Genomic DNA, 72,089 nt, shown 5'->3' on the forward strand with positions numbered 1-72,089 from the left:
ATATTAGTCTCGATAAAGGTGCACGTAGTTACAATAATGCGTACTACTGTTGGTTAAACACTTACCCATAATTAACTGTTACTTTTAGTTACTCAGACTAATACCGTGAACTACTGAAAGACAGGAGAGGAAATTTATCAGGCAATTGTACACATAGCGAAATCAAATTAGCTTTACCATCAATTTGAAGTTGCATGTTCAGTCATTTTACTCTCACTACTATTTCCTATTTTTGCTAAGAAATTTCATTCAGGCATTTGATTTCTCCATGGTGCAGCTTCTCACTGTTTTCCTTTTACATAGGATCTAGAGAGTTAGGGATGGGATTTTTAAATGCACTATTCTTTCCTTGTGCTATTATGATTCGAGAAAAAGTTATTCTGCCAATATTAACGAACTGCCGTGTGGTCTGTGTATCTATTTAACCATATAACACTCACCATTTCTCTCTCTCTCTCTCTCTCTCTCTCTCTCTCATATTAGTCACCCCCTCACCACAATTCCCACCAGATCAGCAGTCAGCAGGATATCCGGCTGTGTCTGACCTATACAGAACTCTACCCTTAACCTTTCTTAAGATCCTTCCTTCCAATCCTTGTGTCATGAGCAGCTAGTTCAGGATTCTACAAGTGTATATATAGTTTACTCTCTCTCTCTCTCGACTGACTAAATCGTCTGGTGTTTTAGTTCTTTCACATTAACGTGGTCCAAATTTTTTTTTTTTTTAATCACATTTCACTCATTTCACGCGGGGGAGGCGCGGTAGCACAGTGGTAGCGCGCTGGACTTGTGATCGGGGGATTGCAAGTTCGAGCCTCGCCCAGGCTGCCGTGCCGGGAGGGGTAGCTCCCTCCTGTAACCCTAGCGGGGCTATATAGTCCAATACAGGGCTTAGCTCGGGGGAACTCATTTCTCCCATTTTTCATTTCACGCGGCTCAGTGGCTGAAAAAGACAATTCTATGGTTCTATATCCTTCCTATTGTACTTCTTAGTGACTAGCATCATATTCTCGTATTAAAGGGCATTCAAGATGGAGAACTGACACTTTTAAGTCAAATTAGAGTTTTAAAGGCATAGTTCAAATACCGTAATTATGATTCCTAGGTGTAACAAGAGCAAAGAAAGGATCGCAAACAATCTTTAAGCCTCTGGTCGCTTGGATTTCTCTCAGCTCAACAAAATCGTCTGATGTAGTCCTGAATACAATACCCAAGTGAACTATGAACAATGAAAGGGTTAAGTGTAGTTTTCTCGTTGATTAGGTTAGGTTCGGTTCGGTTACATTTGATTTTACTTCGTTTGACATCCGACTCAGCGGTTTATTTTGTGTATGGCACTTTAATGTTATGTATGAAAAATAGTATGTCGATATTAAAGGGATGAAAATACCACTATCAGAATGCAACATGCAAAACAAATCGCATTAGAGGAAGTGCTAGGGTATTTATATCAACTACAATACAAGTCTAAGTGGTGCGGTGTAATTACAGTACCGGTAGGATGATTAGCAGAAGAATAGGTTGGCTAATTAGAAGATGGAGGACAGAGGCGGAAGAGTGTGTGAGGGAGAGGACAGGAAAAGTGGAGGAGACAGAGAATGAGGTGGAGGGACAAGATAAGAGTATAAAGAGAGAATGAATAAAGGAGGGGAGGAGTGTAGAAAGGATGTGTAAGAACGAAAAAGATCAGTGACAAAGTGAGAGAGTGTGTGAATAAATGTGTATGAAAGTAATGAGGTAGACCAATAAAAAAAAAAGGGGGAATAAATAAGATGGAGGGAAACCCATGATAAAGTGGAGAAGAATAATAGGCTGGGTTTATAAGAGCGGTGTTAGGAGGCAATTTGCAAACGTCAAGGTATCCAGGAATTGACAGACGAAAAACGAGAAAAAAAAAGAAAAAAAGAAAACAAAACAGGATGACGTGACGGAAACTCAACCCGCCCTCACTTCAACGCGCTGAGGGTTAAAAATAAAATGCTGTCATATGGGTGTGGGAGAGGAAGCGTAAATAAAAAAAAATAAATAAACATGAAAAAACCAACTCACAAAACACAAAGCAACCTGAAGCAAAAACCATAAGAAACCAAGCAAAAATTACATGACGAACTTTAGCGCGCCTTATCGTGAGCGAGCGCGGGATTAAAAATAATATCGTCGCGCTGGTGTGGGAGAGGAAGTGTAAACACTGGCGCCATGACACTCACTTCCCACCCTCACTGCACGAAGAGGACATAAATCGCGGAGGCGTCACATTACGAATTAGGGCCAAGAACGAATTGGGGGAGGGTGAATGGGTGAAGAAGAGGTAGAACGAGAGCGAGGTGGAAGGACAAAGATAGCTCAGGAGGGATGTTACGAAATCTCCAAACCAGGGATTATTCGGCTCAACGGAGGAGAAAGCTCGTTGAGAGAAGAGGTAGAACTGAGGAATTGCAGGAGCATGTGAGGAAATTTGATTGAAAAAAAAAAAAAAAATGGAGTTAACCAATGTGGGGAATACATGTAGGAGGCTAGTTGGAGAGAGAGAGAGAGAGAGAGAGAGAGAGAGAGAGAGAGAGAGAGAGAGAGAGAGAGAGAGAGAGAGAGAGAGACAAACTATGCCAAGAACGAAAGTATGAAGAAGAATTGTCCAAAGCAGTGGTAGATCAAGAACGCTGTATAGGGAAGACGACCGAGCAGTATATGGAGAAGGACAAATTCGGGGAACATGTTCGGCTGGTTGGAAAGTTGAGGACGAGGCTGATCAGCAACAAGGTGGATGGAGATAATGTTCATGCCCAGTGGGTGGGAAGGATGGATAAGGTGGAGGAGTGTGTGAGGAAGGTTGACTGCAATAAGACGTAGACCGAGAAGGAAGTTGTGAGACATGTTGGGAAGTTGATGAAGGTGGGTGGTGTGCTGTGGGAGAGGGGAGGTTCGTGGCTGTGGGAGAGGGGAGGTTCGTGGTCTCCCCTCAAGAGATACGGCGACAGACAGGAAAGAATGGCATTAATAAACGCTATGAGATGAAATAATAGGATTACTCAGGACTGAAAAAATGCACATAGAGTATCTAACGTCACACCTGGTGCTAAGATAGAAATATACAACGAAATACACACACACACACACACACACACACACACACACACACACACACACACACACATATATATATATATATATATATATATATATATATATATATATATATATATATATATATATATATATATATAATGTCTTTCACTTGACGCCATAATCAAAGCAAACATTTATCAATGTCTTCCTTGATGCCACAATTAAAATACAAATCCTCCTGTCCCATACCTGGCAGCAAAATAAAACCACGGATCCACGTTTCTCCTACCTGGCGTCAAAAGCAAAAGGTACAACATATAAACGTTCATCTGTCTCACTCCTAGCTCCAAAATAAAAATATATAATATATATATTTCTACCTGTCAACTCTGGCGCCGATATTAGCATAAACGTCCACCGGTCTCATACCAGGCGCCAAAATAAAAACATATTTCCAGTCTCATACCTGGCGCCAATATCAAAATACACATCCATCTCAACCCTAGCGAAAAATCAAAATATACAGTACATCCTCTTTTACCAACCCAAGTCCCAGTATCAAAACAGGTTTCCATGTAACCCATACCTGTCTAATTTTCCCCACCGTTTATCCTGGGTGAGTACAAAGGAGATAAATTTGCACACAGCCTCGCCCAAGTCAGACTCTAAAATATTGCAGTCCTTCATGTTGCCACAACACACCTTGTCCTTCGCAAGTAACATCCTTGAGAACGTATATGGAGGAGACAAGCACACAGCCTAAGCGAATCGAGACTCAGCTCCAGTTCTTTATACAAAACCAACCCAACATCATACATCATGCACACAGATAGTAGAAGAGATAAACACAAAACCTTACCTAGTCCAGTCCGTCATCTTAGCACAACCCACTAATCTCCAGTAATATACACATGAAATATACAGGGTACGCCACGGGACTAGTTTTGAGATAGACACACAACATCGACACAACCAATCCAACACCAAGACTCCGCCACAGTCCTTCAAGCTAGATCAACCCAACATCCTGCCAGTAACGTCATGCACACAATATGGAGACGAGGTAAACATAACTTAGGAAAGGAGAACGAGGTAGGCATGATCACTGAACACTCAATCTGAGGAAGTGTGTGTGTGTGTGTGTGTGTGTGTGTGTGTGTGTGTGTGTGTGTGTGTGTGTGTGTGTGTGTGTGTGTGTGTGTGTGTTTCCTTGCCTCCCCGTTTTATTCACTTTAGGAGAGGTTCACAACTAGACACATTAGATGTAACCTTCATTAACCTCTTCACAACGATAAATAATTTCTAAGCTGAATAAAATAGTGTGGCAGTAACAAGAATATCAACGAACACACCACGTCGGGTTATATAAGAAATCTATCACTGAAAAAAAAAATATTGATATGAGATAAAAGCAAGTAATGAAACGAAATGAGTGATAGTAAAATATGATCACTAAAAAAAACAAACAACATATATAACCTCGACAATGGTTATTATAAATCTTGATAATAACTAAAACATAAATAACTGTCAGACTTTCTACAATCACATAATAATAATAATAATAATAATAATAACAGCAATAATAATAATAATAATTAGTCCCACCTTACTTCTTCTCCTTTCCCCTACTTCTTTAATTCCTCTCCTAACCACCCTCTCCCCTCTCCTATCTCATTCCAACTTACCATGTCTCTCTCCCCTCCCATACCTCTCTCCCTTATACCTCTTCCCTCCCACAGTTCTCTTCTCTCTTCTTTCTCTCCATCCTTTTCTTTCCTCTCCATTCTCCCTCCCTTTCCCTATATCTTTCTTCTCTCTCTCGCCTCCTTATCTATCTTGTATCTCAATTTCTCCTATCATACCTCCTTAATCTCTCTTTTCTCATCTATCTCTCCAGCCCATCCCTTTCTCTCCTCACACTTTCCCCTTCCCTACTCGTATATTCTCTTCTCTCTCTCTCTCTCTCTCTCTCTCTCTCTCTCCCATATCTATATTTCTCCTATCATACCTCACTAATCTCTCTCCCCTACACCATTCATGTTAGGCGCCTCAGCCCACTGAACCACCACGGAACTTGTCACATGGAAAGACAGCACAAAAAATTACACCACAAGAATCCCGCCCAAATATAATCCTGTCCGTGATATTCAGTTCGTCGGCGCCTTGAAAATGTCAGAACAAAAGAGCATCGAATGTCATTGTGATGGACCCTCTCTCTCTCTCTAGTCATGTGTCATTGTGGTGAAAACGTTTCAGCAATATGGATTCTCTCTCTCTCTCTCTCTCTCTCTCTCTCTCTCTCTCTCTCTCTCCCAAGGTAAAAGAAAGGGGTACGGCGTTCAATGTCTCTTATATCTAACTCTTTATGGCCTGGAATTTCCCTCAGTTGGATAAAATTGTATGGTGTTATCAGGACTAAGGCTTGCAAGGCCACTGTTCTCTCTCTCTCTCTCTCTTGGATCAAACGATGGTCTCTCTCACATCGAATGATGGTATAAACGTGAACGTTTCGGCGCTCTCTCTCTCTCTCCCCTCCAACACCCGTTAAATAATAGCTAGCCGTGAATGTCTCTACGCTGAAGTGACTTTCACGAGGTCACGAAATGCTCTTTGTTCCTGTTTCTTTCTTTTTTTTTTTTTTTTTGAGGGGGGAGGGGGAAGAAGATGAGGTGAGGACAAAGGGAGGAAGTGGCGCGAAGGAAAGAGAAAGGGGAGAGAGAGAGAGAGAGAGAGAGAGAGAGAGAGAGAGAGAGATGGTGAAATACAGTATGTTGACAACTTCTCGCTAGCAACAGCACAGGAAGGGGGATGGGATGGAGGAGGAGGAGAGGGTGGGGAGGGATAAAATGTGAGGTGGAGGTGTTCAATGAGGGGGAGAGAGGTAAGGGAGAGGGGATGGAAGTAAGGGAGGGGGTTTTGAGGAAAGAGGAGGGAGCACCGAGGTAAAGGAAAAGGCAGGGAGGTAAGGGAGGGAGCAGGGAGGTATAGGGAGTAGGGAAATAAGGAAGGGGGCAGGGAGGTAAGGAAACGGAAGGAACAAAGAGAGGGAGGTGGGAGGGACAACAATGGTACGGGGAGGAGCAGGATGGTAATGAATGAGCAGAAAAGGATGGTTATGAGGGCCAGAAGGAGGAGGAGGAGGGAGAGGGGGAGGGGGATGAGATGTAAGTAAAGGAGGGACTGGAGGAAGAAAGAAAGGCAAAGGGTATAGAAATAAGGCAATAAAAAACACTCCAACACTAACATGTACACCTACACCATACACCTATATTCCAACACTATTTTCTGTCCAACCAGCTGTATCCTCTAGACCAGACCTCATCTTTCTCAACATCTCCAATCAAAATGTAAACAAATATATAAATAATTAATTAAATAATAAGAAAAGGTGGGATGAGATGGGAGGGATGGGCCAGAGAGAAGGAGCGACTCAGTGAATCGCTCAGTTCGAAGGACACTCTGGATCTTATTTCAAGTTGCTTTGGGATTTCGTAAAACCTTCTCAGTAATTTATTTTGGGCACTTCACGTCAATCCCCTCTTGTGTGTTAATGCTGCAAACTATGGCAGTATTAGAGACATTGAAGAGGATATAATGGTGTAAAAAACATTGAAGAGGGTGTTAAGGTGCAATATGCAAAATAAATCGGTAAGGAAGGGGCGCCACGAAGCCTTCCATGCGCCTAGAATACGGCCGATCTGCCATGCGATCCAATGAGCTTGTGAACTGGACGCTCCAAAGGTAATGCACGTTCACTGCAGTCATATCTAAACATTCACCACCACACAAATGTTTACTACTATTTTTTGTTTGTGTCTATGCCTGATATTAAACATCCACCACCATACAAATGTTCAATACTACTATCTTTTATTAATGTTTACGCCTGGTACTAAACATCCATCTCATACAAATGTTTACTGCCACTATTTTATGCTATACCGCCTGTTCCTTCTTTATGTCCTACCACTCCTCCTAACTCCATAATGAATTTACTGTCTATAAGGGATGAAAAGAAGCAGGAAAGATGCGTGTGTGTGTGTGTGTGTGTGTGTGTGTGTGTGTGTGTGTGTGTGTGTGTGTGTGTGTGTGTGTGTGTGTGTGTGAGAAAGAGAGAGAGAGAGAGACGGGGTTAGGTTGGTGAGGTTTTCTGAGCTGAATCACGGAAATCCTTGGCCCCTCCCCCAGCTCCCCTTCCTGCCCCTCCCCCATCCTCCCCTTCCAATCTTTCGCTCCCCCTTCTCGTCCCCACCCTTCCTCTCTCCCTTTCCCCTTCTCCCCTCTTTCCCACTTCCCCTTTCCCTTTCCCCTTCGTCGTCCCCTCCATCCTTTCTGCCCCTTCCCCTATGTCTTCCCCTCCATCCCTTCTTCCCTTTCCCCTTCGTTTTCCCCTCCATCCTTTCTTCCCTTTCCCCTTCGTCTTCCCCTCCATCCCTTCTTCCCTTTCCCCTTCGTCTTCCCCTCCATCCTTTCTTCCCTTTCCCCTTCGTCTTCCCCTCCATCCCTTCTTCCCTTTCCCCTTCGTCTTCCCTTCCGTCCCTTCTTCCCTTTCCCCTTCGTCTTCCCCTCCATCCCTTCTTCCCTTCCCCTTATCTTTCTTCCTCTTGCTCCCTCCATGCTCTCTCTTCCGTCCTTTCCCTTCCTCTCTTCCCCTTTTCCCTTCCCTTCTTACCATTCCTTCTGCCTTCCCTTCCTTCCCCTCTCCACCTCCCCTTTCCTTCTCTCCCTATTTTCTCACTTCTCCATTCTCTACTCCATCCCCTCTCCATCCTCCTGTCCCCCCCCCTCCCTTTCTCTTTCTCTTTCCCCTCCCTTCCTCCCTCCTCTCCCCCTCCTACTCTCTCACCTGCAACAAGTTTCTACTCATCAAAACTCAAGTCACAAGATTTACGAGGACTATCACACTTCATACCAAACTACCACCACTACCATCACTACCACAATTCACTCCTCCATCGCCAGCACTACCACAACAACCACTACCAGAATAATCACCTTTACCACCACCACCACCACCACCACCACACTGCAAAAACATCCATCATTACCACAAAAACCACCACCGTCCCAGCTCATCAACACCACTACCGCAACACCACCACTACCACCACCACCACAACAACACCCACTATCACAACCACTACCACTTCCAATCCAGCCACGTCCTTACCGCAATAACAACCATTACTATTACAACAACAACATTTCACTTCATACCAGCACAATGATAACTACCAAAATAACCCAAAAGCACTCAGACGCCGCGCATAAAGTTTGACCTCGACCCATGACTTTGACCTTTGATCGATCAGCACCAAAACAGCATGACCTTTTCCAAATATCAATGCCTGTGCCAAATTATATCTAAATTGGCTGAGGTAATGACGAGATATTGCGCCCTGAACTTTAACCTTGACCCGTGACCTTACCCGCGATCGGTTCCCACCAAAAAATCCAATCACTTCTTCCCAGGCCCACACGCAATGTATGTCCCAATTTTGATCTAAATTAGGTGAGTCATGAGATTTTAAGATACATACATAGGCTACATAGCCTACATAAACATACAATACATACATACATAATTATATACATACATAAAAAAGGCCTCGATCACAATAGCTTCACCTCTGACGTCGCTAAAGATGACAGTGTATAGCATTGTAAACTGTATTCTATGATTAAATGGGGCCCGTAACTCAGACACGTATTAAGAAACTTAAAAATATTTCCTACAGTCGTATTTCCCTCTCTAGTGTTGTGTACAGCATTTCCTTTACGTGGTAATGTGGACAAATAACGAAAATTCACAGGCTCACAGAAATCAAATTTCATTTTCAATTTCCTTCACAGAATTTTCCTAGTTTCCTCAGTTACCTCAGGGGGTGAGGTTGTGTGTGTGTGTGTGTGTGAAAATCCCAAGGTTACATAAATCCTTGCGCTGTTTCCACTATCACCCGCAATTCCCTAATTTTTCCCGCCACACTTTCCGCACTTTGACGCGGCGAGGAGAAACCGTGGAATGAGTGAGATGAAGGGAGAAAGGAAAAGCGTTGTTCAGTTTCTGGTTGACTGGATCAAGCGTAGTATTCAAGGTTAAGTTTCTGGGAACGTGTGGCAACCCACATCAACCGAGACTATATACATGCCTGGCCAGCAATTGTGTCTACAGTGACTCTGAGTTTCGGTTGTGTGGGGGTTCAGTACTGACCACCGTTTTCTACACATACTCTTGCCTTTAAAGGTAAATAACATAGTGTCTTTACATCAGTCCCATGAACTGCTTACACGGAAGTTATACCCACGTTACAGAAATTGTGTATCTTGAGATTTAATTGAGTCGGGCACTTAGACCCTCTTCAAGTTGGGGATGTAAGTCAGGTCGAAGCGGTTGCTTCTCATTAAAAGTTGTTTCATTAGTGGGTTAACTCTTCCATCTAAATATCATAACTATGTTAAAACTTCATAAAAAATAATTTTCTGTGCTACCAGAACTATGATAATACACACTACCAAGCAAACTGAAAGTTACTTTCCTTCTACAAAATACTATAACTAGGACCACACTGAATGAGTACCTCGAAATCACTTTTGAAAAACGTGATGATAATGCCCTGAGCGTATGACCCCTTCCAGACATCACAATTTTTTCTGGCTATCTTCGGATTATTTACTCCTGTACAGGCTGATTACGAAGCCCGTTCACGATGTGCAAGTGTCTGACCTACATGAGCATTATTACCACCTGTGTGTTGTGATATCCCGTCCTGTCCACTTTAACCTAGTTAAAATTACTATTATTTAATGTTTTGCTGTAACAAGAGGTTAACACACGACTTATAGTCACAAAGAAGATCTATGGAAAGGATACAGAGCCGCAGTACTGTCTTACAGTATTCTGCCTACCCCTGAACTGAGGAAAGATAAGCTGCAAAAGGATAAAATCATCGCAAAGTTAAGGTGGACGAATTATAGCTAGTTATCACTAGTCAAGTATATATTTAATTATAGCTAGTTATCACTAGTCAAGTATATATTTAGCGGGAGTAATTAGCATGACCTATGGCTACGCAGTGAACACTTAGAAAAGAAATGCAGATGCTTGTACTTTTTTTTTTCTTTTTGGTCAAGTGTCGAAAGTGGTGAAAACTTACGGCTCTGTCTTACAACGAATTTTAAAGTATTGTAGGCGGGTAGGTGACAGATGAGGGAGGTGGGAGAGGACAGATTAGGGGGTAGGGAGCGGACAGGTGAGTGGAGGTGAAGGGTGTGGACTGGTGGGTGGGGGTGGGGGAAGTGGACAGGTGCGTGGGGGTGGGGGTGAACAGGTGAAAGGGGTGTGGGGGAGTGGACAGGTGAGTGAGGGTGGGGTGTGTGTGGAAAGGTAATTAATTCAAGTATTTAAAATATTCAAAGGGCACGATAACATGGCTGTCGAAAAATGCTTCACAGTTAATCTCTCGAATTATAATAAAGACAACGGGCACAAAATAACTGGCAAACGATTCCAGTCACATGAAGCTAAGCATTTCTTCTGTAATAGAGCTGTAAGTATATGGAACAAATTGCCCTCCAGTGCAGAAAATTGTAATACAGTAATAACCTTTAAAGGTCGCTTGGATAAGTATCTGTCTTCTAACCCCCAGCTTAATATGTTTACTCCTGAATAAAACGATGTATATATAAACTTTTTTTTTTTTTTTGAGCCCGGATCAATTTATTAAATGCAAATATAGTATAAGCACAGCCTAGGATATGCACAGATAACCCTAAGTCAACGGTCACTAATCTTACTTTCGACCTGTGATGGGCTGTGGATCACTGAGGGTCGCTGTTAGTTAAGTGACCACCATCGGGATTATTATTATTATTTTCTTTTTTAATGCACCAGGGGTCACTGCATCAGGGGGAAACTTGTGTACTTGTCTCGCATGGGAAAGTTCCTTGTCTCAGTGAAGAGAACGGAGCTGGGGCCTGATTGACCGCTGCCCATCTTAAAAGCGCCAGGCAAGGCTGCCGCACCACCCCTGAACATCCACACTGCGCATTTTCCACACTGTGTCTACAGACGCCCCGTTAACGTACCCGTACATAATGTCGTGCCTTAGTTATTTATTATTTGATTATTCATTTTACTATTTTCTCTTTCACGTTATTCAAATTGGCCGCTTATAGATAAAGTATTATAGAATATACCTTTTCCTTTTCAGTCTTTCCTATGAAATTTCCATGTCAGTTTTTCCATGCTGCGTGGTGGTTTTCCTAACCTATTCCTGCTAGTTTTAGCTGGAGGGTTTGGAGGAGGGAGGGGAGCCTTCTTGCTTTATTATCCTTATCCTTCAGCATATAGAATTAGAATTCGTAGTCATAGTCTACTCTGTAAAAAGCAACCTCAAATGGACCATATGGTCTGTTGCTGTTTGCTTTCCTTTGTACTCCTTTGTAAGTTGGGGTGGAGTTGTGGACAGGTGAGAGAGAGTGTGGGGGTGTGGACAGGTGAGGGTGTGGGGGCGTGGACAGGTAAGGGGGTGGGGAGTGGACAGGTGAGGGGGTGGGAAGTGGACAAGTGAGAGGCGAGGGGAGGGAACGGGTAAGGGAGCGGTAAACTAACCTTACCTAACCTAACCCAACCTAACCTAATCTAACCTAACTTAACCAACCCAACCCAACGCTACCTAACCCAACTTACAATTAACAGACGCGATAATGGACAGACCCAATAGCTGAACATCTCCCCATCTCCTTATTTAATAAGCTGAAAAAAAGCATTTACGACGGCTGTGTACAGAAGTGAAAATGCCTTCTCCGTTACTTGGATGTAATTCTCAAAAATACCCTTTCAGGCGCCTATGACTCGCTCTAATCTGACTATAATCGTTTTGACGTTAAGGGAAATAGAGTAAGTCATCGGACTTAAGAGATTAATAATGGGGCCGTAATCCCTCTTCACTAGGTCTGGAACTAGTGAAGATGCCAGCCTATTATAGCTGAGTGCGCGTCCACACGTGTGCTACAACAAGTGCTGGCAACATGTAATCAACACAATAACGAACAAGTTGCAAACATGCTGGGAACAGCAGCGTCCAGACCATGTTGGCAACATTATGATGAAGTCTCAGCTGCCTGGTATGTACACACTTAGGCCCATCCCATCACCTCTGCTGCCAGCAGGTTTGAAGCTGCACTGAAACATGTTTGCATACACCTGTCCAAATACTGCTGCATACATGTATCCAAACTGTTGCCAGCTGTGTTGTCAACACATGTTTGAGTACACGTGTGGAGGCGCCCTTACTGTTACTTTTTTGTTCTGCCAGATCTCTAGTTCTGACAGTGTTGTGGTGGTGTTAATGAACTAAAGATTCCGACACAGCTGATGCCTACGTTGCTTCCATTAACCTTTATGTGAACTAGTTTCTTGCAGGTCAAATGAAGTGATGCCATTGTGTACACAAGTTTTTTTTTTCTTCTTCATTTATACCTCGCTTTACACATGTTCCTCCTTTCTTTGTACCCCATTTTTTAAAATCATGCTCTTTTCAGTTTTTCTTCCATCCCCATATTCCTCTCGGATTTGTTACTGTTTCCCCCCGGTCTGTATCAGTCTTACAGCACTCGTCCTTTCCGTATCCCTCATTCTGTGCCACTCTTTGTCCTCTTCGTCCTTCAAGACTTATCGCTAGATTTTTGTACTTACCCTCCACTCCCTTTGTACCCTCTTCCTTCTCCCAGTTTCATTCTAGGTCTATCGTTATCATCATCATTGTTATTATTATTATTATTATTATTATTATTATTATTATTTTCTTTCCCTTCTCTGTCTCTTTACGTGTTTCTTTCCCTATTCCCCTCTTAGCAAAAATTTAATGTCCTCATCAATGTCCCTCCTGTAATCACTCGGCATTAATTTATGTCTTCTTCCATCCTTCTGTCCTACTCCTTACTCCAGTTCCCATCAGACCTCTCACCACCATGTCACTTCTCGACTCCCTAAGCGTGCGCGAGCCTGGAAAAGTGTGGGTCCGTGTGTGCGAAAGGGAGTTGCTGACAGCAGTGCTGCTTTTTGTTGCTTAGCCTATATGTGCTAGCTTGCATCAAGGGCAACTAAGGTGACATGACTCGGCACACTCGCTACGGTCTCGTCTCCACTTGTATGCTCACTTCAACTAATTTATCACTCTATTAATAAAAGTACAGTACATTTCCGACTCTGACCTCTAACCTATCTGCATGCACAGTATTATATAATTATCCTCCATTTTGTTTCTTCCACCCGTCACATCGGAGTGCGCGCGCGTGTGTGTACTTTTGTATGCGTGCACATGTGTACTGCACACGTGTTGCTACACAAGACGGGAAGGACTAGAGGACAGTGCTGGAGGCAAGACCGGCTTTGATTCAAGGTTGGCCACACAATACACCATCCTAATCGCAGTGTCGGATTTATAAACTCTCCTAGGCTTACCAAGTATATATATATAAAGATATCTTGCACATACGTTTGTCTTCACTCATACACCTAGCAAACACTTTGTAATAAAATCAGAGTGAACATCTATTAAAGTCACATAATACGAAAAAGAAAACCTGCGATGTTTGCTGTTACGAAGACTTGGTCTGCGGAAAAATCAGAATCCTTAATAAATTTGTGCCGCTGGTCTGGCTCCTCCAGTCACTATTCCATTATCCTATCCTTTTTACGCCCACCAATTATATGTACTATCCGCATGACGTCACTCCTGCAGGTGACTTTGGCCTTAGTGACGGCGTATTATAAGGTAAGGTGACGCTAGGGTGAGTAGGGGTGGGGAAATTTCTGCGGAGAAGTTGCAGAGGGGATGACGAGGAAGCTGTGTAGCAGTCAGGGAAGGGATCCTTAAACGCAATAAAGATGTTTTTGCAGTTAGGATAAGAAAAATACAATCTTGCCATGTTTCTCTCTCTCTCTCTCATACAGACAGACAGACACAGACAGACAGACAGACAGACACACACACACACACACACACACACACACACACACACACACACACACACACACACACTCCCCCCAACACCACTCAAACACCCCCCCCCACACACCATTCAAACACTCCCCCCACACACAGACACATTTACGAGCAAATTGTCAAGGTCATTTTACGTTATATCCTACACAAGTTCTTTTTTTTTTTTTTTTTTTCCCCAAGATAATGTCGAGTGGTGGTTGGGAGCAGCTCGATTTTGGGGTCGTATTATAAGTGGTTTTGGACATGTATAACATCTTCCTCGGCACTGTATTCTGCGCATTACATATCAATATCCTTTCCTGTATTATGGATGCATCCTCGATATTAAAACTATGTTAATAATATACAAGGGAATATTAAGTCGCAGAGTGGAAATTAAGTCGCAAAGGGAGAAGTGTTACCAGTTTTTCGGCTTACATATTATGCTGGTGTTGGAATATGATGTCGAGAGTCGTGAAGGGGAGCGGCTCGATAATATTCTCTTTTTTAATTCATTTTCTTGAGGGAGAGAGAGAGAGAGAGAGAGAGAGAGAAGGGGGGTGAAGGACGTCTTCGGATTGAACCAGCTTGTAGCCAGTGGGCATAACGAGCGATTTATGTCCTTTAACAAATGGCTAAAAGAAAAAAAAAATCCCAGAACAATTCCTGTTGGACTTACTCGGACGCTTTATTGGGCGGGTGCGTCGGCAATAATTTACTTTGATTAAAAGAATATAATTACGGGGAAAAAAAAATGGAGGCGGAAAAAAAAAAGATGGAGGAGAGGCGGCAACCACAGTCTATCTCATGATTTATGTCCTGGAAAAAAAAAAAAGAAAAAAAAAAGCAAGAATTCCTAGAACAACAACTTGCTGTTACGGCTGACTGACCCATCCAGGATTCACAAACAATCTTAAGCCTAGGTGCTCGCGTGACATAGACGGGTCCTAGCTAATACATCATCTCTGTGTGACATGTACAGCAGTCCCTAGCTAACTTAGCCTCTATATACGCGTCACACCGGCGAGAATATACCGTAGGTCACACTAGGGGAAGCAGGGGGCGAGGGGCTTACTGAGGATACAGAGGGTCTCTCTCTGTGGGGCCGGGGCGGGGGCAAGGGGGGGAAGGAGGGGGAGGGTCCAGTACAGAGATATTGCTGTGTTACATGAATGATACGGGCTTGTCTCTCCTGTCTGGGGGGGGGGGGCGTCTCAACCCAGGGCTGAGGTTGTCACTCCGCACGTGATTCACAGGAGCTCGACTCGTCCGCAAGGGGGGGAACACTGAACACGGGGTATGTATGTGTGTGTATATGGGGTAGGGGAAAGGAACACCGGAGAACAGTTCACTGGTAGTTCACTAGAAAGGGGGGGGGGATTCACAACACTCGGGGGGTTATATAATTCGAGACCTGTCACTCACTGTTCTGATGGAGAGGAGACCACTGCCCACGGGGAAGAGGGCCTATGCAGGGAGCTCCAGGCGGTGGCCAGGCGTAGGAGGCAGGCTGTCTGGGGAGCTGTGCAGAACAGTGGGGCCCATGGAGTTGCCACTAGTTCGGGAGTAATGGGGCGGCGTCTGGGGCGGCTTTCTCGCCGCGTAGGCCCACCAGGAGGCAGGGCTCTAGGGACTGGGCCCGAAGAGGGCCAGAAGTCGGGCAGTATGCCGTCGGCCCTTGGTCGTCTTTGGGGTCCAGGCGAGGGCCTGGTGGAAGCCCGGCCCGAGTGTTGGCCGGGAGGAGGGTGCCACAAAGGTAGGGCAGCCTGTACCCCGGTCCGGGGCAGCCGTCAGGGGAGAACTGAGGCCACCTGCATCGGGGGAGACCCCTCGGCCTCGGCGAGCACCTGGGGAAGTCTGCTGGTTCCGTGGACTGCGGCCTTGGCTGCAGGGGGAGACCGGCAGGGCAGAACTGTGGCCCCTGGTCCTGGCGGAGCCCGTCAATGCCTGCAGGGACCAGATTCCGGGCCTTGGGGGCCCCTTGTCTAGTCCGGACTCAGGCGGGGAGCCTGTAAGGGGAGAAACTCCAGCCTCCCATGGAGAGAGCTGGAAGAAGTTACACCTCTCTCTAACACCAGGGTGGTGAGGCGAGCCAGAGGGGACTCCCTTCGTCAGAAGTCCCGTCAGGAACTGCCTGTGCTCCTCTGTGGGACAGGGGTGCAAAGGCACTCCTGTCAGAGGGCTAGGGCCCTGGAGACGTCGGGAGGAAGAGGTTGGACGTACACTCCCAGCTTATGCCACAGCTCCGACGGAGCATGCTTTCCCTACATCGGGTTGGGGTTACCTGGCCCGGAGACGTCAGGAGGAAGAGGTCGGACGTACACTCTTGGCTTTTGCCACAGCTCCAACGGAGCGTGCCCTCCTTCCGTCTGGGAAGGTCCTGTGCCAGTAACGTCGGGAGGAAGAGGTCGGACGTACTCTCTCGGCTTTCGCCACAGCTCCGACGGAGCGTGCCCTCCTTCAGGCTAGGCAGGGGAATAGCAACCCTAGAGGCTCCCCCTGAGCCCTCAATTAGTTGTGGTGCCGATCCAGAAGACTCGGCATCCGAGGGTATGCCTGGGAACTTGCCACTGCAAGTTCCACCCCGATTCTGGCGAACATTCCCTCTGCTGGAGAGTACAGTGCTCGTCAGAAGTATTCAGCGTTGTCCGCCGGGCGCGCGATACTTATGGCCCAAAAAGAATCACCCATTTTTGGGGGTAAGAATTGAGCCATAAGTTTGAGCTCCGAGCATGACGTCACGGTAGCCTGAGGCCTTCTGACGCGCTGGTTGGTTCCCGCCTCAGTCGCCCACGGGCTGCCTGAGAGAGAGGAACTCCGCCGAGTGTCCCTCTCAAATTGCGCCATTTTTTACCGAGTGTCCCGCAGTGTTTTGGCCTTCAAAACTTTGTTATGGCACCTACCCGTGAACTATCGAGTGAAATCATATCCCAGATCATTGCTCTAAAGGAGGCAGGCCACCACACAAAGGAAATTAGTGAATTGGTTGGTGTGGCACGATCGACAGTGCGTCGTTGGTGTGCGCGGTTTTGGGAGGAAAACAGTGGCGAAGTTCCCACAAAGAAACCGAGGTCTGGTAGGCCTAGGAAAACTTCCCCAAGGTCTGTTAATGTTTTAAAACGTGCAGTGGAGTTTAATCCTTGTGTGAGTGCAAGGAAACTTAAGGAGAGCAACCCAGAAGTGTTTGGTGAGGTGTCAGTGAGAACAGTGTCTCGTAGTGTGCATGAGCTTGGTTACACAAGTCACAGGCCTGTGAAAAAGCCTCTTCTCTCTAGCAGCCAGAGAATTCGTAGGCTTGCCTTTGCTAATAAATATCTAAATTGGGGTGAGGAGCAATGGTTGTCAGTGTTGTGGTCTGATGAGGCAACATTTAGTGTTACCTGTAACAGAGGAGCATGCAAAGGTAGTGACCCACTTGACCCATGGTATGTAGAAAGCACAGTTAAACATCCTGATTCACTCATGGTATGGGGTTGTTTCTCAGGGAAGGGTTTGGGGAAGCTTGTTGTACTTCCCAAGAACCTCAGAGTGAATCAGGATGTTAACCTGGAGCTTCTGTGTGATCATTTACCAGACTCCTTCGAGCTAACAGGTGCACGAGTGTTTCAGCAGGACAGTGCACCTGCTCACAAGGCCAAATCGGTCACCAATTGACTTCGTGACTGCGAGGTATCATTCATGACAGACTGGCCAGGAAATAGCCCAGACCTCAACCCGATTGAAAACCTCTGGTACCTCGTAAAGAAGAGTCTCCAAGGGAAGGACGTGAGCTCTCTGCCTAAGCTGGAAGCCGCCATTCGTGACTCCTGGGACAAAATACCCCTCCAGCACCTCAGGAGCCTCGTCCTTTCATTTCCAAGATGTCTCAGGTCCGTGAAGAAACGTAAAGGCTACCCTACGAAGCACTAAAGGTAAATAAAATGCATTATTTATATGTTTTTTCAATGTTGAAAGGTTTGTTTCTCAGGAGGGACGCAGGGCGCCCCATACTTCTGACGAGCACTGTAGTGTACTTTCCTTGTGCACTACGTGGTGGTCTGGCTGCGCGGAAGAGGGGCGTCGGGTCACAAGGGAGATACGCCGTTGTTGCCTGGACGTTGGCCCAGGTAAATTAGCCCCTCCGATGTCCCCTTGTTGGGTGGGTGTCACCCTCTCACTCTCTCCTCCTGTTTTTTTTTTTTTTTCCTGTGTCCGACTCTGGGCATAGGCTTCACAGCCTGCTATCAAGGCCCAGTAGTCCTCCTACATACCATACACCTCTACATGTCACCTCATCGGCGCTAACACCCACCGTCCATATTGAATACATGCTAGGGCTGTCTCATACGGGACTGGTGTATTGGTATTAGCGAGGGTATTTTTACGACATGTCGGCGGGTCTTCTGGTAGATCAGTAAAGCCTGATTTAATGAAATTCAAATCCTTAAACTGTTCCCTGCCCCAGCCGGGATTCGAACCTGGGTCCGTTAGGACTGCAGGCCACCTCTCTACCGATTGAGCCACCGCCTCCCCCGGGTTCACCTCTCCACGCTGGTATTTCAGTATGTATGCACATACAGTATGTATGATTCGTTTATATTCCCATCCACATTTATGCATTATTCTCTTTGCAGCACCTTAATATATCAACTAATGTGTGTCAGCTGCTGCTAGGATGTAAATAGCTGGTTCTGACATTTGGTTTAACTTCCAGCCCACAGAAAAAAATCAGCTGTTTCATAGCCAACCTCAATATGAGGATTCTTTGGGAGGAAACATGACATATTTTTACTTATATTTGTATGTGTCAGATGCGGGTGGTGGTGGTGGTGGCAGCACTGGTGGCAGTCGCAGTGGCGAGTCCCCGTAAGAGACGTCAAGCACCAAATGAGTGTCAATGGTGGGAAGACTGTGCAAGTGTAAGAGATCCTACAGACGCTCTGGTGGGGTCAGGACCCGTGCCTAGTAACAACGAAGGTAGAGAGGAAGCAACGCCACCACCCCCAGGACAAGGACAAGGGCAGGACGAAGGACCTGCTGTAAGGCAAACTCTAGAATTCCAGCCATGCAATCAAGGTCGGGGTACCTGTGTGCCTTACTACCTCTGCAATGATGGCGACATTGTCACAGATGGTGCTGGACTCATTGATATAAGGTGAGACATCTAGTACTGTAAGTATATTTTTCTCATTACATTTTGCCCTAACATGTTCCTGTACCTATGAACAAAATACTGAATATCAGCCACGTATATATATTTTTTTCTTTTTCCTTATAACTTGTCCGACTCTGGACAAAGGCTTCAGGGCCTATCCCCAAGTACCAATTGTCCTCCTTGGGGCCCAGTAGTCCTCCTACATCTCCACATGTCACCACTTCGGCGTTAACACCCACCATCCATTATGAATACCTGCTAGGACTGACTCATACAGGACTGGTGTACTGGTAAACAAAGGGTTTAAGTCTTTAAAAAATTCTTCATACCACACCAATGTTACAAGGATGACACATTGAATGTATCTGGCAATGCTAAACCATTCATCTGCTACTACAGATTTTAACATGGAAGAGTGTGGGATACATTAGGAAAGCATTAACCTCTTGAATCTAATGGCTTACTTTTCATTGTATTTTCGCTACCTACAAACAATAATATTCAGTTTGGGAGAGGATTTCCAAGCTAATGGGGTTAGATACAGGTTTCACTAACCCCTTCACTACAAGAAGGTCTCCTTTAAGATTAACTATATCATGTGAATATAACAAGAATTAACCAATAAATATATCACCTTATTCAAGATGTTTACAAAAAAAACAAAAAACAAAAACAAAAATATTCCCTACTTTTCATCACCTCTAGTGAGCAAGAACAAATTTATTACCATGGCTACCAATTAGCATTTTTTTTTTTTTTTTCCAGTTTATATCATACACTTGCACGTTTGGGGTTGAAGTAAAACTGGAAAGCTAAAAATGCCTGTAACCATTTATTTTCTGCTGCAAAGCATAATTATCTGGTATTAAACAAAAGAAAATAAATAAATAAATAAATAACAAAGACAGGTCATTCTTAAAAAAAAAAAAAAAAAAAAAAAAAAAAAAAAAAAAAAAAAAATTGAGGACACCTCTCTTGTAGTGATGGTCATAAATTCTAACTGTTTGCTTGTCAGTGTCTATCAGCTTCATTTATGTGCATAGTCAACATTTTTACCTTTTTGATCTCCCTTTTTTATGCCTGCATCCAAGTCATTGTAAGTCACCCTTAGTATGTTCGTGCCTAAGACCTTGATATATTTCTTCATGTTTGTTTTTGTTATGAAATCTACAGTAAATTACTGAAATACAGTAATGACTGTTAAAGTTCCATTACTACCTCTGCAACAGATTTACAAGTTTCCCCTGATTTACGACACTGACTATATGGAAACACTTGAGATTTTAAAGCACATCACTCTAATAACAAAGACTTAGTGTAATGTCTTCCAAATACCCTGTACAACTTTCAATAACTGCATTTCCTACTCCTTGTCAAGACTTGGCCCTGAGTGTCCACAGTTCCTGGATCTGTGTTGCAACAACCCCACCACTGAGCCACCCACCACTCCTGTGTACCAGCCCCGCTGCGGAGTCCGCAACCAAAATGGCGTTAATGTTCGCATCACAGGCTTCCAGGTCAGTGAAAATGTATAGCGCAGTAAGGAGAAAGGATGTAGGAAAGTGAATGGAATAAATGTGAAGCATTAATCAAGGTACTACAATGAGACTGGTGCGAGGACAGAAGCCCAGCAGCTGCCATTGTGCAACATTCCTTGTCAGAGAACTGGAAAGCCATATTTACACTTCTGAAGTCCAGGCTGAGACTACTACACAAACATATTCAGTTCTCTTCTACACATCTACTCTCTGTTTCCTAGGGTAGACTGGACTCATCAACCTTGGATAGCAGACAGCCCACAAGACTGTTCATTCAGAATTCAAACCCATGACCCTCAAAAAGGGCTGGTGACAATAAGAGCAAACAACAATAAATAATATGTTAAAGTTATTTGTTAGTGGAACACTGGCAAGGCTATAGATATAATTCACCCAATTTCCCTTCAACATGTGAAAAAAGGCTTACATGTGCATGCATGGCCAAGGCTTTCAGATTTTTTTTTTTTTTTAAATGTTTATGGTATATTTTACATTATAAAACACACACACACCCACAATAAAATCATTCATCAGAGCAACCCTGGAGTATACATCAGTAGTCTGGAATCCTCATCTCAAAAAACACATAGATAAGATTGAAAAAGTTCAAAGGGCCGCTACACGATGGGTACCAAGCTTATGGGATCTTAAGCTACAAAGAAGGACTAGAAAAAATGAATCTCCCAACATTACAGGAGAGAAGAAAAAGAGGAGACATGATTATGCTATATAAATGCATATCAAAGAAGGAGAAAAGACATAAATGAATATATAACTTATGGGGAAGCATCAGCAAGAAGACACTGCAAAAAGCTGCATAAAAGGAGAGGTGATAAAAGAAATAAGGAAATATAGTTTCCCAAATAGGGCAATTGATCAGTGGAATGCACTACAATGAAATAGTGTGCCAAAACAATCCATAAATTTAAGGAGCTGTATGATGAAAATGGTTTAAGACATGGGACAGTACGAGCCTGACTCATTTCTGTAAAGATACAATTAGGTAAGAACGAAAACAAACACACACACACACACACTGTATTTCTGAGTTCATAACTGTCCAGAAATACAGCATATAGATTTCTCAGTTATGCATTCTTCCAGTTGTCAACTAACTTCCATGCAATTTAATACAAATACCAGTGATAGTCTTGTAATTCCAATTCAGTGAACTGGTAGAGATTTCACATTTTCACATCTTAAAATCTAACATAATCTAGAAATCGAATCCTGGATGCTTCTACACAACAGTATATGGATATGACATAAATGCTTGGAATACCTGTATAAGTGTTACAGTCTATATAATTATTGCAGGTATATTTTGTCCCGAATTATAAGATACAATACTTAACCACCACACAACTCTTGCAGGATAACCAGGCTCAATTTGGAGAGTTCCCATGGATGACTGCTGTGCTGAGGAAGGAAGCCATTGAGGACAAGATTGTGAACCTGTATGTGTGTGGAGGGTCACTGATCCATCCATCCGTGGTCTTGACCGCAGCACACTGTGTCGGTAATTGGAATGCGCACAACTTGCGAATCAGGCTTGGGGAGTGGGATACCCAACGCACCTATGAGCAATATGAACACCAAGACCGTGATGTAAGAAATGTTATCATCCATCCCAACTACGTGGCTGGTCCACTCCACAATGATGTTGCTCTGCTGTTCCTGGATCAACCTGCCATCCTGGACCGCAATGTAGACACCATCTGCCTTCATCCCAACCCATCACCTTACAACTGCTGGGCCACTGGATGGGGCACTGATAAGTTTGGTAAGGAAGGTGAATTCCAGAATGTTCTCAAGAAGATTGAACTCAACACCTGGAACAACACCGACTGCCAGAAGGCCCTGCGAACAACCCGGCTAGGTGTACATTTTATCCTGGATAAATCATTTGTGTGTGCTGGAGGTCTAGCTGGCCAAGATACATGCAAGGGTGATGGAGGATCCCCACTGGTGTGTCCCCTGCCTGATGGACGCTACAGTCAGTCTGGTATTGTGGCCTGGGGTATTGGGTGTGGTGAGGGTGGTATTCCTGGGGTATATGCTAGTGTTGCCCATGTGTATCAATGGATCATAAACACTGCTGATCAAGAACTGCAAAATATGGGTCGCTACACGCCAGATTACTGGAACATCAACTAAAAGACTGTTATTGTTATGGCTTTACAAAATCAACCACTGAAAATAATACTCAAAGTTCCATGCTACTGAACTGTTTAGCTTAATCTGGAGGGGAAAAAAAAATGGTGCTAACAAGCTACAATACTGACAGAGCAATGATGGCTCCCATGACAAATGTATAACAATTTCTCAGCATCAAAATTACTGCACTAATTGTACTTGACTCCTGTCTCCAGTAGCTAAATTTTCTCTGAGTATTTGGAATATGAAGCAATGCCATCAAAATTCAAGACAATACAGATTTAACTCACTCAGCCTTGCTAAGTCTTTTTAGTTTATTCTTGTCATCTCCTGACAATTTTATCCTGCCAAGAATAGACATTTCAAACTGCAGAGGTTGGATATACTGTATTGTATCTTCAATAAACCCCTTTAATACGAGGTTTTTCATAAGATAATAAAATCCCCTGGTAGCAGTAGGACTAAACTGTGAAGGAAGTCATCTGGATACAAGTGGTTTTACATTGTGACTTCACCTCATTTTTAGATGGCAAATATTCTTGATGATGATTGTTTCTGGTCATCTTTACAACATATGATAAGCATTCTCAACTCAGTTCTGTGACACAAATCAACCTAAGAAAGACATAAATATCATACTGTGCAGTTATTCCCTATGTCAGAAAACATCATGCTCACATATCTTTCTGATACAGAAAACAGTGGCCTTTGAAATAATGAACTCCATTTGAACAAACTTCCATTAGAATGCAGTATGCCACTATACTCAGTTTGTTTTTACCTGATGGAACTAGGTCTTTCCCTTAATGGAACAGTAGGTTGTGGCAGCATGAAATTCTACAAGATTTAGTTATGAGTTAAGAATAAGTCTCCTAGATTACTAGTCAAAATGACCCTCCAATCTGACTATACTTAGCCATCCACTAAGCTAAAAGATGTTGAGAAACCTGGTTAGGTTAAAGCAAGCTCACTATGCCTGCTGGTATTGTACAGGCTCACTGGACACATACATTGTAAATCATTCAGTAAGCTTAGTTAGCTCAAAATAAAAGTAGAAATTTTAGTAATCATTTCCATGTACAATGTACAGGGTACTAATATTTATCTTTATTTCATATATTTATGCAAATAAATTATGCCTATCTGTTACCCTTTTACTTCCCTCACTGAAACACTCATTAATCAAGGAAAAAGCAATCAAACAAATCATGAAAATCAAATTGGACTACTTTTGCTTTTTTTTTAAATAAGTAAACTGATTTCTCCAGACAAAACTCTTGTGTGAAATACTATAGGAAATATTAAACTTAATAACTCTGACACTCCAATTACAGGAACAAATAATTCTTGCCAGTAGTATTTGGCTGTTGTGAATACAAAGGCCACCACCAGTCAGATGCTTAAATCTGCTGCCAATGTGTTTGTATCCTCTATCTATCTTTCTATTGCCAGATGCCTTAATCCCGTAAGGGGTGGCCACAAACAAAACGCCTCCATGTTGCCCTGTCCCCTGCCATTTCATTGTCCTGTTCCCAACTCACAGCTCCCTCTCTCATATACCTCTCCACTCCATGCCTCCATCTCATCCTTGGCCTCCCCATCCCTCTCCTCCCAGCCATCTCACTAACATACTCATTCCTCATCAGTCTCTCACTCTCCATACTCTCCACATGTCCAAACCACCTCAATGTGTTTCTCCTAATGCTTTCTATCACATCCACATCCACACCACAACACTCCTTCACTTCCTCATTTGTCAGTTTGTCTCTCCATGTGATTCCATATGCTCCTCCCAAATAACTCATTTCCACTGCTCTCAGTCTTGACTTCTGTCCATCCTTCCAAGCTTCACTTTCATGAGTTAGAGTTGGTATCACAATACTGTCATGTAGAAGCTTTTTCGCTTCCATGCTCACTTCCCTAATTCTTATCACTGCTTCCAAGGAATCAACAACCTTTCTTCCCTGATGCACCCTTTCAAGCACTTCACTCCCTAAACTTCCATCCTTACTCATCACACTACCTCAAAGACCATAACTTTACTCTTCCCTACATTCACCTTTAAATCGCGTTTCTTACACATTCTCCCAAACTCATCCACCAAGCCTTGCAGCTCCCCTTCGTCATCACTTAACAACACAGTATCATATGCAGACAACAGTACAGGTAGTTTTCAAACACTGCCCTCCCTCACTAGGGCCGCTCCAACATCCACTGCCCTATCATGTATCTCTTTTAATAACCTCATCCATTTACAGATTCCAAATAGTTTCCTGTGCACCAGGAAACCATTTACTACGCTGGGTGGTAACCATATAACCAAATTTTGGCGCCTGGTGGTTTAGTGGGTAATTATTGCTCTCCAATCGGATTGAGCCGGTGAAGGTTTATATCCAAAGGGTGGTTGGGGTTGATTGCTCATGTAATGTCACTCAGGGATGAGTGAGGCTGGTCACTCTCATCTGAAATGTCGGGACCAACTGCCTAGCCCAGGGCTCCTACGCTCCTCATGGGGCAATGTAGGATTGGATGATGGATGGATGAACAACCATGGAGACATGACACATCCTTGTTTCATTCCAACCTTCAAATACAAAAATTTACTCAGTTCACTGTCCACATGCACTGCAGCCTTAGCACCATCATACATACTCTTTACGGCCTTCAACAACTTCCCATCTACTCCATATATTCTTAATATGTTCCACAGTCCTTGTCTATCCACCCTGTCATATGCTTTCTCCAAATCCATGAAAGCTGCATACAATTTCTTTCCCTTCTCTATAAACTTTTCCACTAATGATCTAAGAATGAATATCTGATCTACACAACCTCTTCTCTTCTTAAAACCTTCCTGCTCTTCAACTAATTCCTCTGTTATTTCCCTAACTCTGTCAATAAGTATCCTACCATATACTTTTCCTATTTCAATAAGAAGACAAATGCCCCTATGATTACCACACACTTCTTTTTCCCATTTTCCTTTGTACTTGGGAATAATTATACCTGACTTCCGATCCTCCGGGACTCTACCTTCCTCCCATGCCAATCTGCACATCTTCCACATCTATTCTACTACTACCTCTCCCTCATTCTTCAACATTTCACCACACACTCCATCAATTCCTGGGCCTTTTCCCATTTTAACTTTCTTCATTACTTCCACAACTTCCATCCTACTGATTTCTTCCTCTCTTCTTACATCCCTCCTTCTCCTAGCCATTCCCCAGCCACTTATACTTGCATTACTTTCATTCTCTGTGTTCAACAATTCCTTAAAATGTTCTCTCCATCTGCTCCCTTTTTCTCCCTTCTGCACTAGTAATCTACAATTCTTATCTTTCACTCCCTACCTAACTTCTTTGGCACCCTCTTTAACTTTCTTTACCTCTTTCCAGAACATTTTCTTACATTCCCTCCACTTTACGCTCAAGTTCCTTCCAAATTCCTCATCCACTCTCTTCTTACTCTCTCTTACTAATCTTTTCACCTCTCTCTTCCTCTCTACATATAACTGTCTCTTCCATCTCTCAACTTCTTCCCCGCCCCTGTTTCTCATCCACTCACTATACACTTTCTTCTTTTGTCCCAGAGCCTCTTTCACCTCTTCAGTCCATCATGCTGTTCTCTGCACTCCCTTTCGTCTTCTCTTCACCTCACACACCATCTCACAAGCTGCACAGATTTCTTCTGTGAATATCTTGCACACGCCTTCCATGTCCCCCATCTGCTCCAATCTCTATTTACCTAATCGCTCCTCCACTTCCCTCTTATATTCTGCCTTTTTTCCATCCTCTTGTAACATTTCCACCCTCCTTGTATGAACTACTTCCTCCTGTCCTCCTCTTCTTCTATTTCTCCATTTTATTTGGACTTTAAATCTGACCATCACCAAGTGGTGGTCCGAAAGTCCACTCCCCCAACCTCTATATACACTTGCAAATTTACACACCTTTTCATCCTTTCATCCACACACACATAATCAATCATTGCCTTCCATTCATTCAGTTCACCACTAACCCTTCTCATCACTCGCCACATATACCTGTGGATCATTTTGTGCCTGAAGAGGGTATTAGCTATCACCAACCCCCTCCCAGCACAAATGTCCACTAAAGCACTTCCATTCTCATCCATCTCTGCAGGCACACCTCACTCACCAACTACTCCATCCACCTTCTCATTCTCTACTTTTCCATTCATATCTCCAAACAAAAACACTCTATCATTCAAACTTTCCCATGCACGCTTCTATATTTGTCCAGAACTCTTCTTTCACTGTGCTTGCACGATCTTGCGTTGGAGCATACACGCACACAATCGCCCACATTTGTAGTCCAATTTTCAATCTTACCCACACAATCCTTGAGCCAACAGATCCATACTCTCTTACATTCTCCTTCCATCTGTTACTCACAACAATACACACTCCTTCTTTTGCTCTCTCATTCTCACTTACTCCCACACATATACCCCATCCATACTCCCATTCTCCCTACAGCTCCCAATATCAGATGAAGAGCTGGAGATGCCTGATATCTTTAAGCCTCCTATAACTTTTAGCTAAATAAAACTATCTGGTGTTAGCTGGAACAGAATACTGAATTGTACTAGAGTTGTCCAAACCAAGTGGTAGTTACCGGAGACACTATTAACAATCTCAGCCTTCTTTAATACACTCTCAGCAGAACAAAATACCTGGCTGTAGAAAAAAAATCAACAGGGACACTCAAAACAATGTCTTTATTCCATGAACAGTAGAAGTGTCTGCTAAGCTGCATAAAATCACCTGGTAGTAGCCACAATGAAACACACATCCCATGCACAGCAGGATAAATGTGTTGGTTTAATTCCATACACATTTTCTCAGCTTGTTCATGACATTACGTTTCCTTTTTTTCTTTAACTGCCCCTCTTGGACTGTCTAAATTACTATTATTATGAATCAGCCATGTGTAAACTATTCATGAAGACGACTTTGTAAATGTATTACTGTATGTACCATCTAGGAAAGTGATTTTAGAATGGAGGCACATTAGGTGTGATGTGATGGCAGTCAGCTTGGGGCAGTGGGAGGTGCTATTACTTGTGGGTTATAGTGGTGGGTGGGGGCGCTCACCATCCACTCACTCGATGTAGTGCTGCTGTTGGGTGTCTGCCCTTTCCTCTCCTCCATCCTTCTTTCCTTCCATCCTTTTCTGTCTTTCCTTCATTCTTTCCTTGTCCTTCTGCCTACGGGTGACTTTACACTCCATCTTCTATCTTTCTTTCCTTCATTCTTTCCTCTTCCTTCTGCCTGTGGGTGACTCTACACTGAGTGACAAGCCAAATGGTTTCCTGAACACCAGGAAACCATTTACTACGTTGGGTGGTAACCATATAACCAAATTTTGGCGCCTGGTGGTTTAGTGGGTAATTATTGCACTCCAATCGGATTGAGCCGGTGAAGGTTTATATCCATGGGGTGATTGGGGTTGACTGCTCATGTAATGCCACTCAGGGATGAGTGAGGCTGGTCACTCTCATCTTAAATGTTGGGACCAACTGCCTAGCCCCGAGCTCCTACGCTCCTCATGGGGCAATGTAGGATTGGATGATGGATGGATGGATGGATTCACATGTAAATGGTTATTATTATGACTCCTACCCTCATACGTGCTCTCCACTTCACTGCCAACCAATCAGGTTTGATCAGTCATATTCAAGGACTGGGCTTAGCTGCTATGATACAGTATAGTGATAATGGTGTAGTTTACACATGAAACTTATGCAGTAATTTCTTCTGCAATTATCATGCACAGTTAAGTTTTAGCCACCTATTCTTCATCTTAGGGAAATGAAAGATTTTCCCCTCGTTGACCACAAGCCCACTGTGTTGGTCATGCGGCATGGCACTGTTACATTCTTTTGATACTTCTACAACCTATCTGAGGAAGAATGGGAGTATGACTTCATAAAAATGAATGTCAACCTCACTATGCAGCTGACAAATATGAAATCATTTGATTACACAAACTTAAGATTTTAGCACCATATTTCGATGTACAACTGCCATTTTTGCTTATACAACTGTTACGTTTCTACATGAAGCTCAACGGTCAATGTGTGATCACCATATTCCCCTACTGATCACTATGATTACCTACAAAGTCTCAGTGGTTCCCAACATGCAAGCCTACGGTCATCTGTCTGTCCCAAGACGGCCTTTGAACTTGGTCAGTATCGGGTGTGTCACTGTCAGTGACTGAACAATGTAGTGATGGAGTTAAAACAGCAAGTGAAGTGCAGTGAAGTGAAATAACTAGCAGTTTAGGTGAGTTACAAAATCATTTGTTTGTGAATAATTACTGGCCAAGAACAAATCCCCTCTGAACCCATGCTATAATATGTTCAATATTCGATCGACTGTTATCCGATCAGTCTTCCTGGAATGCAACCTGATCGTATAACAAGGTTGGTTTGCATTAAAAACACAGGTAAACTCATTTTGTAATGACTACTCTCAGATATCTAATAAACTGACATCAAGTTACTGGTTATTAACACTTACACAAAAATGTATACAAGGACAATTTTCATCAGAGTTTAAAAATATAGTTTTATTAATGGCACACACATAATGAGTGACGAAAGACAATAAAAATATGATAAAAATAACTAAAAACTAACAGGTATTTAAAATACATACAAAATAACTACTGTACACACAAATCTAATACTGTACAGCATATAAGTCATCTGACAAAAATGTTCATTCTTTAACCCCTACAGACCAAGAACCTTACAAATGCTGAATAAAATCAAAAGTATCTGCCAAAATAAAGTAAAGCCATCCCAAGGCTGGAAGGGTTACTGATAATGTTTCTAACACTTACAGTTCAGTTATGTCTTGCCATTGCTAAATAAAATTGTTTGGCTTTGGACGAAAAAAAAAATAAATATACATGCTGGAGAGACACATTACATGCTTGTGTACAAATGTTTTTTACGCTCCTGACTAGGAATCAAACCAGAGACTTCTAGACAGAATTCAGGCACTGATGCCACTACACCACAGTGTGATAATAGCTGAGCCACCTGAATTTTTTGATCAATCCATCATCCAATCCTACATTGCCCTATGAGGAGTGTAGAAGCCAGGTGCTAGGAAGTTGGTCTCGACATTTAAGATGAGAGTGACCAGCCTCACTCATTCCTGAGTGGCATTACATGAGCAATCAACCCCAACGACCCCTTGGATATAAACCTTCACTGGCTCAATCTGACTGGAGCGCAATAATTACCCACTAAACCACCAGGTGCCATAATTTGGTTATATGGTTACCACCCAGCATAGTAAATGGTTTCCTGGTGTACAGGAAACCATTTGGCTTGTCACTCAGTGTAGAGTCACCCATAGGCAGAAGGAAAAGGAAAGAATGAAGGAAAGAAAGACAGAAGAGGGAGTGTAAAGTTACCCGTAGGCAGAAGGACAAGGAAAGAATGAAGGAAAGAAAGACAGAAGATGATAGACGGAAAGAAGGATGGAAGAGAGGAAAGGGTAGACGCCCGAGAGCAGCACTACATCGAGTGAGTGGATGGTGAGCGCCCCCACCTACCACATAATTTTTTGATGAACATGGTAAATCCATTATGGGAGGATATACTGTATTTCAATCACAACACATTAGGATTGCTGCTCAGCTTCACACAACTTGGCAAGTGACCGAGCAGTTTTAATCAATCCCACACAAGGCTGTCCGGCTCCCCACCAAATGGTGAAAGTCCCCTGGCTGGCCAGATTGATTGGAAATTTCCGCCAGCTCACAAGTACTACAGGCCCTAACCCACCTGCAGAGAAAAACTGCCGGTCTGCCTCATCATGAAACACTCAAAGTCCACCGGCACCCCCAGTTCCTCCCCCAACCTGGCCTCCCACCCTCTCTCAATAGCAACGGGTGACATTTTTTTTTTTAGCAATGTACTCAAAAACTATTGGTCGTATCAAAATTTCGAAAACACCATGAGAAAGCTCGTCAAATTCTGCATCGTGACATATGCTTAGCTCTTGCAAGGTATGGGCAAAATTTTGCACTAGTATGTGGGGAAGTTATTTGATGTTATTCTTACTCTTCAACAAATTCATTTCTCACTGCATTTCTGTACTTTTACTCATCAGTCTGTGTGTTTTTATTAGCTCATCTTACAGTATGAACACCAGCAAAGATACATGTAATGGTATACAATTTATACCAATATAACCATTTCTGTGGGCAAATTTGGCCATGAAAAAATTTTTCTTTGTGCCCAGGTAGAAGCAGACAGGCCTAGCTGGGTAACTTTCCGCTCAGTGAGTAGCTGGTGTCTGGCAGGCTTAAAGTACTGTATTGACAACATGAGTTCCAACACTTGTTGTGTAATTGTCGTCTTCATTGATTTCTCTGTGAATTTTTGTTGTTCATGCATTGTTTTCCTAGTATCTATCATTATAATGGATATTCCCATGTGTTTTTGGGGCCTACATTGCTGAAAAATCAGAGAACACTGCCATTTTTTTTTTTTTTTTTTTTTTTTTTTTTTTTTAAGCAAGAAAGAAGGAACCAAAGGCCAGGGGCCCACAAACTGCTCCCTCCAAGAAAAAAACAAAAAAAAACAAAAGATAGCAGAAAGCCAAACTCAAGATCCATTTATTTAGATATGCCTGGACACACTGAGTTTGAAAGACTGGAGATCATAGGCAGTAGAGAAAACAGACAGAGGGAGACAGTTCCAGAGTTGACCTGTTGCATAAATGTTGGACTGGGAGTAGTAGTTATCTCTTGCATTACAGAGCTGGACAGAAAAGGGATGAGAGTTTGTTGCTAGACGGGTGCTACGTGCCCACCATAATGGTGGATGGATGCAAGCACACAGTTCTGAGGAGCAGTGACCACTGAAGCAGCGATAGAAAAAAGATAAAGATCCAACAGTGTGGCGAAGAGACAGAGGTTGAAGGGAGCCAGTAAGAGGAGGAGTTAATGAAATGAAAAGCCTTTCACTCCACCCAGTTGAGAAGAGCTGAGTGTGGGGAGCCTCCCCACATGAGAGATGTACTTTAAACGGGCGAATAAAACAACTGTGCAGGGGTAAAGAAGGTATGGAGTCAGCTTAGCACACACAATGTCTTGGAAGCAGATTTTACAAGAGAAGTATTATGTTCTTTCCATGATACATCCCAAGAGAATGAAACCTCAAGTATGTTTAAAGATGCTGTGGGATTGAGCTGGGTATTGTTAAAAATTAGAGGGTACTCCTGTAGAAGATTTTGTCAGGTTGATAGATGTAAGTACTGAGTTTCTGATGCACTAAAAACAAGATTATATCTACCCCAATCAGAGATATGAGCCAAGTCAGACATTAGGAGTGCCATACTCTCATTGCTTGTTTGAAGAAGTAGCTGCTAAGATGGACACTGCGAGAAGCGAATGGAAAGGTGAAGGGTCGAGTCATCAGCGTATGAGTGGATAGGGTTATATGTATAACTCAGAAGGTCACTGATGAATAAAAAGAGGAGAGTTGGTGATAAGACAGAGTCCTGAGGAACACCACTATTGATAATTCTAAGAGAACGGTGGACGTCTACATCAGCAGCAACAGAACGACCTGAAAGGAAGCTAAAGATGAAGGCACAGATAGAAGGACAGAAACAGTAAGAGGGTAGTTTAGGAACTAAAGATTAATGCCAGACTCGATCAAAAGCCTTTGAGATGGCAAGTGTACTTTCAGCAAGAAGGAAAGGTGCAAGTTGATAGACGAAGACGAAAGAGTTTACGTTGGCAGGGTGTATGCACAGAAGCACAGTTCTTGAGGAGAACAGGAGGGATCCCATCAGTGGGGGTACTGTGCATATAAGTAAGGTATTTGTGAATTTTTATTGTTTATGCATTGTTTCCTTAGTGTTTAGGATTATATTGCATACTCCAATGTGTGTTTTGATATCAAAAATACCTGAAAGACCATAGAACACTGCCAAAATTAGGAGGGGTACTGTGCATACAGGTTGGGCTTCTGTGGATTTTTGTTGTTTATGCTAGAGATGTAACGATACAAAAATTTTGACTAATACCGATATCGATACCACAAAACTGGACCGATACCGATACTACTACCAATACCGATACTGATACCAGTGAGGCAGGATGGTGCCTGCTGTCTGCAGGCTGTGGCAGGGCCCTGAGTTGCTGATGCATGGCTACCAACATGTCTCATACATATCCATGGTGGCAGATGTGGCTCATTACCAAAGAATGTACTGTACAGTATTACTATGCACCATGTACTCAAAATAATGTGATACTAAATACAGTAATTGCATATTACCAATAATTTATTTTTCATCCCTATAAAACATCCAACATGTTAGGTGGGGGCGTTCACCATCCACTCACTTGATGTAATGCTGCTCTTGGGTGTCTGCCCTTTCCTCTCCTCCATCTTTCTTTCCATCCATCCTCTTCTGTCTTTCATTCCTTCATTCCTTCCTTGTCCTTCTGCCTACGGGTGACTTAACACTCCCTCTTCTGTCTTTCTTTCCTTCATTCTTTCCTCATCCTTCTGCTGTGGGTGACTCTACACTAAGTGACATGCCAAATGGTTTCCTGTACACCAGGAAACCATTTACTACGCTGGGCGGTAACCACATAACCAAATTATGGCACCTGGTGGTCTAGTGGATAATTAAGGTGCTCCAATGGGATTGAGCTGATGCAGGTGTATATCCAAGGGGTGGTTGGGGTTTATTGCTCAGGTAATGCCACTCAGGAATAAGAGAGGCTAGTCACTCTCATCTTAAATGTCAGGACTAACTTGCCTAGCCCCGGGCTCCTATGCTCCTCATGGGGCAATGTAGGATGGATGATGATGATGATGATGATGATGATGGATAAAACATCCAAATTCTATTTAACAAAATAACTTCCAATGGGTGATATGCTACGCACCAAATTCCTTTTAAGTATCAGTATCGGTAGAAAATCAGCCGATACCGACTCCGATACCCTAAAAATAGGCCAATACCACTGATACCGATACATCGGTACAGCTCTAGTTTATGCATTGTTTTCTTTGTGTTCAATTAAATTGCATATTCTAATATGTGTTCTATGTCTACAAAGAGCCAAAAGACCGGAGAACACTGCCAAAACTAGGAGGGGTACTGTACATATAGGCTGGGTATAGGTATAGGGTTGGGTATGGGTAAGGTATGGGTATAGTAGAGGATATTGCTCCACATCTGAACTTCGTCCCTATCCGGATATGCCTTTACTTTATTCCGTCGACTAACTGAGGGATTACTGTATGAGTGTGTGTGTGTGTGTGTGTGTGTGTATATACATATATATATATATATATATATATATATATATATATATATATATATATACATATATATATATATATATATATATATATATGTATATATATATATATATATATATATATATATATATATATATATATATATATATATATATATATATATACATAAGCAGGTAGGTGGGGGCACTCACCATCCACTCACTCGATGTTGTGCTACTTTGGGTGTCTGCTCTTTCCTCTCTTCCTTCCTTCTTCTTTTGTGTTTCTTTCCTTCATTCTTTCCTCTTCTTCCTGCTTACGGGTGACTCTACACCCTCTTCTGACTTTCTTTCCTTCATTCTTTCCTCTTCCTTCTGCCTATGGGTGACTCTACACTGAGTGACAAGCCAAATGGTTTCCTGTACACCAGGAAACAATTTACTACGCTGGGTGGTAATCATATAATCAAATTATGGCGCCTGGTGGTTTAGTGGGTAATTAAGGCACTCCAATCGGACTGAGCCTGTATAGATTCATATCCATGGGGTGGTTGGGGTTTATTGCTCACATAATTCCACTCAGGGATGAGTGAGGCTGGCCACTCTCATCTTAAATGTCAGGACCGACCTGCCTAGCCCCGGGCTCCTATGCTTCTAATGGGGAGGTATAGGATTGGATGATGAATGGATGGATGGATAAACAGAATATATAAAAGACATTTCTGAACTGAGGGAGTTAATACTCTACAGTACAGTGCTGTAAAATTTAGTAAAAGCTGAAATCTTACATCTGTTTGTATTACTGAGCTTGCACATATGTATGTAAAACTTTTTAAAGCTACACATGGTTATATAAGAAAAAATATATATTAATTGCAAAACAGATGTTCTTCTTTCTTATCCTGTACATATATGAATACAGACATAGTGAAAATCATAGTACACAAATATTTCAGTCTCAGAATTATATTATTTGCTAAGAGTAAATAAATAATTTTCCAGTACGTACTTCAATCGAAAACTGGCATTTTCTGTGGGAAAAGGTTTAAGATTAATAAAACTGTCTGACAGCAGCCAAACTATATCTTCCTACTGAGAAGGTTAATATCTTCTTTGCAAGCTCAGATGCAGCTACAATAGAAGCCTTTAAATACTAGCACAGTACAATGACCTGCCAATTACTATGAAGATTTAATTTCTTGAAAAACAATGTACTACTGGAAAAGAAAATTTGTATGATACACATTGTGCTCCGACAAACTTTGAGATAGATTTAACAATACATTACTGTATTGTATTTAAAAACTAGGTAATATATTACAGTTTTACCATTAAAAAAAAAAAAAAAAAAAAAAAAAAAAAAAAAAAAAAAAGGAGAGGTAATGTCTCAGGATAGAAAAAATACTAAACAGCTGGAAAGCTAATACCAGCAGGGTTTTCAGTGCAAACATTTTGTAGTTTACGAGAGGTAACTGAATATGAGGAAATACCGGACACAAAATTGTTGCTTCCTGAACTCCTCACTACACACATCTTTGGGTTATGTGGTCATGCTTTAAAAATTTTCACCACAAACCAAACAGCAATTATACACAAACACACAAATATAAACTGTATATATATATATATATATATATATATATATATATATATATATAATATACTGTATATATAGGATATGATGTGTGAGCTGATATCGGAAAACAAGTTCATGAAAGATTTAAAATTGCTCCCTCAGCCTTCGATACACACCCTCTCAGGTAGCATGTTTTCATCATCCATCGAAATATTTGCTGCCTTAAGTCTCTTACTAACAATGTTTTGTTTGTCTTTACGGAGTACGGTGTATCATTAATGTTTAACTTCTGCTTTACAGTGTGTCTTCAAAGTTTGTCTTATGTATTGCAATAAAGTGTATCATTAATGTACTGCAGGAGACAATATTTTCTTCTAAGGTCTATGTAGGGAGGTTAGGGTTAAAATCGGGATTCATGAACACATTACAGTGAACTTCCAATAATCCGGCATCCGATGGTTTAGAAAACCCGATGGTTTGGAATTTTCAGCCCAGGGTCATTTTTAGCTTTTTGGGTAAAAAATCAAGAAAAATCAGGAAAAAATTGAAAAATATCAAAAAATAGCTGAAAGCGGTGCCCTGAACTATCCACTTCCGCACCCAAGCCGACATTCAGGAGGTCCCGGATGTTATTCCTTGGGTGTGTTTTGAACATTTTCAAGTACTGGTACCTGTCTGCTAGTCCGGAAAATCTGATAATCCGGAAGGTCCGTGGGCTACTGCATTCCAGATTAAAGGACTTTTACTGTAGTTGGTTCTTTTGGTACCTATTACCAGTACAGTCACCTCTCACATAACGTGCGATCAGAGCACGGAAACTGTCATGGCACGGCCCTTTTTTTTAGTCCAAGATATGGTCAAAAAGCGATTTTGACAAAATATTATGCAGGTGGAGAAATTGCCCAGTTCTTAAAAGAATGTACTACGCTGCTATGATAGTGAAAACGCAGCCTGAGGCCAAAAATTATGGAATATTTAGTCATTACGCGAGAGAACTGGTCAAAACACGGTAAAAAACAGACAAAATGCGGGCAGATTTAGTCACAGCGCGTGACGTATCCTCTGATCCTCCCTGCCTCTTAGCGGTTTGCCCAGACCAAGCCACAGGTTATGCCGATTTTGCTAGATACTAAAATGCATGTATGAGATTTAGTACTTATGGTAGTGTTAAGTACATCTTGAATGACTTAGAAAAAAAATGCCAACTAATTTTCTGTTAATGATCTGTGATGAGCATAATACTGTATAACAGAAATAATCTGTTTAACTTTTTTTAAGAAGTGGCAACACACAGTTCTCCCATTTCAGAAACTTGGTGAAGCAAAAAAGTGGAGGGAACTTTGGCCATGTTTGACCTATTGATTAATATTGACCTATTTTGTCAATATTGTGCTATAACTTGATTACAAAAATGTGGGGGGGGGGAAGGAGTAATATTAGTGACTTTTGATTGAATGGTTAGTGACATTTTAGTGACTTATAGGCATAAGCATAGCAACATTTGAAAATGTGAGTTGGCAACCCTGATTTCCGTCGCTCCAGTCAACCTTCTGCCCGCTTGCTGGCTCCACACATGCCGTGTGTTAACTTTGCTCTTTTTTTTTTGGCCACCTGACCTAGCCTAACCATGCCGCACTACCGTGACTCAGCAAGATGGCGGAAGAGTTTGACCCAGGAGCAGAAGCTTGACGTGATCAAGCAGAAGGAGAGAGGAGAACGTAATTGTGCTATCGCCAAAAAGTGCCAAGTCAATGAGTCAGCCATTCTTCTGACCCAGCACTTGCTATGATGGAAAGGTACCTGGTCATGTCCTGCAACCAACGGAAGAGGGCAGAAGTTCCAATCGACTCTATAGACACACACAAACTCTTCAATTCAAGCTGAGGAATCCTCCAGTGTTTGTGGGTACTGAAGCCATTTTTATGTAGGTAAATGTCCTGGGAAAAATCTCAGAATATTGACCCAAAAGGTGAAGTTGGGGCTGGCTTGGGTACCATGAAACCCTTTAACACATAAACATATGGCTGCATAACGCGGAATTCTCATAAAGCAGGACCTGCCAGGAACAATATTCGCACATTATGTGAACAATGACTGTATGTGGTATTCTGATATGCAGAACACAGCCTAGATACATCATTTCAGTAAAGCAAGGGGTCACCATGTTGTATAATGCTCTTGTTACTTTAAAAATAATCAATTCCTTTCCTATACAATAAATACAGTACAGTACTAGTACTGTTTATCATCTGAATTTGTACACAGAGACGTTATCAAATACCCTACATAATTTACGAGGGCTCCAGCAGCTTAAGGAAGTGGCGCTCCATGACGAGTTGCACTGTGATGGAATAACAATGCACACCATCAGATCAATATACAGTAATCCCTTATTCAGTAGTAGGTCTGTTCCTAAAAATGTGTCAAGTGGGGATCAATTTAAATGAGGCTTAAGTTCCACACACACACACACACACACACACACACACACACACACACAAAAATCCAACATTAACAAATCAAATTCAAGAGAGTAAATAAAAATCAAAACATACCTGATACTGCACATGAGTACAGGGGGTATATCTACGTATCAAGTCCAGTAACAACTTGAAGAAAATGGCAATACAGCATAGGCCTGATGAGATAAGTGCGACTTTTTTTTTTTTTTTTTTTAATGCGAGGAAGAAGGAACCAAAGGCCATGAGCCTGCAGTAACAGTTCCCTCCAAGAGAAAACAAAATACAATAGAGAGCCAAATTCAAGATCCGATCATTTTGAGATACCTGGACACACTGCATTTGAAAGACTGGAGATCATAGGCAGCAGGAAATACAGACAGAGGGAGACAGTTCCAGAGTTGACCTGTTGCATAAATGAAAGACTGGGAGTAACGGTTAACTCTTGCATTAGAGAGTTGGACAGAAAAGGGATGAGAGTTTGCTGCCAGACGGGTGTTACGCGCCTGTTGTAGAGGTGGAGGAATGCAAGCAGACAGTTCAGAGGAGCAGTGACCATTAAAGTAGCAATAGAAAAGAGATAAAGATGCAACAATGCGGCGAAGAGACAGAGGTTGAAGAGAGTCAGTAAGAGGAGGAGAGTTAATGAGACAGAAAGCCTTTGACTCCACCCTATTGAGAAGAGCTGTATGTGGGGAGCCTCCCCACACATGAGAGTTGTACTCCACACAGGGGCGGATAAAACCCCTGTATAGAGTCAACAATTGTGCAGGGGTAAAGAAAGAGTGGAGTCGGCTTAGCACACCCAATCTCTTGGAAGCAGATTTTACAAGAGATGTAATATGATCTTTCCAAGATACATCCCGAGTAAATGAAATCCCAAGCATGTTCAAGAATGATACAGGATTAAGCTGGATATTATTAAACATTAGTGGGTATACCTGTGGAAGATTTTGTCAGGTTGATAGGTGTAAGAACTGAGTCTTAGATGCATTAAAAACAACCACATTATTTTTACCCCAGTCAGAGATACGAGCCAAGTCTGACACTAGGTGTGCCATAGCCTCATCCCTTGTCTGTTGAAGTAACTGTTGAGATGGGCGTTGTGGGAACCGAATGGAAAGGTGAAGGATGGAGTCATCAGCGTATGAGTGGACAGGGTTAGATGTACAGCTTAGAAGATCATTGATGAATAAAAGGAAGAGAGTTGGTGATAGGACAGAGCCCTGAGGAAAACCACTGTTGATAGATCTAGGAGAAGAACGATGGCCGTCTACAACAGCGGCTATAGAACGACCAGAAAGGAAGCTAGCGATGAAGGCACAGATAGAAGGATAGAAAGCGTAGGAGGGCAGTTTGGAAATTAAAGATTTATGCCAGACTCGATCGAAAGCCTTTGAGATGTCAAGTGCAATGGCAAAACTTTCGCCAAAGTCCCAAAAGGAGGATGACCAGGAGTCTGAAAGGTAGGTGAGATCGCCAGTGGAGCGTCCCTGACGGAACCGGTACTGACGATCGGAAAGAAGGTTGTGATAGGAAAGATGACTTAAAATTTTTCTATTGAGAATTGACTCGAAAACTTTTGAAATACAGGATGTTAAAGCAATTGGACGATAGCTGGAGGGTTGGGAGTGGTCACCCATCTTTGGGACTGGCTGAATGAGAGCAAACTTCCAGCAAGAAGGAAAGGTACAAGTTGACAGACAAAGGCGAAAGAGTTTGCCTAGGCAGGGTGTAAGCACAGAAGCACAGTTCTTGAGAACAACAGGAGGGACTCCATCAGGCCCATATGCCTTGTTAGTACTGAGGCCAGTGATGGCAGAAAATACATCAGCTGAAGAAATTTTAATGTCAGCCATGAGGAAGTCAGAGGGGGGAAGTGATGGAGGAACAGCACCGGAATCGTCTAAGGTGGAATTGGAGGAGAAAGTCTGTGCGAAGAGATCTGCTTTATCAGTAGAAGAAATAGCTACAGAACCATCAGAGTAGAAAAGAGGAGGGAAGGATGATGAGGTAAAGTTATTAGAAAGGTTTTTGGCAAGGTGCCAGAAGGAGCGGGAAGAATTTGAGTTGGAGAGATGAGAGCATTTAGTGTGGATGAAATTATTTTTAGCATAGCGAAGAACAGACTTAGCACGATTCCGGGCAGATACGTAAAGATGATGTGGTTCAGGGGTGGGTTGGCTCTGGTACCTTTTGTAGGCCCTCTCCTTGTTGCGGACAGCATTAGAACAAGCGTGATTAAACCAAGGCTTTCTTGCTTTAGTCAAAGGATATGAGAAAGGAATGTATGCTTCCATGCCCAAGAGAATAACCTCCGTAATGCGCAAGGCACACTCAGATGGCTCAAGGCCATGGAAGCAATAATCATTCCAGGGAAAATCAAAGAAGTACTGCCTGAGGGCCTCCCAGTCCGCAGCTCCAAAATGCCACAGATGACGTTTCCCTGGAGGGTCCACAGGCCGTACCAGAGTGATAGGATAGGTTAAGGTGATAAGGTTGTGATCGGAGGAGCCCAACGGAGAGAAATTAACAGAGTAAGCAGAAGGATTAGTTGTGAGGAAGAGGTCAAGTATGTTGGAGCTCTCTCCAAGGCGGTCAGGGATACGGGTAGGGTGCTGTACAAGCTGCTCTAGGTCATTAAGGATAGAAAAGATGAAACCTTGTTCACCAGGTGGAACAGTGAAAGGAGAGGAGACTTGCATCTATACTCTTCACTGAAGTGACAGTGTGATTTGTATCCAAACAACGACCCACTCAGTTACTCGCACACTCTCTCTACATGTCCATGCCACCTTGGTCTACCCTACACAGTCACTAACATTCCACAATAACCAAGCATTCTCTTAATTCTGCACTTTGTTCTGTCTGTCAGTGTCGTATTACACATCTGTTTAGCTCTTCTCACTACTGCACACACATCTTCATTCGTTGCTGCCCATGTTTCACTAACACAGAGCATTACACCTCTCACACAAGAAATACCATTGCCCCTGCTAGGTCAACAGCTCTCTGAGTTTCTTCAAACCACCTATGACTTACAATTAAACTAGTTTTTGTAGCAACTCCATACTGATTACATTACTCAAACAGCAAAGCCTATCATCAGCAACCCTTTCCCCTACAACAATCTCCTCCAGCCTAGGAAGGAGTCCTTGATTTCCCTTGAAATTATGGCACATTCATAACTATTCTATCTTGCAATATGACACAAAGTCCTACCATATAAAAGCAATTCCAATATATTATTAGGATACAGTTGCCTTTTACTTTGACAAGAGACTCTGGGACCCAGTATACCATTGTCAGATTATCAATGGAATCTGTGATAATGATGGAATGAAGAGGCACATAACAAACTCATCTTCTTTGCAGTGGCTACCAATGGTTCAGCAAAGACTGGATAATATAGAGGTATGTTTGATACAAAGGTAAAACTTTTCAGATAGAAAATACCAAATTAATAAAATAGTAAAAAAATCTACATTAACTCACCTTGCTTGCTGCCTCGGTTGACTGCAATGGTGAAAGCTGAGGCTCCATCCACATTGGTGATGGTGGGGTCAGCACCATGATCTAACAGTTCATTGGCACAGTGGGAGTGGTCACCATAAGCTGCATACATCAGTGAAGTGTTGCCCATCTGAAGAAATATGAAACATGGGATTATAATACCAAGTACTATATTGGCATTAAAAAGTATGGTTTATCAAGAATACCTCAGCCAAACTTAACTGATCTACTTTGGTTTAATTATCTATCTCTTTTAATCCCTTCAAGTAATATTCACCCACATGCTTTTACTGGAGCAAAGACAGTCAAAGTTTCATTGGCATGAACCCATACAAAAAACTGCACCTAATGATTTTTTGATAATTGTACTGTGTAATTATTAATCATATACCTCACCACCATATCACTATCAAGCTTACATGATCGACATGATTGGGATCTGCTCCGAAACTTATGAGAAGCTTTACGATCTCATGATGTCCACTTGTGGCTGAAAGAAGCAAGGCTGTCTCCCCATCCTCACCCTAAGAATATAAAAATATTAATGCACCAATATGCATCATAGAAAGAGAAGTCATCATCACCATCCTAACAACTTTTCCCTATGCAAGGATAAGGCTCAGAAAGCAAAGAAAGAGAAAAACATAACAGAGGGAGATCTAAGCAAAAGCATGATCAGTGAAATAAGCCAAACACTCATTCACTCGCTAATCAAGCTCCCAGACTCCTGATTCCACCTGACATGCATGAGTAGCCACTTTTTTTTTTTTTTTTTTAGTTTCCTTTATATAGGTACCTCACATTACCTATCAAAGTGATGATTATCATGTATTAAAAAAAAAAAAAAAAAAAAAAGTCAGAGGAAGAATATATGTAGAAATAAAAGATGAAAACATGGGCAGCTGAGTTAAGAAAAGGGAACATGAAGGTCTTTTTTGTTAGTCAACATTAGTGAAATGCCACACAGATGAGTATATCTTGAATTCTTGACATTCACAGCAACAAGCTTTTTTTTTATTGTTATTTTTTTTTTTACGTGTCTGACTCTGGGCAAAGGCTTCAGGGCCTATTCCCAAGTCTCAGTGGTCATCCTTGGGGCCCAGTAGTCCTCATACATCTCCGCATGTCACCATTCTGGCGCTAACACCCACCATCCATACTGAATACATGCTAGGGCTGTCTCATACAGGACTGGTGTACTGGTATAAGTGGGGGTACTTTTATGACATGTCGGCAGGTCATGTGGTATATCAGAAAAGTCTGCTTTTTATGAAATTCAAATCCTTAAACTGTTCCCTGCACCAGCCGGGATTCGAACCTGGGCCCATTAAGACTGCAGGCTGGGACCTCCTCATTAAAATTGCAACTCATGAATGTCTAGTAATTAATCCATCCATCCATCATCCAATCCTACACTGCCCCATGAGGAACGTAGGAGCCCGGGGCTAAACGGTTGGTTCCGACATTTAAGATGAGAGTGACCAACCTCACTCATCCCTGAGTGGCATTACATGAGCAGTCAACCCCAACCATCCCTTGGATTAAAATACATGAAAATTGGATTATATGATTCTGGGCTCCAGGGCCAAATGGACTTTACTTTCCCATCTACCTTCACCATCCCCTAGTAGTGCCCTACACATTCTCACTCAGTGCTCTACTCAAACATTCTCTACAAGTACTCCATTCTTTACTGAACACCTCAGAAAACAAAAAATGTTTGAAATGATGTACCTGCCTGCCCAATCACAATTCAGAAAGCACAGTAATGTCACTGAAAGTATTTACCATCTCCTTGTGTTAACAAACATACCGCATCCTGGATATTAAACTTAGTGAGGAATTATGAATTTACAGTGTCACTCACACACACAGTTTTTCCAAATTAACCCTGTAAGTTTCCATCAACTAACTTTAACAAGAGTCTGATGCTTTCCTATCAAAATAAAATCATCTCAAGATAGCACAAATAAATAAAACAAATACAGTACATCATCAGAATGAGGTGGTTAAAGAACTCTCATCCACAAACCTCCATATTGGCCTTGGCTCTGTGCTGGAGGAGGAGCCGGGCTGTGGGCAACTGTCCATAGTATGATGACCACATAAGAGCTGTGAACCCATTACTGTCAACCTCATCAATATCAACATCTGCAATAATATAACTTCCTTAGAAAGCAGTGATCATCAAAACACAAAAGGGATCAATATACATAACTCTCACACACACACACACACACACACACACACACAGTTTAACCCCCCGACTCCCACTGACGTGTATATACGTCTGAATGTTTTGTCACCGTGACTCACATTGATGTATATAAACACACCGCAATTGCAAGGTCCATCATTTGCACATTTTTCACATTTTGTGTGTGATTTTTGGTACGTATACATGGGACACCTTCCTCTACCAGATGCCAGGCAGGGACAATGCCTTACCTCACATGACCTCCCCCCCCCCCAAGGCATTGTCTCGGCAATTCACCTGTTACCAGGGACCTGGCCAGAAAAGACATGTCGTGCCACGGAACAAAATTTAAGGCCAGAATGATTCCCCAATCGATGACAATGTGGAGAACAGAGTTTACGTAGCATTAGAGAAAGAAACAGTCAGAAATGATGATCAGGTAATGTCACCAAAAAAGGTGAGGTATGTTGATGTGTTTGGTGAGTGAAACAATGCTTATATCGCCTATATTACTGTGTGAAAACCAATATACTCTTGTACTACATATAAAATCATACCAAATAAATAAATACCATTTATGAGTGGTGTGGAATAGTTACCCCTCCCACAGAACTCATTTTCTCTGGAGCCTGCCTCATAGAAAACACAGTAAGGTAAGGGGTACTGTTACCTGTATCCGGTATTTTAAACCTCAGGTGAGCAATTTCTCTATGAATTTTTGATGTTTCTCACCAAATGCGGAGGTTTGAGCCAAAAAAAATTTTTTCCCCAAATCTGTCGGGATTGGGGGGGGGGGGGGGGGTCAGTGGTGCAAAATCAGTCAGGACGGGGCGGGTTAAAGCAAAGTTTGACTGGCTGAGCCATGGAGACGGGATTCCACGAGTGTAGCTCATTTCCTGTATATCACTGGGATAGGATACACGATTGGACCCGGACATGGGAAATGAAATTTAATGTAAAGAAATGTAAAATATTGGAAATGTGTAGAAGTACCAGAAGGCCATCACTGAATTATTTGTTGGGAAATGAATTAATCACAAAAATGAGAGAAAAGAAAGATTTGGGAGTGCTGGTCCAAGATAGTTTGTCACCAGAAAAGCACATTAACAAGATAGTTGGAGAGACTTATAAACTCTTGACTAACATAAGAGTAGCATTTCATTATATGATTGAGGAGATGATGAGAAAATTGATAGTGGCCATGATCCGCCCCAGGTTAGAATGTGCAGCGGTAGTGTGGTCCATGACTGAAAGAATACAAAGAACAGCAACCAAGATGGTCCCCAGTCTGGCAGACCTGTCATACAGAGAGAGGCTGGAAAAGCTGGATTTGCCTTCCTTAGAGGAAAGGAGAAAGAGAGGAGACATGATTGCAGTGTTCAGGACCATGGTGGGAGTAGATAAAATTGACAAAGAAGACAGTTTGTATGGGATAAGAGAGCAACAAGAGGACACGAAATGAAATTGAAAAAGTCAAGCTGCTTGAAGGATATCAAGAAATATAGCTTTCCTTACAGAAGTATAGACTTATGGAATAGCCTGGACAAAGAGATTGTCCAGTCTAAAAACTTAAACGAGTTTAAAGCTAAATTTGACTTACTGAGAAACAGCGACGGAAACCCACAAGCAAAGCACATTCCGTGTATATCACAATTAGGTATATTAGGTAAATATATAAATATTTGGAACGACTTAGACAAAGAGGTGGTGCATGAGAAAAACATTCATGTGTGTAAAGGTAGACTTGATAAATGTGGATTTGGAGATAGGACAACACGAGCATTGCTCAATTCCTGTATACTACAAATAGGTAAATACACACACACACACACACTAACAAAATTGTCTAAAAAGCAGATTCTGAACATCATCATCATAAAGTCTAAAACATTTAAGGGCAGTTAGTCTCAAGACATAATATACATAGAAACCTCCAACTACTGCTTGTAGTTACATTCAAAGCACACAACTATCACTCCAACTAGTGCTTTAACCCTTTGCTGGGATTTCTCTTGACTATGCAAAACTGTCTGATGTTAGCATAAATAAAATTCTGAGTTGCAACTATAACACAGAAAGGGTGACACATTTTTATGTGTACTGTCTTGATATTATGTACTGTACAGATGAGTTCCTGTAATATGAACATACTTAAAAATGAGACTACCCTTCCATACAAGAAGACAATTTATGTAAAGACTCCAGATGCATAAAAATGATCAGTGTGGTGTTAAGTGCCTTGCCTCTAAGATCATGTGCAGAGAGCTCTCCCATGGCAGAGCGGTTGTGAAGCGTGAGGTCATCAGGCTCCACGTGGCTGGTCTGAGTCTGGATGTTGCCACGTTGTAGGTTGGTCAGCACTGTCACAGGCTGCACAACAACACAAGTAAGTGGAGGCTAGCAAGGTCACAAAGGGAAATGCTTAGAAAAATAAAAACAAATAAACAAAGACAGCAACACAAGTAGGTGGAGGCTAAAAAGGTCACAAAGGGAAATGCTTAGAAAAAATAAACAAATAAACAAACTTACAAACATTTTTGAGAGCATCATTAGGCAATTTCTTTCTTCTAAGTTAGACCTACAAAAATTTTAAGAGGTACAATAGTTCTCTTTCGTCCTCCTCCTGCCTATGGGTGCCTCTACACTGAGTGACAAGCCAAATGATTTCCAGAAAACCATTTACTATGCTGGGTGGCAACCATATAACCAAATTATGGCGCCTGGTGGTTTAGTGGGCAATTAAGGCGCTCCAGTTGGATTGAGCCTGTGTAGGTTTATATCTAAGGGGTGGCTGGGGTTTATTGCTCACATAATGCCACTCAGGGATGAGTGAAGCTAGTCATTCTCATCTTAAATGTCAGGACCAACTTGCATAGGCCTGGGCTCCTCTGCTCCTCATGGGGCGACACAGGACTGGATGATGATGGATGACAACAGGTCTCAATCATCTTCACAATATTAACTAATTTCCAAATCACGCTGAGCAGTGAGGTCGTTAATAAGGCTCCTTTATCATTAGGGATATGAAGCCTCAAGTACAATCTCTTCCCCCTTCTTGTCCCATAGGAAATGCAAGGTTATTTTAACACAAGTGCCAAGTGGTGGGGTCACCTCATTCCCACAGAAACAAAGAAAGAGAGATGGAGGAGAGGGACTGAGCAACTAACTTTAACAATTTTATTGCTTTGTATGATATGCTGAGATACAAGAGTAAACTCTCAATTATCCATTGTAATTCAGTCAAGCCCTATGCTGAATAACATGAAACACCGGATATTACACATCAAGGTCAACATTCAGCTTTGAGCTAGATACAGTACTGCGATTCTATCTGTCTCGACCCTCTATCCTAAAAACTTTATCATCATCATCATCGTCTGGATCTCCTTTCCCACCCTTGGGCAGGGTGAGAAGCAGCAATGTCCAGACAGCCGAAGTCTGCCCAATCCATTGCGCCATGTTTCCATTCACTCATTATTCAAGCCCCTTGGAATCCTGGCTCTATCTGGTACCCCAAAAACATTTACCACATTCTCTAGCTTCACATAAATGTATCCGATAGAGTCAATCCGGTCGCTGTCACATTAAAAAGGAGTGCCAAATCCCTGATCATGCACTTCTCAAAACATTCATCCTGCTAGCTTGATCTCTTGTCAGTTCGCTAGTCTCTCCGACTTCCATACTTCTCTTCCTCACACACTCATCCACCATATCCCTCCACTTTCTCTTAGGCCTACCTCGCCTCCTCCCTCCTTCAAATTTGCTAAGATACATCTTTTCCACCACTCAATTGTTATCCATTCTCTCCACATGACCATACCATCTCAGTACACTCTCTTCGATTCTGGTGTCCACAGACTTCCTCACTCCACATCTTTCATGAAACATATTATTTTGTATTCTATCCACTCTCTGTACGCAACATACATTCCTCAGCAATCCCATCTCCACTGCTCTCACTCCTGACTTTTCATTTTCATGCCACACCACAGTCTCACATCCATTTGTCAAGTTAAAGTTGGCACTAACACTCCTTCATGTAAGCCTCGTGCAGCTGCAACACTCATGCCTCTGTTTTTTATCAAGGGCAGTGACTCAATCGGTAGACAAGCGGTCTGTAGTCCTACCGGACCCAGGTTCAAATCCCCGCTGGGGCAGGGAACAGTTTAAGAGTTCGAATTTCATAAAAAACAGACATTCCTGATCTACCAGAAGACCCACTGACATGTTGTAAAAGTACCCCAGCTAATACTAATACATCAATCCTGTATGAGATAGCCCTAGTATGTACTCAATATGGACAGTGGGTGTTGGTGCTGAAGCGGTGACATGTAGAGGTGTATGGTATGTAGGAGGACTACTGGGCCTTGGGAGCAGGCTGTGAAGCCATGCCCAGAGTTGGATACACACACACACACACACACACAAATAGCTGAGATTGTTGTGGAGTGGATATGGAAGTTGTGTAGACTGGCTTGGGAAGAGGGAAGGGTTCCAGAGGACTGGAATTCAGGTATAATTGTTCCTCTATACAAAGGAAAAGGAGAGAGAAGTATGGGGTAACCATAGGGGTATTTGCCTTCTTAGTGTGACTGGTAAAATATACAGTAGAATACTCATTGATAGGGTTAGGCATATAACAGAGGAGCTAGTTGAAGAAGAACAAGGGGGATTTAGGAAGGGAAAAGGGTGTGTAGATCAGATATTTTTTCTAAGATGTTTAGTGGACAAGTATCTAAAGGAGGGAAAGAAAGTGTATGTTGCCTTCATGGACCTGGAGAATGCTTATGACAGAATAGATAGGCAAGATACGTGGAACGTATTAAGAATATATGGAGGGGAAATTGTTCAGTGCTGTGAAGAGCATGTACAAGGGAGCTAGGGCTACGGAGTTGGTGGATGGTGAGCTGAGTTCTTTGATCTAAATGTGGGACTGAAACAGGGATGAGTGATGTCTCCATGGCTGTTTAATATATACATGGATGGGGTTGTAAAGGAGGTGCAAGGTAGGGCAGTGGATGTAGGGGTGGCTCTAATGAATGAGGGTGAGATTTGGAAGATTCCGATGTTGCTGTTTGCTGATGATAGAGTATTGTTGGATGAAGATGAACGGGAGCTGCAAGGTTTGCTGAATGAATCTGGGACAGCGTGTAAGAAGAGGAGACTGAAAGTTAATGTAAACAAGAGTAAAGTTATGGTGATTAAGAGGAATGAAGTCACAGAATGCACAGTAAGGTTGGATGGTGAGGATATGGAGAATGTGAGCGCATTCAAGTACTTGGGTAGTGTGATGAGTAAGGATGGAACTTTTGAGGATGAAGTGATTGAAAGGGTACAGCAGGGACGGAAGGTCATTGGTTCACTGAAAGCAGTGAAGAGCAATGGGTAGGTGAGTATGGAAGTTAAGTCACTGCATGATAGTATTGTGATCCCTACCCTGACGTATGGAAACAAGGCATGGACCTTGCTAGAGGGGAACAAGTCAAGAGTGAGGGCAGTGGAAATGAGTTACTTGAGAGGAGCATGTGGAGTGATGTGGAGGGATAAGTTGATGAATGAATAAGTGAAGGAACATTGTGGGGTAGATGTGGATGTGGTTGAGAAAATTAGGAAAAATATACTGAGGTGGTTTGGACATGTGGAGAGACTGGAGAATGAAAGACTACCTAGGACAGTGTATGTAAGTGAAGTGAAAGAAGGGAGAAGGAGGGGAAGACCAAGGATGAGGTGGAAGGATGGAGTTGAGAGGTATATGAGGGAAGGGGGAGTGAGTTGGGAAGAGGGTAGTCAAATGGTGGGTGACAGAGCAACTGAGAGGCATTTTGTCTGCAGCCACCCTTTGCGGGATTAGGGCGTCGGGCTACAAATAGATAGACAGATAGACAAAGGAAACGGGGAAAAGGAAGTGTGTGGTAATCAGCGGGGCATTTGTCTTCTTAGTGTAATGGGAAAAGTGTATGGTAGGATACTTATTGACAGAATTAGGCAAATAACAGAGGAGTCAGTTGGTGAAGAACATGGAGGTTTTAGGACGGGAAGAAGTTGTGTACATCAGATATTCATTCTGGCACTCTATGCCACTGTTCGCACAGCGCTTCACTTGCCACAGAAATTTTTTACAAGCGCCCCTGACGGGAAAAGGTTAAGGCAGTACATAAATATGCAAAAAACTATCAGTCCTGTATAGTACTGACTCATTCACAATTCACAATCAAAAGGGTTAACAACTGGCACTTGCTTTTTCAGCAATAATGAATCCTTATCAAAGACCTAAAACCAGCCATCATCAAATTTTAAAATTTCATCCAGTTATCATCTAATCCTTTTCTGCTCCATCAACACCACGGGGACTCAGAGCTAGGATACTCACTCCTGACAATTAACCCCTAAAGTACGCAATTCACTCTGCAGGTCTGTCCCTCCAGCCGCAAAACAGGGTCGATTTTTTTACTTTCACCAAGGTAAGAATTTTCTTCCACATTTCAAGAGACTGAATTTACACATCTGAAAATGTATGTTTCAGCCAGACTGACCAAATAGTTATCCCACAATTGCCCATCAAAGATGCAAAAAAGTTACCGATCCCCCATGGGCGAAAATAGAAAATGTACAGAAAATGCATTATTTACACAAAATAATTACAGTATATATACATACCTAATGTCAGTGTGAAGTTGGTAGGACAAGTTGTCATTGTGGCATATGCCCATAGCAACAAAACAAACCAGGCAAAAAATGGAGGTGGAGTGCATATGGCTGGAGGGGGGAGGAGGATGGAGGGATAGGGGAGGAGGGAGAGGGGGGGAAGGGTTGCTATGCACACACACCGCTGTAAGGGGTATGGCTGGTTAGGAGGGGACAATGTGGAGATCACGCATTAGGGCTGAGGGAGGTACAGTGACAGTAGTGGGGGGGGAAGGTTCCTTCTCCCCCACCTTAGAGGGCCAATCACACCATACCACCACAGACACTCTAGCTCTAATTGGTCTGATCCCATACACGTCACCAAAGGGGTGGAGTTACCCTCTCCCAGTTTTTGTGTGTCTTTAGCGATCGAGCGGGATAGGCTGGTGTGTCAAATTACACAAAAGCACGATCGTGAGGCACCGGTCTTTAGGGGTTAAGGTGAGAGTGACTGGCCTCATAAGCCCATGAGAGGCATACCATTAAACCACAACCAACCCTTGGACATGAGAAGCTGGACCACCTTTATTTTATCCTGGTTACTACCAAATGATTTTATTTACCTCGAATAAACCTCTACAAGTTAAAGGGTTAATACATAGGTAACCTATACTTAACACTTTGTTACATTTAAGAACTGCACCTGATCTACAGTTCTGCATGCGTACTGTGGCATAATGACTTTAAAGTACAGTACATCATAAAAAACAGGGATAATATATTCTGTTCTGGACAAAAAATGAAGACAATCTATTTAAAACACAACAACTCTATAGTTACATAAGCAGGAAACGTGAAAATACTATACAGAACTAATACCTGAGCCACAATAACTTGTGATTGTCATACAAACAGCATCCAGTAGCAGTTTACCCTGTATGGAGAGAAGGCAGATCTACGTGGGTGAGTCTCCCAAAGGTCCACATCATCATCATCCACTTCCTCCTCCTTCACAATCAAGTGACCATCTTCTTCCGATGATGACCCCATTATGTCCACCGATGCACAAACCCTCTCAGGCTCAACAACTGTGGATAATATTTGCATTTAATCACTTAATTTTTTCTATTATTTTTTCTGCTATTTATTTACAAAGCAATTGTTTTATAATCCAATTTTGAAAATTCATAAGCTTACTTCCTATCTACTTTAAAATGCCAGTAAATTTCAGTTTCAGGAAGGAAAAATATACTGTAATCCTGAAGGCCAAAAATAACACTAAAATACTCCTTTGAATCAATATATTGCCTAATAAATGAGTTCTGCATATATAAGCATCTGGGAGATATATTTTTAGTAATAGGACAGTAAATGATTAGTTAATTTTGACAAAAGTGGTCTGTAATCATGATCACTAAAAAACCAGGTAAAGTATACTGTACTGTGCATCTCACCAGTTAGGTAGCACACAACTCTGAATTCCCCCATTGGCCTGAAATGACAATAGCCCTCAGAAATCTAGCCTAACCTGGATTTTTTTTTTTTTTTTACACCAAATTCATGCCAGGAAAAACCAGGCCCAAATTACAGAGACTGTAAGCAACTTTTCCTCAATATCCATACTCCAGTGATCAATTTAAGGTCCCTTAGAATACTGGGGCTTGTTTATACTGGAAATAATGCCCTCCTACTTGTGGGCTGCCATTTTCTGGTGTCCCTTCCAACAAAATAATACAGTACCAGTACTCTATGGTTAGGTTCAGGTTAGGTAATGCAGCGGCAGATTAGTTTAATGCCAAAACACAGTTTTTCGCAAGATTTTGGTAAGATTGGTTCAATTTCTTACGATTTCATGGTAAAAATAATGGCTGCCACATCTATCCTAGTTTAGTTACAGGTGATATTTCCTGTAAGCCAGGAAACCATATATGATGTTGGGTGGTAACCATGTAACCAACCCATATAGTGTTCCCTATGTGTCAACAAGTAGGTTGGTGGAGGGTTAGTGCCCCTCCCTGTAAAACAACTAACTCAAACGGCCACCCCTTATGGGATTATGGCGTCCGGCTATGGACAGATAGATCTTGCAAAAGGCTGATTTTACTGGATGTTTACAATTTACTTATAATTACCTGTAGTATAATGAAGGCCTACTGGAATTTCCCTGCATGAGTTGACATAAGGGTAATAATTAACCAACAGAATATTTATGTCATAATTAACCAACAGAATATATATATATATATATATATACTGTATATATACAGTATATGAATATATATACTGTGTACTGTACATATACATACAGTAGGCTCGCACAGTGCGCCAGAGACTGGGCGGTCCACGACCTCGCACACTGAGAATTCGCGTACTGGGAATACATAATCTTATGGGAATAATTACATATGGGCAGTACCTCCTCATACCTGGACATTTTTTGGCCCTTAGAGACATAATAAAGGTCATATTTTTCAGACATTGTACTAAAGCTATAGCTACAATAACAAAAATATGGGTAGTCATCTTAACAACAGTAGACAACAGGCCTGAATACCTTAAATAACAGGGGTTCCGAGGCACGGCAACACTTACAGCGCCGCACTCCCCACCGCACCTCTCACCGCACCAACACTTCCCTCCACAGACTCCTCTTCAGTACCTTCCCCACGAGCATCAAAGTCACTCACTTCGGCCATAAACCCTTCAAAGTCCAATGCTGACACTTCTGACATTGCATCCTCTTCATCCTCAACAGGAACAGGAGCAGACTATGTCGCTGGTTCTGCAATTTCACCAACTTGAGCCCGCTGTGTGTAGCTTGTTATAAGCGTCTGTCTTCTCCTGTTTATTTCTTCCCTGTGCCTGTCTATGTAGAAACGGAAGAGTTTGTCAATACCAACCAGAAGTTCCTCCGTTCTTAGGTTGCTCACTTCCTGTTCCTTCACCTCCTCCTTGAGCTTATCCATGGCAGCAAGGATCTTGCTAATGTTTGACATTCACAGCTCAGTCCTGCCTTCCATCACGCATCAACATGACGACACCTGACGCACTGTGTGAGGGGTGGTCGCGCACTAATAGAAAATGGCATTTTTGAGCCACTCCTTGCCTCTGCCTCGCGTTCTGAGCGGCAAACTCACGCATTCAAGGGTTTTTGGTTATGATTTTTGGTCACTCGCGCACAATGCGAATCGCGCACTGTGATAACGCGCACTGTGTGAACCTACCGTATATATATATATATATATATATATATATATATATACTGTATGTATATATATATATATATATATATATATATATAATAAAATTATACCATAAGATGTGGTAACTGGGCATCATTTTTACCTCTTTTTTGTCAGTACTGTATTATAGAGATGTGCAGGAATTTGGAAAAAATTAAAAATGTTTTTAAATAACTCATTTAGGGCTATCTTTTGGAAAAAGACACATACTTAAGGATACAAAAACAACTTGCTTAGAAATGAAATAAGGTGGGTGCCTGTTTGCCCCACACAATGGGGCAACTGGGCACCCAGACCTTTTTATTATATACTGTATGAAGGTGCTCACTACTGTTGACTGCTACTAAATAACATAAACTTAGGCAGGCAAACATACTATGTAACATAAACTTATATACTGTATACTATAAACTTAATCAGGAAAAACAGGTGTACTCCTGCTACTAGGCAGGCAAACATAATATGTAACATAAACTTCTATATAACATAAACTTAAGCAGGAAAAAACATGTGTACTCCTGCTACTCAGGATTTTGTAGTTCCACATCTTCACTGCAGTTCTGTGGGCAAACTAGCTAACAGATTCAGAGCCTGGTGCATCCCTGAAACTTAGCAATATAGCAGTAGATGACAAGGAGTCTTTGAGACATATTTAGAATCTAAATAATGATAATTAGTTAATGACTGGCTACCCTCTCCAAAGTGCCCAGTTACCCCACTTAAGTTACCCTTGCCATTACCAGTAATGTTTAATTGTAGAAGCATGTTAACTAGTTCCCAACCGACTTTTGATAATGTCCAATAAATGAGCATAAGTAGGGTTCTCTAGCAAACTTCTAACATAGGTAACTTACCCTTAGCGTTTCCAATGTTGGGGATTCTGTGAATTCTTGAAAATGTCACTCTTATGCGTGCAAAGATCAGTGGACTACTTCATATTTCTAACTGTTGATTTTGAGGTATGTTATTGCTGAGGGACTTAGCTCTACAATTAGCACTATAAAAGTTAAGAAAATTAAGGATTTATAGGTTTTATATAGGAAAGTTTGCAAATAACTTAGTGGGTGCCCGGTTCCCCTGCTAAATGCGCAGTTACCCCATCTTACAGTACAGTAGTTCCAGTCAGCCACAGAATTAAGAGATTTTGATCCGTTTTTGCAGTTTTTAGCCACTTTCTTCAATGACAGTTTTGTCGCAAATTATTTTTATTTTACTCTTGAAGATCAGGTTAGGTTAGGTACGGTATCGTCGAGTAAAATAAAAATAATTTGTAATGAAAATACCATTGAAGAAAAGTGTCTTAGAACTGTCTATTATACTGAAAAACAGATAAAATCTTGTAATTCTGTGGCTGGCTGAAACTACAATAATATCACATATATCTGTGACTAATACTTAACCACATGGGACAGTTCTTCCAAATTTCCTAGATAATTGGGTCTTTCACAGATTGATTAGGATAGGTGAGGTTGGAACTTTTGATCTGATAGAAAATTGGGGGCTTCCAATGTTAGGTTTAGTGGTAATCCTATGTACCGGTAGTTAAAATCACAAGAAGTCTGGGGGACAAAGCCCACCCAGTTTGGTTTGGCTGACAAGAACGGCAAATGAAATACTGTGGGCATCTAGGCAGATTCTGATACCGTAAAACTGGTGAAAGTTGTATGTTTTGCAGTTCAAAATCAACAAGCACTATGTGTTGCACATTGTACTAAAATTACTTTCCTTAAGTAAGTGAGAATGTAAGACAGGTGGAACTGCCGTGCCCGTGTAGTAGTTTTAATACCAATCGATATGTGTGTGTGTGCTCTTTTGCAAACTACCTACAATTGGTGTCTACCGGTAGCTGGTTGTTAATGAAGTGTTATGGCGCTCGTACAAGATTCTTACTTACTGCACTCTTAAATTGCCACAGCGTCCATTTACTAATGCTTAAATTCCCTTCTCTCAAACGCTTTCTCACTGTAAGACTTGTCTTGACAATGAAAGCATACAACCCTTTGTAAAAGATCTTCCAATGCTCACCCACTACGTCGATCTCAATCTTGTTTACAATCCGAACTGTTACCAACCTACTGCATTCAGTCATCAGCAAAATAATCACACCGAACACAACCATATGGAAAAGCAGACTATACTTGGATCACAGTTCATACATTCTAAAAAGAAACTCTCAAGAAATTGAAAGAAATCGTGCCTGGATACATAAATCTTCGTAATCAGGAGCAGAATATGTTCACATAACATTCTGGTAATAATTATACGGTACATACCCATAACATTTGCAACAAAGTAGTGTACTACTTTTCATTTTTTTTTTTTCCCCTAATTTCATGCACCACTGACAAAGGATTTGAAAATTTCAATATCCGGAATGATAGCTACAATAAATTTTGCATGTTCTATTCACCTTTGCCTTATTTTCAAGGTAAGGCAATAAATACTATATGAAAAAAAAAAAAAAATGAAACGAACAGCCCAATAGCTCACATTTCATATAAACAAATAAATCAGTTATTTATACTATACTTCTTAGTCACCCTACATTTTGGAATAAACATTAATCAGATGGAGAAATAGAAGAAGGGAAGGATGGGAGGAAGGAGTAGTAGCAAGGAGAGTAGAAAGGTTACGAGAGGATGAGAAACAGGCAGAATATAAGAGAGAAGTGGAGGAACGATTGGATAAATTTGAATTGGAGCAGATTGGGGACGTGGAAGGTGTGTGCAAGATATTCACAGAAGAAATATTTGCAGCATGTGATCTGTGGGGTGAAGAGAAGACGGAAGGGGGTGCAAGGATCAGCATGGTGGAATGAAGAGGTGAGACAGGCTGTGCCACAAAAGAAGAAAGCATACAATGAATGGATGAAAAATAGGGACGTGGAAGAAGTTGAGAGACGGAAGAGAGAGTTATATGTACAAAGGAAGACAGATGTGAAAAGATTAGTAAGAGAAAGAAGAGAGTGGATGAAGAATTTGGAAGGAATTTGAGTGTAAAGTGGAGGGACTGTAAGAAAATGTTCTGGAATGAGGTGAAGAGAGTAAGACAAGGTGGCAGTGAAGTTAGTAGGGGAGTGAAAGATAAAAATGGTAGATTACTAGTGCAGAAGGGAGAAAAAGTGAGCAGATGGAGAGAACACTTTACGGAATTGTTGAACATAGAGAATGGAAGTAATGCGAGTATAAGTGGCTGGGGAATCGCTGGGAGAAGGAGGGCGGTGAGAAGACAGGAAGAAATCGGTAGGATAGAAGCTGTGGAAGCAATGAAGAAAGTCAAATTGGGGAAAGCCCCAGGAATTGATGGAGTGTGTGGTGAAATGCTGATGCATGGGGGAGAGATAGTAGTCGAATGGATGTGGAAGATGTGCAGATTGGCCTGGGAGGAAGGTAGAGTCTCGGAGGATCGGAAGTCAGGTATAATTATTCCTCTGTACAAAGGAAAAAGGGAAAAAGAAGTGTGTGGTAATCATAGGGGCATTTGTCTTCTTATTGTAATAGGAAAAGTGTATGGTAGGATACTTATTGACAGAGTTAGGGAAATAACAGAGGAATTAGTTGGAGAAGAACAGGGAGGCTCTAGGAAGGGAAGAGGTTGTGTAGATCAGACATTCATTCTTAGATCTTTAGTGGAAAAGTTTCTAGAGAAGGGAAAGAAGTTGTATGCGGCCTTCATGGATTTGAAGAAAGCATATGACAGGGTGGATAGACAAGGATTGTGGAAAGTATTAAGAATATATATATGGAGTAGATGGGAAGTTGCTGAATGCTGTGAAGAGTATGTATGATGGTGCTAGGGCGTGTGGATGGTGAACTGAGTGAATTTTTCTCTTTGAAGGTTGAGTTGAAACAGGGATGTGTCATGTCTCCACGGTTGTTCAATCTGTACATGGATGGGGTAATAAAAGAGATACAAGGTAGGGTAGTGGATGTTGGAGTCGCCCTAGTGAGAGGGGGTAGTGTTTGGAAACTCCCTGTACTGTTGTTTGCAGATGATACTGTGTTGTTAAGTGAAGACAATGGGGAGCTGCAAGGCTTGGTGGATGAGTTTGGGAGAGTGTGTAAGAAACGGAATCTAAAGGTAAATGTAGGGAAGAGTAAAGTGATGGCCTTTGAGAGAGGTGAAGTCAGTGAATGTACAGTGAGGTTGGATGGTGAGGAAATAGAAAATGTGAGTACGTTTAAGTACTTGGGTAGTGTGATGAGTAAGGATGGAAGTCTGGAGGGTGCAGTGCTTGAGAGGGTACAACATGAAAGAAAGGTTGCTGGTTCCCTGAAAGCAGTGATAAGAAACAGGGAAGTGAGCATGGAAGTGAAAAAGTTACTAGGCCTACATGACAGTATTGTGATACCAACTCTAACGTATGGAAGTGAAGGACACAAGTCAAGAGTGACAGCAGTGGAAATGAGTTATTTAAGAGGAGCCTGTGGAGTCACATGGAGAGACAGGCTGACAAATGAGGAAGTGAAGGAGCGTTGTGGTGTGGATGTGGATGTGATAGGAAGCATTAGGAGGAATACACTGAGGTGGTTTGGCCATGTGGAGAGGATGGAGGGTGAGAGACTGACGACGAGAGTGTATGTGAGTGAGGTGGAGCGGGGGAGAGTGAGGGGGAGGCCGAGGATGAGATGGAGGGATGGAGTGGAGAGGTATATGAGAGAGGGGGGTGTGAGTTTGGGGCAGGGAAGTGAAATGGCGGGGGACAGGGCGACGTGGAGGCGATTTGTTTGTGGCCACCCAGTACGGGGTTTAACCACGCTAAAACCAATGCTGGAAATTGAGAAAAAGCCTGGAGGTGGAAATGCTGCATTGCAAGACTTAACAATTTTTATTTTAAGGCGTCTGGCAATAGAGATAAATAGATTTCACTCGCCAGTACCCCCCATATCAAATCTCTGGGTAAGGAAGAATTGCATAGTATATAATTATAATACTCTGGTTAACAAAGAATTGAGTGGTATACACGTTACAGAACTCTAACTTAACATTATAACTTATTTCTTATAGATGATACAAGTGCTCGTGGGCCCTTCGGGCCCTAGCAGACTCGATTTCTAAAAGTCCCGGTACCGAATGAACTGTTTTCCGAACCAAACTTTGATCGCTCTTAACTCTAATAAAAAATCATCAATCGAGATGGGACCAAATTTTTCGACATAAGTGAATTTTCTGCGATTTTCATGCCCCTGTGTGGAGTGCAACTCTCATGTGTGGGAAGGCTCCCCACGTACCGCTCTTCCCAATAGGGTGGTCAAAGGCTCTTCGTCTCATTGACTCTCCTCCTCTTACTGACTCCCTTCAACCTCTGTCTCTTCGCCGCACTGCCGCATCTTTATCACTTTTCTATCGCTACTTCAGTGGTCACTGCTCCTCTGCACTGTTTGCTTGCATACCTCCACCACTACGACGGGCGCGTAGCACCCGTCTAGTAGCAAACTCTCATCCCTTTTCTGTCCAATTCTCTAATGCAAAAGTTAACCGTTACTCCCAGTCCTTCATTTATGCAACAGGTCTACTCTGGAACTGTCTCCCTCTGTCTGTATTTCCTGCTAGCAATGATCTCCAGTCTTTCAAACGCAGTGTGTCCAGGCATCTCGAAATGATCGGATCTTGAATTTGGCTCTCTTGTATTTTGTTTTTCTCTTGGAGGCAGTGGCGTACCTGAGGGGGAGAACGGAGGGGGGCTGTTTGAAACAGCCCCCCGGGCCCCCAATTGAGGGGGGCCCTCAAAAAAACTTAAAAATTTAGAAGCTTATTTATTAATATTTAATAATATATATATTTATCATCCCGACAACCCCGGCTGAGATATTAGATACCGTACCAAGCTTTTTTTTTTATCAACTAAGCGGTGGAGCATATTTGTTCATTGCAAATCTCTTTCATCAAATCTCACTAGATGTTGGAGGGGAGGCCCCGCAAAGAACCTAGCCCCCCGGGCCCCGAAATATCTTGGTACGCCCCTGCTTGGAGGGAACGATTACTGCGGGCTTGTGGCCTTTGGTTCCTTCTTCCTAGCATTAAAAAAAAAAAAAAAAAAAAAAATTGGTGCACCAGGACGCCTCCGTACCGGAGAAAGGCGCCCTCACCTCGCTTCAGGAATGGAGCCCAAGTTGTCCGCATGGAAGTCCGAGATATTAACCACGCGGCCACGGCAACTGACCGAGCGCCAGGAGCGGCGTTTATTGGTCAAAATTTGATCGCTCATTAAATATAGTAAAAATTTTTCAATCGTGAAGGGACCAAGTTTTTTCACATTAGCAAATTTTTTGCGATTTTTTTGCCAATTTTGGTGCAATTTGAATGTGTAGTTTCGGCTGCCCAAAATACACACACACACACACACACACACACGGCTACTGCTATAGTATATTAGATATGACAAGAAATCAGTTATACCTAGGTTCAAAACAAACGTTTCGCTTAATGCTTGTTGACGATAACCAAGCAAAGTGTCGAGTCAGCAGGGAAAGTATCGTCATATTTAAAATAAACAAAAACATGACAATGACGACAGCGTAAGTCACGTTACCAAGCATTTCACTTCCAAACAAGTGTGCGTGAAATACACATAAATTTAATTGTAAATACTTTTCGACGTATTTTCCAGCCTAGCACATAGCGTCGTTCACTAATACGATCTCTTCAGCTGAATAAAATCGACTGGTAGTAAGAACACACACACACACACACACACAAGATTGAAGACGCATTTTAAAAAAAGTGGAGAGAAAGCTCACATTCTCGTACGTTTTGAAGTGGGGATGTTCTTAGCCTTTTCAGTCCAGTGAAGTGAGTTTTTATTTTCGTTCTTGCTATCTCCTGACGATTTTATTCATTTTCGAGGGACGATTCGAAATGAAGTAGTTTGATGTAAAATTCATTAACCCCTTCACTAAGAGAGGTCTCCCCAAAGCTGGCGGTATCATGAAAGTGAAGAAAAGTCATCGGAGTGATGGGATTAACACTACAGAGTGGAGAAGATCCATAACCTCTCTCACCACAGCTCATGGACAAGTGCATTCATGATGGAAGGTCGATTTGAGATGGAAGGTCGATTTGAGTAGTAGCCAAGGAGACTCATCACCGCCCCATAAGTAAAGGTCCTACCCTAGATCTAGCTGATAGATTAGTTTTGCTAGTTATAACCTTCCCATTACCAAACAGTCACGAAAGAACCAACAGGTCTGCTGATGCCTGCTTTGTACCTTTGTATCTTATTTATTTATTAATGTAGTATTGTTGTGGAACTGGGCCCACTCTCCATTTAAGCATCTGTCAACCACACCACTCTCCCCACTCTCTCTTTTGGCATCTTTCAACCACACACTCTCCCAACTCTCCATTTTAGCATATTCCAACTTTTCCACTCACATCTTCCCTGTCACCACCTCATCATCAGCCACCCATCCAAGCCACTCTCATTCACCTTTCTACCCCAACTCTTACATTCTGTTAGTGTTATCTTACTTCCGCCGCCCCAGTCTCATTCACTCTCCTAGTTAATTTCTTACTTTCTGTTAGTATATCACCTTACAACCACACATTCATACGCCGTCCAAATAAATATCATCTCTCTCGTTCACCTAGTACTCTGTCTTTCTCTCTCTCTCTCTCTCTCTCTCTCTCTCTCTCTCTCTCTCTCTTTCTCTCTCTCTCTCTCTCTCTCTCTCTCTCTCTCTCTCTCTCCAACGTATAGCCTTTTATGTAAGCTTTCGACATATGAACTAATCGTGTATTACTATAGCCGATACGTTTTCATCTGACGGAACTAGGCCACTCCCGCCTCTTAAATACATAATTCGATGAGGTCTAGGTATGAGAAAGGGATAAATCTCCTTGGTTACTAGTCAGATCGACTCTCTGATCTACACATGGCTACAAACTGAGCTGAAAGGAACTGCGGATCTTCGCTTTAAACCCTCCACCGCACCAGTGAAGGGAAAGAAGAAAAAACTGAGGAGAAAAGTAATAAGACTGATTAATTCTATATGAGTGGGGAGCCTCTTCACTGTACCTAATCTGTCTTGCGCTCTGCCTTCTCTTGAACACAACGTAAATAATTATCTCATCACACACACACACACACACACACACACACACCGCTCGCTGGTGCAGTGGTAACGTTCTCGCTTGCCAACTGGTGGACGGGAGTTCGCGCCTCGCTCAGGTTGCGAAAAGTTTCACTGACGAAGTGGGTGGTTACTGTCCCCCTTGAGCAAGGGGACGAGTGTGTGATTGTGTGAAGGTCACAGCCTTGCCCTTAGATCGGACTATATGAGCTCTCAGCTCCCTTCGGGGAGGGTAAAAGCTGACGATCACGACCATCAAGTGATCCTGACCGACCAGGTGAATTACACACACGCACACACGCACGCACGCAAGCACACGCACGCACGCTCGTACACGGCAACAAAAAAAAAATCCATGCGCCCACATCAACAAACACACACAAAAAAAGCACAAGATGAAACACACACACACACACATACACAAACCAGGTGTAGGGGTGCAGGTATAAGAGTCATTAATCAGTGTTCGTACTGGGTGATTTCCTCCCTCACCTTCACTTTTCGGCTACACTTACACGCTGCAGCACCAATCAGCGCACATACACGTACTTGCAAGCTTTCTTATATCCTCAATACTTTATCAAACGAACAGTCACAAACAGAAACCACAACGGCCTAAAAATTCATGTGTGGATATAGCCGAAACGCACTGACTCAGAAACATTAAATGCATATAATCAAATATAAGACAAGAAATTAATTACTGATGTTTTGGTACTGTCAGACGAATATCAGTCAGACAATGGAATAATTATGCAATGATTAAAAAAAAGACAATTAACAGAACAGATGTAATCAGCATACTCGGAGAGAGAGAGAGAGAGAGAGAGAGAGAGAGAGAGAGAGAGAGAGAGAGAGAGAGAGAGAGAGAGAACATAATTATGAGGGCATGTTAAGAAAATGGTGTGTGGATATACAACAGCATTATCTTTTTGTGCCATTAAGTAGCCGGTAATCGACTGAAAGAGGACGCAAATCTGTCAGGTATGAAAGTGACAATAATCTTGTAATTAATCGGCCAAGTTTCCATTTTGGAATTGGCTCCCGGAGTATCTGCTTGCTACTGACTGTGTGTTTTGTTGTTGTTGAGGAGGTGTGGCGCAAACGCAGGGTGGGGAGTGAGCACGTCCGGGTCAAACACAGGAACACACACACACGCACACACACACACACACACACACATCTGGGATATCGTTTACCTGATCCCAAAAAAGGTGTTAAAAAAGGAAAAAACAAAAAGAAACAGAACGAAAAGAAAGGAAAGTGTATGGGTGTGAGTGAATGGTTGATTGATGGAGCGTGTAGTGTTACCAATACATTAGCTGGTCTGGTGGGGAGTTACGTGAGCACTGAGAGAGAGAGAGAGAGAGAGAGAGAGAGAGAGAGAGAGAGAGAGTCATACGAGTTGATTGGTATAGTTATTTCTGTATTTGTGTATGTGTGTGGACAAGTAAACGAAGGTAAAACTGAAATACTTAACTCGTTTGTGACATTAATACCGGTAGCTATCACGTTGTCATTATAATCATAATTTCATTCGGAGATGTTATGTTCTACTCTAGGCATACATAAAATCAAAGTTCGTCAAGCTGTCCTGGAAGACAAGCAAATGAAACTACCTAAGCAAAGGGCTTTTCTCTTTTACTATCACTTTCACAAAAATCACTCATTTCCCTAACCATCACTGTTATTAGGATCGCTTTCAACAACACAGTTGACGTAGTACCCATAACAAAACCCACTACTGCACGCTATTCTATCCTGACGAACATCCCTAACTCAAATGTAGTCAGAATGGAAGGCTGATGACGAGTAACGAAGAAGACCCGTATATATCTCAAACTAAAGCTCATTCAAATTTCAAGACACCACGATATTGTATTCACACTGTGGGATTGGGCCATTTCCGTCAGCAGAAAATAAACCCACTATAGTTCGTTCATTTCTACTTGGCCCAGAATTTCGTCTTTTTGCAGGTTATTTCACGCAGCTCAGTGGCAATTCCGGCTGGGGCAGGGAACAATTTAAGGATTTGATTTTCATAAAAAGCAGACTTTACTGATCTACCAGAAGACACGCCGACATGTCGTAGAAATACCCACGCTAATACCAGTACGTTAGTCCTGTATGAGACAGCCCTGCATGTATTCGATATGGACGGTGAGTGTTAGCGCCGAAGTGGTGACTTGTGGGGGTGTGTAGGAAGGCTACTGGGCCTTGGGATGGGCCTTGAAGCCTTTGCCCAGAGTAGGACAACAAAAAAAAAAAAAAAAGTGCTAATGCTCTACTTCATTTCCATGGAACTTCGTCATGAATTGCATCATAGTCTAATGTATGTCTCTTGTTACAATTCAGCATTCAAGACGGGGCGACGGCAATTTTAGGCCAAGTTAAAGTGAAGAAAGTATTGCTCTCCAAATAAACCCACACTTGAAGTTCGCTGGGACTCCCGTGGCGAAAAACAAGTGAAGGTGAAACTGCGGAAGCGAGTGTGAGAGAGTAAGAGACAGACGGCATCATCATTATCATCGGGGAAAATGACTTAACACCCGTTGTTGTAGAGATTTGTGGTCAGCTTCACCTACACTCACGTACTGCTGGTGTATAGGATACGATTTAACACATATAATATCCCGTCAAATGAAATGTTTTGAGGTTTATAATTTAGTGGGACTCTAGCGATTATTTGCACATTGTTACTCTCAGGACAGCACGAACATTTTTGGTGCAGTAGATTCTTATATTCGGTAGTGATATTACAAATAAGGATTTACTGAGCTTCAGCAAGTCACTATCATTGATCAGCTAGTCTAACAATTTAGTTTGACCAAATTATGAGAATTACATCCATTCACTGGGGTATCCCTAGAACCTTTCCCTGGGTGATTAGTTTGTTTATTATACTCTCCTATTCCCTTGTATATTGATAATGTCTCTGTAATGTCGGTATAGATTACTTAAACAACATTCATTAGATTGCTGACGCGTTAGATGCAGAAATTAACTGGTACGGAAAAAAATATAGGAAAAGCATAGAAGAATATGGTTGATAACTCCACTCAGCACATTCCGATTCTGACGATAATTACGAGTATGTCCTTAATATGTCAATGGATGATGCCCTAAAAATCGAAATTAGTTACCTGGATCGCCTTTGCGTCTGTAATAAAGCTGACTTTTCATTTTTAGGATTAACTTTGCAAACACTGGTCATAAAAACCTGCACACGTTATCACACAAATTTTCTCGCTACAACCGTACTTTTATGGAAGATCTGACGAAATCATCAACCTCTTCAGCCAGAGAACAACATTTTAATTCATTCGTACTACTAGACGACTTTATGCGGCTTTAGAGTCACCTGAAGGGATAACGAAAGCTATTAACCCTTCCAGTTTGAAAAACCTATCTTAAACTGAATAAAATCTCGACAGGATGCATGAAGAATGAAATAAAAGTGTGTGTGTGTGTGTGTGTGTGTGTGTGTGTGTGTGTGTGAGAGAGAGAGAGAGAGAGAGAGAGAGAGAGAGAGAGAGAGAGAACCTAACAATCAATCCCTCCCAACGTATCATCTTAAAGCTATTCATCTACATCTTCTGCAGTTTCCTGTACAAAATAATAAGTGCACACAAAGCAGATATCATTATTTGTTTACCAGTTGAATACAGATGCATCATATCCGTCGTTATGCATGTAATCACGCAGGAAAAATGACGCAGGACTAACGAAGATAATATTACACTCTTCCTCTCCAGTCAAATGGGTATTCAAATGATTTATCTTAATTCGGTTATTACTAAATTCACATAAACCCTTTTCACGACATTCTTCACTTTTGGAATGGTGATATTCTTATGAACCACATTCCTTTGTACAGCTGAACTAAATAATGTTCACCACTGTTCTGCTCGTTTTATTCCAGTTCAGCGTTTTATTTATTTATTTATTTATTTGTTTGTTTGTTTACTTATTGCAAACTCACTGTTCTGATTCCTTTTGATTGCATTCTTTCACCCTGATCCCTTACATTTTCTCTATTTTTCCTACGTTCCTACACTTCCGCACCTTTTTCCAAAGCAGTTCCGCATTTTCAGAGAAATGTTCATTATTCTTTTCTCCCAAGATCTTCATTCACCCTTTTCTTCATTTGATAATCTCTTTACAGTCTCCTTTTTCAAATTCCATTCTCTCCATCTTTCATCCTAATTCGGCAGTACTAATGAGCGTACTGACAGGATTAAAAGTAACAAAGCAAAATGTGAAGAAAACAAAACCCTGAAAATCCATAAGAATGTTCACGTAAATTTTTATTTGAAAATTTACAGTAAAAAAAGCAGTCACTGGGCCTCTAAATCGTCTTCCGTGTCAAAAACAAAAGACCTCACGAGAGGGTTAAAAAGTCAGACAGATCAATAGAGCAGAAAAACCACTAGCGAGCGCACCCCTAGGTCTGCCCATAGTCGTTCCTCAGTCCATCACTGTGCCATTACCCAATTACCTGAGCGATTACGTGAAGGAAAGTTACTCCAACGTTTTCTCTTCGGGAACCCAATCAGGCGGAAAGATGCTCGCTCGCTCACACACACACACACACACACACACACACACACGCACACACACACACAGAAAGAGAGAGATCAAAGCTCTCTTTTTGAAGTACTAAGACTGCTGAGATAGATGGGGTCGACTTAATTTCAGTCTAATGACCTTGACCTTTGCTCCATGACCCTTATATCTGAACAGTACCTAGATACAAACTAGATTCTTAGGTCAAGGCGTTTACAAGTTAGAAGCCGAGCACAGACAGAGAGATGGAAACAAAAGGAAACGCGAAAAAGATAAGAAGAAGAAGAAGAAGAAGAAGGAGAAGATGATGATGATGAAGATGATGATGATGATGATGATGATGATGATGATGATGATGAAGAAGAAGAAGATGATGATGATGATGATGAAACTGAAGAAGGAAGAAGGGAAGGGGGAGAAAACGATGATGATGATGATGACAATGATGATGATGATGATGATGATGATGATGATGATGATGATGATGAAGATGAAGATGAAGAAGGAAGTAGGGAAGGGGGAGGTACCTAAAAAAGGGTGTTCCTAACCGTGGCATAAGCCGCCCCGCCACTTTCCCCTGGTACTAATTACGGTGATCATTTAGTTGACGGTGGGTGTCTACAGCTCTAAGTGGTTCCAAGACACTAATTATCCTCAATAACCCTTTGAGTGATGGGATTTCTCTCAACTCAAGAAAAGCTTCTGATGTTTGCCCCTTCTTGCTACCCCCAGAGGATTCAGCTTGGGAGAGACTTTTTGTAGTGAAGGGATTACATGTATTCTGTATCAGTCCATATTAAGGTCGGCGGCAGGACCACAGCTTCTCGGAAGAAAAGTGAAAGCTAGAAAAATTCGAATGGGAAGGGGTTATCTGTAGGAAGAGTGATATACGTAATAATAGTAATGCTGTAATGACTATTCGTATGCCTGTGTGTGCCATAGTCTGTGTATGTCGTTGCTATAACCGACAGAGTGCAAACATACTAAAACATATGGAAGGACATACTACCAGCACCCATTTTACACGTCGTCAATCTCAGTTTAAAACGTGTCTCCTAACTTGATAACAAACGATAAACGACGTGATGGTCGTGGAGAACGTAAAGGCCAGTCCTAAGGAGAGTGAAATAGCCTGCTGAAGCAAGAGTAGCATAAATAATATTCCTGTCGTCGTCAGAGCGTTAATGGACGATGTCTTTAACTCGCAAAAACAAAGAGCCACTGTTAAGTTGAATGTGCTGCCAAATAAAGATTACATTCAATTTAAGACAAACCTCTAGTGGTGAAGTGGTTTATGAAAACTAGTTCTAACCCTCCTAGCTCGCAAAATATTTTCAAAGGTATCTATACTAGCTTGGAAATTGTAGGCAAAAAAAAAAAAAAAAGGCATCTGATTGAAAGTGTTAATTTTGTGTGTGTGTGTGTGTGTGTGTGTGTGTGTGTGTGTGTGTGTGTGTGTGTGTGTGTGTGTGTGTGTGTGTGTGTGTGTGTGTGTGTCCATTTAACACTGGATCACATTGCATCACGCGCACCAGCTCAGCAATTTTTTATAAACTTTTCATTGTGGCACTTACCTCAATAGCACAGATGTGATCCCAAGAATCAGAAGCAAGTGCCATGCAAATAAAACTCTCACTGCTTTCGAGTACTAATGCCAACAGAATATCAACCTAAAATTCGAGCGACATTTGACTAACGCCGTTCTGGTATTCTTGTATCATCATGATCATGATCATCATCATCATCAAGTTACTAACGTTTACATGAGGTGGAGAGACCTTGAACACAAGTTTTATATCTCTTCTAGATCATAAATAAGTGAACCTAAGACCCGCCAAAAGTGACTGCTCTACGAGGATAAAGCAAGGATAACAAAGACTCCCTCGCCCACTAAATTCTCCAGAAAAAAATGTCAGGAAAGTGTGATAAAGAAAGCGGAAATTTCATAGAAAAAGGCGTCCTACTGTACAGCAGACTCATTTCTCCTTCCAGCACCGTTGGAGCCACGAGACAATTTGGCCCAAAATTCGTAATCTCGTCGGTTAAGTAGGCTCCCTATCACCTCTTTCTTACTCGATTATTTCTTGGTATGGTGCTTTTATATATAATTACATATATTTTTAAACATTTGTACAATAATAGGAAATTCTTTATCATACACAAGATTACTGACGCGCATAAAAATAATTATTCAATCGCTCTGGAAGAGATGTTCCCAAGACTTCTATGGCACTCAGAACAGGGCCCTATAAAGCAAATACGAAGTCGCTACATTGTAGTCGCTGTACAGCAAGGGAGGGTTCCACTCCCATCCTCCTGGCCCCTAGGTATCGTTTTACGACACGCCTGACATTTGTGGGTGGTACTCGCTCTCCCTACCCTTGGGGAAAACGGTGCTGATTTGCATGCACTAATTACAACTGCCACCAACTGTAAAGTGCGTACGGGACGCTTATTTTTGTACCATAAACGTAGTAGCGTTCCCAGGTCTAGAAATGACAGGTAAACGTGGGATCAGGCCCAATTCTAAGGGGACCCACTGCTGCACCTGCTGCATAGTGTGCATAAATTATGTAATCCGAAGATGCAAGTGGAAAGTTAGTGGAGGGGGCCAAGGATCTGACAGGGGACAGGCCCCCCATGTCACCCATTGCTACATCGCTGCACAAGTGTTTTTAGCACTTTGAGTTATGTTCACCTTCCCAGGAGAACAATAATTCAACCCAATATAAGCAAACTTAACCCAACTCAGCCTAATCTTCAAAGACTAGCCTATTCTAGTCTTGATCTTCTCTTAAAAAAATAAAATAAATAAATAAGAGGTGTAAATCGACTACAGTTTGGAAAACTGCACCGTTCATATCCCCTTCGGCTCGATGCATCTTCAATAAGCTGAATAATATCGTTTGGTTTGAGCCAGAATAACAGTACAGATCCCTATTCTAGGTATTGTAGGGGGCTTCATATCACTTCATCCTTATCGATTTATTTTGCAAATCAACATTCTCTTGTATGCTGTTAATTTTATAATATCGACATAGTTTAATTTGCATCACTAACATTCAGGAGGATATTGGGTTTGATGTGCAGAATAAGTCGCTTACCACTAGGTGTTATGAATTCTCCGAAGTCACTTAGTATACAATCTAAAAAAATTCTTGGACTGAAGGAGTTACTCTCCTCTGCATGTGTCTGTGGGAAGAGAAAGCACTGACCTCCAAATGAGATGCAGAGTTTTCTAAACCCACAATTTCTGTCACACTTAACACACCTGGTATGACGTAGATATCGTGCCACAAACCGTAATACCTGCTGTTAAATCAGACTGTGACTTTTCTCTAATTCTTGCAAGCAGAATGGTGAGAATGTGGAGGGAGAGTTACTCGTGTGTGATGCCGCCCTCTACACACACACACACACACACACACACACACACACACACACACACACACACACACACACACACAGCCACCTCAGGATGTTGACCTCGGATGAAAGCCTTCGGAGTGTATTTACACAGTGACAAACTCGCATGCACCCAGTGAATACATTACATTCTCTCGTTGTGAGCACCGGTGTAAGGAATTATCTTGCTTCTTGACATCGTGACATTATCATCACCATAATCATCACCTTCTTACCGGTAGAAATGTCAAGTGGGAGGATCTCTGACACAGCCCTTTGGTCTGTGTCGTGATGCTGATCAGTGGAGAAAAGAAGTACGAGCTGTTCCCACCTTCTCTTGTGCCGCAGGGGCTACAGTTACGGCTACTACTAAACAAGCGATGCGCAGTGAGATCGCATCACTTTATGTCGGTACAAGGAAGGGGAGTTTCCAGTCAGCCACTCCCTTCAGCTTCACTCGTCTCAAACTGTGAAGTCCCTCCCTCCGTTGAGCTTAATGTCATGACGACCGTGCTAGTGAAAACAAGTCACGGAGTCTCGCAATGCCCATATTTATTCCACGCTGGGAAATTGATTTAGTGTTATGTGGGTAATTGCAGAGGTGTCTGCAGCACGTTGTGAGGGGTGGGAGGAGAGGAGGGAATAGTGGGAATATGGGAAAGGGAGAAGAGAGGAGGGCAGACGACGCATGCGCATTGTGGGAAAGGAAACTTTCACGTAGACGAGTGTATATAAGAGAATTGTATGGCTGGCCGGCGTCTCACTATTGCCGGGTATTGCAGAGCGTCATGAAGATACTGAGGGTAAGGATCAAATTATGTGCGTAATGAGCCATATCAACCCACTTTCTTGTACTGTTCCTCGGTCATCTGACAGTTCTTACTTCTCGATGTCAATCATTCGAAATACTAAATGTTCTCTCTCCTTGTCCGTGTGTTTATGTATGAACAATCTGCTAACAATAAATTTACACAACGGTAAATAGTACGATTCCTCCATATAGACAGTAATACATTAAGCATAATTATGATGATGTGTGTTGGGAAGGACAAGCTGTTATAATTCTCACACCCTCAGTTGTGGCTATAACCTTATCTGACCCCTTTTCATGGATATTTATTTCTGTATGTTAAGTTCTCTGATATCATATGTCCTCCTTGCGGAAAAGAGGAATACTTTGTAGTTAAGGCCTTTTTATGAATTAACAAAGTTTTGGCAAAATTAGATGTTACTGATCACACACACACACACACACACACACACACACACACACACACACACACACACACACACACACACACACACGGTCAAATGCGAGGGTTCTCACTACAAGTACGTCTTTTATATTCCTGCATCGTCAGGATAATACAAAACAATTATGTTCAGCTTAAGGGGAGACATGTGATGGTGAAACAGGTTAATTATCTCCAGTCCACCCATTCTGTGCCAAGGTGCCATAATGAGCGACGCCAGAAGTGTAGCTATGGTGATCGAGTTCGTGTCTGTATGAATCTATATCTGTGTTAAAATATCTCGTGCATGTCTCAAGCGGTTTGGATCAAACTTCGCACATACTCTGTGTCAGAAGGGGGTGGGGGGGGGTGGGGAGGATGAGAAGTGATTCGATTTTGGTGCAGATCGACCAAAGGTCAGGGTCACGGGTCAGGCGCGTTGTCATTGTGCTCTCCGAACAATTTTGATTTAGTTAATTGTTTTACTTTCGATGGACTAAACTTGGCTTACGGTCAGCCGTACATGAAGTGATGTTTTGAGTCCAGCAAGTCAAAAGCCAGGTTCATAGGGCAAATTTAACTTAAAACACAATTAATCCAATTCAGACCAATTTTAGTGAAAGGATTGATGATCAGGAGAGAACGATGAAATTCGAGTTTGAAAACGGTCGAAGATCAGAGCCACAGGACTTCGATTGTAGGGTGAGGGTGCTGCACCATCTTAGTGCTGTTTTGTTGTTGTTGTTGTTGTTGTTATTATTATTATTATTATTATTATTATTATTATTATTATTATTATCATCACTACTACTACTACTACTACTACTATTACTGCTACAACCACTACTACTACTGCAACTATTATCATTATTCTGAACTTTCTTTTGACATTTACTTTCTGTGTCAACGTCCGTACCACGATTTCCAACTCAGTCTTAACACCTCCAGCAGTCTTCTTGCCTTTCGAACTAGGTCTCCGAGCGAGAACATCATTTGTTTATATAT

General features: G+C 42.1%; 2 protein-coding genes across 2 annotated transcripts; one reads left to right on the top strand and one right to left on the bottom strand.

Annotated features, from left to right (window-relative positions):
• The first annotated feature begins 9,271 nt into the window (after positions 1-9,271).
• LOC145417457 (phenoloxidase-activating factor 2-like) lies at positions 9,272-24,019 on the top strand. The gene is made up of 4 exons (XM_080286152.1): positions 9,272-9,310; positions 18,845-19,188; positions 20,567-20,705; positions 22,101-24,019. The coding sequence occupies exons 2-4, from the start codon at positions 18,845-18,847 to the stop codon at positions 22,881-22,883; spliced, it is 1,266 nt and encodes a 421-aa protein (XP_080142278.1). The 5' UTR covers positions 9,272-9,310; the 3' UTR covers positions 22,884-24,019.
• A 13,662-nt stretch (positions 24,020-37,681) lies between these two features.
• On the bottom strand, positions 37,682-51,642 carry LOC145417367 (ankyrin repeat family A protein 2-like). Its single transcript, XM_080286042.1, has 6 exons — positions 51,501-51,642; positions 46,187-46,313; positions 43,779-43,897; positions 42,166-42,270; positions 41,729-41,876; positions 37,682-38,115 (listed from the first exon to the last, which is right to left on the bottom strand). The coding sequence occupies exons 1-6, from the start codon at positions 51,615-51,617 to the stop codon at positions 38,066-38,068; spliced, it is 666 nt and encodes a 221-aa protein (XP_080142168.1). The 5' UTR covers positions 51,618-51,642; the 3' UTR covers positions 37,682-38,065.
• Positions 51,643-72,089: the final 20,447 nt, after the last annotated feature.

Source organism: Coenobita brevimanus, chromosome 110, assembly GCF_032717465.1.
Source record: "Coenobita brevimanus isolate Jiangsu-jjx chromosome 110, ASM3271746v2, whole genome shotgun sequence".
Lineage (NCBI taxonomy): Eukaryota > Metazoa > Arthropoda > Malacostraca > Decapoda > Coenobitidae > Coenobita > Coenobita brevimanus.

Coding starts and splice junctions, on each gene's coding strand:
- LOC145417457 (XM_080286152.1), top strand. CDS start 18,845: ATGCGGGTGGTGGTGGTGGTGGCAGCACTGGTGGCAGTCGCAGTGGCG. Junction 19,189..20,566: donor GCTGGACTCATTGATATAAG/GTGAGACATCTA, acceptor CTCCTTGTCAAG/ACTTGGCCCTGAGTGTCCAC. Junction 20,706..22,100: donor TTCGCATCACAGGCTTCCAG/GTCAGTGAAAAT, acceptor CAACTCTTGCAG/GATAACCAGGCTCAATTTGG.
- LOC145417367 (XM_080286042.1), bottom strand. CDS start 51,617: ATGGGGTCATCATCGGAAGAAGATGGTCACTTGATTGTGAAGGAGGAG. Junction 43,898..46,186: donor CTCTGCACATGATCTTAGAG/GCAAGGCACTTA, acceptor ATATTATTGCAG/ATGTTGATATTGATGAGGTT. Junction 41,877..42,165: donor ATCCCAATCATGTCGATCAT/GTAAGCTTGATA, acceptor ATATTTCTTCAG/ATGGGCAACACTTCACTGAT.